The sequence below is a fragment of the Lotus japonicus genome, chromosome 1, assembly GCF_012489685.1.
Source record: "Lotus japonicus ecotype B-129 chromosome 1, LjGifu_v1.2".
NCBI lineage: Eukaryota > Viridiplantae > Streptophyta > Magnoliopsida > Fabales > Fabaceae > Lotus > Lotus japonicus.
This window is the reverse complement of record NC_080041.1, coordinates 54145589-54202216: the sequence shown is the minus strand read 5'-3', so window position 1 is coordinate 54202216 and position 56628 is coordinate 54145589. Positions and strand designations below refer to the sequence as shown.

Sequence of the window (56628 nt, the reverse complement as noted above, 5' to 3'; positions counted from 1 at the left end):
AAAATGGAATCTATTTTTAAAAGAAAATTCATAAGACCTTAAATAACCTCTAAATCTTAAGTAATGTAACAACCTCGAAGGAGGCATTGGAAGAAATCATAGTTTTGGAAAAACGAGGAGTGTCGTCGGATCCAAGTGTTGAGTTTGTTGTTGTGCTGTTGGAGCAGCGTTTGTTGTTGTGTGTTGGAGCAGCGATTGTTTGCTGTTGGAGCAGCGTTTGTTATTGTGTTGTTGGAGCAGCGTTTGTTGTGGTGCTGTTGGAGCAGCTATGTGTCGTTATGAAGTGTGTCTTTTGGTCGCAGAATCGACTTTACCTTAGGGTAAGCTTTTAGAGACTTTAACTTCCCTAGAACACGTGGCGACGTGTCGAGTGAGGATGGAGACGTTGTTTGACTAATCATTTTGCATACATGCAACATTAATGAGGTATTAACACAGGACGTACTCTGGACCTCGTCGGTTTCCAAAATGGTCATAAGACCCGGAATGCCGTGAAAGAGCGTTTGTAGACGTCTCTGTAGCAGACCGAAATGGCAGGCCTACGGGTTTACTGCTGATCTGACTACCCAGTGGGAGTAAGAGACATCACGGGCCGAAATGGCACCACCGTGGCTGGTGAAGGGCTGATCCGATGATGTCCATCCGTTTCCGGATTGCATATTGGTTGACTGGGTTAACCTGCATACATATCACGCAACATGCATACTGACTTAGTTGATGAGTGTGGTTGCTATTTGATAAACTTACTTGGAACATGCTAATTGTTATTATTGTCGTTATGATTTTGTGGAACATGCAACCCTAGGAATGATATCTCTAGTTATAAGCCTAAGTGGCTATCTATTATTTGTACCTATTGGGTTTATTATCTACATAGTTCTTTAGAGTTGACCCTCGCGTCTTCTGTGTGTGTTTTGGCGGACAACGCCTTTTGTCAGATGAACATTGCGGATTGGTTCGCAATGGTCCACCCTTCGGGGGGGATTAGGTACGAGATGATCGACCAGGACGACCCCGGGTCGTGGGTGGTTGACCCCGCGAGCCACCGAGCGACGTATTCGGGGCGTATCATGGAGGACCACGTGGATAGTGGAGGACTCTTGAGGTCAGGAGTGTTGAGGCGATGCTCTATCAGCTTCAACTTGCCACCGGGCGTTCACTGTGGACCAGGTCTTGGAGGAGCACCGCCGCCACCGTCATCTTCAGAGGAGGAGGATCCCTCAGAGGAGATTCCAGTGGGAGTGCCTTCGGCAGGGTCTAGTGCACCCTCCGTTGCGATCATTGATGATCAGGGTTCGGGCCCTAAGCCCGTGAGTCCAGCATCGGAGAGCGTTGCAGGAGCGAGGGGAGGACGGATAGGGTTGATAGACTTGGTCGTTCTGGATTCTGATTCAGACGACGATCATGCTAGCACATAGTTTTGAGTGTTGGTATGAGCTCCTCGAGTTAGGATTAGTGTAGGAGTAGAGTTTTAGCTCTGACAGTCTTGCTTCATTTGTTACGTAGGGGACAGGGTAGATCCGCCTATAGCTTTTTGTGTGGTTTCCTTACGGGAATCACAGAGAGTTGGTTGGACTTAGGAGGTCTTATTTTCAGGCCATTGGGTCAGCTGATTCTCAGTTTTGAGGGATGGTGTTGCGGGCACTTCACCCTTTTCATTTGGTTGTATATATTGCCTACGGGCGTTGTACTTTTCTTTCCGTCACTGGAGGTTACTCGTGACGAGGTTGTTACTTACAGCGGGGGCTGTTTATATATTGTACATTAGTTATATTGCTTTTCGCATTCGGGTTTTATTTATTTCAGTCTTGTCTTAGTTATTATCAAAAAAAAATATATTCACGTTTTTCCGCATTAAGTTTACTTTTGGTTACTAAAGTGACGCTACCGAAATCGGGGTGTTACATTGTGGTATCAGAGCACGGTCGAGTCTTTCGGGAGTTGTTGGGGAATAGGTCTTCTGTGCTAGGTTGTGTGACTCTGCAAAGAGTGAAAATTGATTGTCTGCAAGCGATTTTTCGCTTAAAAAATTGATTGAAGTTATTGCTTACTCATATTGTATAGTGATGCTAGATGCTATCTTATGATAAGTACTGACTGTTTGCTTCCTTTAACAGAATATGGTGAATAATAACCAGCTAGCTGAGATGATGGCCACTATGGCCCAAGCGGTAACAGCGCAGGCCCAAGCGGTAACGGCACAGGCAAATGATAATGCCATGAGGCGTGCTACTGAAGAAGCACGTGAACAGCATCAACGTCAGAGGGAAATAACTCTGGACCAGAACAAAGGCCTCAATGACTTCAGGAGGCAAAACCCACCAAAGTTCTCTGGTGGTACTGATCCAGATGCAGCGGATCTCTGGATTCAGGAGATAGAGAAGATATTCGGCGTACTGCAAACTGTTGAGGGTGCCAAGGTGGGCATGGCGACTTATCTTCTGCTAGGAGATGCTGAATACTGGTGGAAGGGCACCAGGGGAATCATGGAAGCCAACCATGAAGAAATTAACTGGAACTCGTTCCGGACCGCATTCTTGGAAAAGTATTTTCCGACAAGTGCCCGGGATGAGAGGGAGGCGCAGTTTTTGACACTCCGTCAGGGAGGTATGTCTGTACCGGAATTTGCTTCGAAGCTGGAGTCTTTGGCGAAGCATTTCCAATTCTTTAATGATCATGTTGACGAGCGCTACATGTGCAAGCGCTTCGTGAATGGACTGAGGCCGGATATTGAGGACTCAGTGAGGCCACTGGGAATCATGCGATTCCAATCAGTGGTGGAGAAAGCCACTGAAGTGGAGCTAATGAAGAACCGGAGGTTGAACCGGGCTGGAACTGGAGGGCCGATGAGGTCGGGCTCTCAGAATAATCAGAACAAGGGAAGGTTTCAGAACAGGAGGCCGTATCAGCGTCCTGCTGGTAGAGGGTTTGCATCAGGATCTTACCGGCCCATGGTGGGTGCTGCTGGAGGTTCTGGAGGTCAAACTCAGAACAGGGAACTGACGTGCTTCAAGTGTGGGAAGCCGGGGCACTTTGCTCGTGCTTGTTCCGACACGAGGCCTCAATGCTTCAATTGCAACAAGTTGGGGCACACTGCTGCACAGTGCAGGCTACCAAAGGCGGAGCCAACCGTCAACACTGCTCAAGGAAAGCGTCCTGCTGCAAAGGCGAGAGTCTACACCATGGATGGTGAAGATGCTGAGGGGGTAGATGGACTGATTAGAGGCGACTGCGGGATTGACGGTAATCTTCTATCCGTACTTTTTGATTCCGGAGCAACGCATTCCTTTATCTCTAGAGATTGTGCAATCAGATTAAGACTTCCTATTACTGCTTTGAGCTTCGATCTGATAGTTGCTACTCCTGCCAAGACTCTACATGCTAATTCAGCATGCATGTATTGTCCGATAACATACAACAATAGGATCTACCATGCTAACCTAGTATGCCTAACTCTTAAGAACCTAGATGTTATCCTAGGAATGGATTGGTTGTCCCGCTATCATTGTCTTTTGGACTGCAACCGAAAGAGAGTGGTATTCCCTGATTCAGATCTTTCCGAGTATCTGTCTGCCAATCACATCAGCGTCGCTTTGAACGAGGGATCTCAGGAGTATTCTGTTTTGCTAAGCTTGGAGAGCAAAGGGAACCCAGAAGTTGGCAGTATTCCAGTGGTGAAAGAATTCACGGATGTTTTTCCTGGCGATGTACCTGGATTGCCGCCTGTGCGCGACATTGAGTTTGTTATAGACATCGTACCGGGAACAGGGCCGATTTCGATTGCACCATATCGTATGGCACCTGCGGAGCTAGTGGAATTGAAGTCCCAACTCGAAGATCTTCTGTCGAAGGGATTCATACGACCAAGCGTTTCACCTTGGGGAGCGCCAGTCTTATTGGTGAAGAAGAAGGACGGGAAGTCGAGATTATGTGTCGACTACCGACAATTGAACAAGGTAACCGTCAAGAATAGGTATCCGTTACCTAGGATTGATGATTTGATGGATCAACTGCGAGGAGCTACAATATTCTCGAAGATCGACCTGAAGTCGGGTTATCATCAAATCAGGGTCAAGACCGAGGATATTCAGAAGACGGCATTCAGAACCCGTTATGGACACTATGAGTACTTAGAGATGCCATTTGGGGTAACGAACGCACCTGCAATATTCATGGCTTACATGAATATGTCTTTTCATACGTTCTTGGATCGATTCGTCGTGGTGTTTATCGACGATATCTTAATCTACTCGAAGAATGCCGAAGACCACGAGGAGCACTTGCGACAAGTTTTACAAGTGCTGAGGGAGAAGGAGTTGTATGCCAATCCTTCCAAGTGCGAATTTTGGCTCGAAGAGGTAAAATTCTTAGGCCATGTGATCTCGAAGGAGGGAATAGCTGTGGACCCAGCAAAGGTAGAGACCGTATTGTCATGGGAACGGCCAAAGACAGTGACTGAGATCAGAAGTTTTGTCGGTTTGGCGGGATACTATCGTCGTTTCATCGAGAATTTCGCGAAGATAGTTGGACCTTTGACTCAACTGACGAGGAAGGACCAACCTTTTGCATGGACTGAAGCGTGCGAAACTAGTTTTCAGACGATGAAGGAACGGTTGACGACGTCACCTGTACTCGTCTTACCGCAACCGGAGGAACCTTATGAGGTATACTGTGATGCTTCGCATCAAGGTTTGGGTTGTGTGCTGATGCAACATCGGAAGGTGGTTGCTTATGCTTCAAGACAACTGAAGGTGCATGAGAAGAATTATCCGACTCATGACTTGGAACTAGCTGCAATCGTATTTGCGCTGAAGATTTGGAGACATCACTTATATGGATGCAATTTCACCATATTCAGTGATCATAAGAGCTTGAAGTACTTGTTTGAGCAGAAGGAGCTGAACATGAGACAGCGTCGGTGGATGGAATTTCTCAAAGATTACGAGTTCACTCTGCAATATCATCCTGGAAAGGCGAATGTTGTTGCTGATGCCTTGAGCAGGAAGATGCACATCTCGTCGATGATGGTGAAGGAGCTGCAGCTGTTAGAGCAATTTCGAGATTTGAGCTTGGATGTGAAATTATCCGAGGGAGAACTGAAGTTCGGGATGATCAGAATTACCAATGGGTTGATGGAAGAAATCCGAGACCAACAGTTACAAGATGAGTTTCTGCTCGGGAAAAGGAATTTGGTAAGTCAAGGTAAAGACCCAGAATTCAAGGTAGGAAGTGACAATATCCTACGGTGCAAGGATAGGGTTTGTGTACCTAACAACCCTGACTTGAGAAGATTGATTATGGATGAAGGTCACAAGAGCAAGTTAAGCATTCATCCTGGAATGAAGAAGATGTACCAGGACTTGAAGGTGAATTTTTGGTGGCCAGGAATGAAAAGACAAGTGGCTGAGTATGTAGCTGCATGTCTGACATGTCAGAAGGCGAAGGTGGAGCATCAGAAGTCTTCAGGTATGCTACAAAGCTTGGACGTGCCAGAATGGAAATGGGATAGCATATCGATGGATTTCGTCGTGGCTTTGCCAAGAACTCAGAAGGGATACGACTCTATTTGGGTAATCGTGGATCGACTGACTAAGTCGGCTCATTTCGTACCGGTGAGGACTACGTACAACGTGGAGAAACTATCAGAGATATATATAGCGGAGATTGTACGACTTCACGGAGTACCGACAAGTATTGTATCCGATCGAGACCCGAAGTTTACATCACATTTTTGGGGAGCTCTTCAAGAAGCTTTGGGAACGAGGCTGAGACTAAGTTCTGCTTATCATCCGCAGACTGATGGACAGACTGAGAGAACTATTCAGTCGTTGGAGGATTTGCTACGCGCTTGCGTTCTGGACAACAAGGGCACTTGGGATACCATATTGCCATTGATTGAGTTCACATACAACAACAGTTTTCATACAAGCATTGGTATGGCACCGTATGAGGCTTTGTATGGCCGCAAGTGTAGAACACCTTTGTGTTGGTACCAAAACGGAGAAAATTTGTTGGTAGGACCGGAACTTCTGCAACAGACCACTGAGAAGATCAAGCAGATCAGAGAGAAGATGAGGACTTCTCAGAGTAGACAGAAGAGTTATGCAGATCAGAGGCGCAGAACTCTGGAGTTCGAAGAAGGAGATCAGGTATTTCTGAGAGTTACTCAGACGACGGGAGTTGGTCGAGCAATCAAGTCAAAGAAGCTTACGCCCAAGTTTATTGGACCTTATCAGATCACTCGTCGAATTGGACCAGTCGCTTATCAGATTGCACTACCTCCATTTCTATCAAACATTCATGATGTATTCCACGTGTCACAACTGAGGAAATATATTGCGGATCCGACACATGTTATCGAGCTGGATGACATTGAGTTGAAGGATGATCTGTCTTTCGAGACACCGCCAATTAGCATTGGTGACACCAGGATAAAACAGCTGAGAGGGAAAGAGATCGAGTTAGTGAAGGTCATTTGGAACAAAGACACTGGTGATGCGACATGGGAGCTGAAGGAAAAGATTCAAGAACAATATCCAGAACTATTTACTAACCCTTAAGTTTCGAGGTCGAAACTTTCTTTTTGGAGGGTAGTAATGTAAGGCCCAAGTTTTTAAGCTTATGCTAAGTGAATAAACTTCTTATTCACGTTTAGGGTTGATGTAATGTGAAGGAAAACCTGAACGAAAGTTTATTAAATGAAATATATTTATGAAGGAGAAGGTTCAGAAAAAGTTCAAGGATTGCATTAAGATCGATAAAAGTTATAGCACGAACGTTTTACGCTTAAACCTAGGTCAGAAACCCTAGTATATAGCTAATTTTCACTTTTAGGCACGTTGGCAGTTAATTCCAAAAATCTTCAGAGAAGTGTTAGAACTTTTCTTTTTCCATATATCACAATCGTCTCGAGGCGAAACTCTAGGATCTACGAACGTCCGATTCCAATCATCGGAAGTTTGCCGAAACCGAATCCCTGGTATTTCAAAACCCTAGAATTTCTCGACAATGAAGACTTTATCTATTCAGAGCTTCAAATGAATATTCTACACGCGTACACCTATTTCTCTTGATGATTTCAATCTTTCTTCCGAAGGAAGTTTTCTATTCCGACATTCGAGGCAAAAAGCAACTTATCGGGTAAAATAGTTTTACACCGACTTTGCACCGACTTTGTATTAGTTGCCAAAAATACAAGGAGACATCTTCTTAGCTTAGGAATTCCTTTGCCAAAACCTATCTAACAATTCATGGAGAATGACGCCGGAAAAATCGGATTCGCGAAACTTTCATTTTCCCGCGAATTTCCACCTTCTATATATAGCAAATAAAGGAAGAAAAAACACAATTTTCCTCCATTTTCTCTCCTCTAAACCGCGGCCAAGAACAAGGAAGAAGGAAGAAGAGTTTTTCTTCATCGTTTGCTTGATCGTCGATCAATCAGTTGCTACTTCAAGGCTTCGAGGTATAGTCGCTAATCCTTACCTCCGATCGCTTTTTCCATAGCTTTTCTGTAGAGTTTTCTGAGTGGATAGTTTATGGGTTTTTGCAAAACTATCCTGAATCTTTCATTTCTGATTCTAAACCTCTTCTATGTATGCCCAAGATCACTTCTGCCGGATTAGATTTTCCGTTATGTCGCCGGAATTCCGTCGGAATCAATTTGAACCTAAAATACCCATTTATGTAGTTTTTGAGTAAAGTTCCGACTTTTAGGCTGTAAACTATCGCCTTAGCTTAGTGCTAGTAGGATTAGTTGTCATAAACGTCGTTGGTGACGTCCCTGCAAAATTTTATTTTTGGGATTTCAGTTTTGAAAATCCTAAGTTAAAAATCATGACCAAAATACCCCTGCGACAGTTTTTGATCCGATAATTTTTCCGAGTTCAGAATACCCTTAGTTACGGCTTATGAAAGCATAGGAACCAAGTTTGATCGAAGAAAAATCGAGCCCCATAATTAGCCAAAGTGGCCGAGCCCTATTAAGGGGGAGGAAGAAATTTCCTTTTTCCGAAAACTTGTCTTTCGCGCTAGATTATCGTACCTTAGAGTATAGATTACTTCGAGTAACCTTAGTAAGTATCGATAGCTTAGTTTTCGATAGATTCTTATAGTATTCTGTGATTTTGTTGTAAAGGTGCTTTTGAGGATTTCTCTGAGGACCAACACTTTGAGTACGAGGAAGCTCTAGGCAATCATTCTGGAGAACCTTCAGGTGAGGGCTTCTCACTGAATCTCTAGTTAATGCTTAGGGTCGATGTTTCGACATTGTTTACTGTTTATGCACTGAGATTGTGTGTGATTGAAAATGTTTTCTGAGGCTTCGGCTGACAATGTAGATGATTCATCTACTGAATGTTTTTGAAGATTGACTTACATGCTATGTGCTATGTGGGTAATCTAGGATGTGTGGTGCATGCTTTATATGCTAAGTGCTAAGTGTTAATGTTGAGATTTCTGGATATATGACATGATGTTGATTGTGATGATTTAAATATGCTCTGTACTGGAATCTGAGATTCTGAATGGTGAGAGTAGCGGGCAGGTCATGCCGATTTTATTTTGAGAGTTTTGAGAAAGTTTGATAGGACGAACGAGGTTCGGGCCTTAATTTTGTTTAGTGGATCGAGACATCCTCTGGAAGCGACTTGGGATTGGGAGATCCTGAAAATGTATAAGACTTGCGATAAGACAAAATGGAATCTATTTTATAAAGAAAATTCATAAGACCTTAAATAACCTCAAAATCTTTAAGTAATGATAACAACCTCGAAGGAAGGCATTGGAAGTCAAATCATAGTTTTGGAAAAACGAGGAGTGTCGTCGGATCCAAGTGTTGAGTTTGTTGTTGTGCTGTTGGAGCAGCGTTTGTTGTTGTGCTGTTGGAGCAGCGTTTATTGTTGTGCTGTTGGAGCAACGTTTGTTATTGTGCTGTTGGAGCAGCGTTTGTTGTGGTGCTATTGGAGCAGCTATGTGTCGTTATGAAGTGTGTCTTTTGGTCGCAGAATCGACTTTACCTTAGGGTAAGCTTTTAGAGACTTTAACTTCCCTAGAACACGTGGCGACGTGTCGAGTGAGGACGGAGACGTTGTTTGACTAATCATTTTGCATACATGCAACATTAATGAGGTATTAACACAAGACGTACTCTGGACCTCGTCGGTTTCCAAAATGGTCATAAGACCCGGAATGCCGTGAAAGAGCGTTTGTAGACGTCTCTTGTAGCAGACCGAAATGGCAGGCCTACGGGTTTACTGCTGATCTGACTACCCAGTGGGAGTAAGATACATCACGGGCCGAAATGGCACCACCGTGGCTGGTGAAGGGCTGATCCGATGATGTCCATCCGTTTCCGGATTGCATATTGGTTGACTGGGTTAACCTGCATACATATCACGCAACATGCATACTGACTTAGTTGATGAGTGTGGTTGCTATTTGATAAACTTACTTGGAACATGCTAATTGTTATTATTGTCGTTATGATTTTGTGGAACATGCAACCCTAGGAATGATATCTCTAGTTATAAGCCTAAGTGGCTATCTATTATTTGTACCTATTGGGTTTATTATCTACATAGTTCTTTAGAGTTGACCCTCGCGTCTTCTGTGTGTGTTTTGGCGGACAACGCCTTTTGTCAGATGAACATTGCGGATTGGTTCGCAATGGTCCACCCTTCGGGGGGGATTAGGTACGAGATGATCGACCAGGACGACCCCGGGTCGTGGGTGGTTGACCCCGCGAGCCACCGAGCGACGTATTCGGGGCGTATCATGGAGGACAACGTGGATAGTGGAGGACTCTTGAGGTCAGGAGTGTTGAGGCGATGCTCTATCAGCTTCAACTTGCCACCGGGCGTTCACTGTGGACCAGGTCTTGGAGGAGCACCGCCGCCACCGTCATCTTCAGAGGAGGAGGATCCCTCAGAGGAGATTCCAGTGGGAGTGCCTTCGGCAGGGTCTAGTGCACCCTCCGTTGCGATCATTGATGATCAGGGTTCGGGCCCTAAGCCCGTGAGTCCAGCATCGGAGAGCGTTGCAGGAGCGAGGGGAGGACGGATAGGGTTGATAGACTTGGTCGTTCTGGATTCTGATTCAGACGACGATCATGCTAGCACATAGTTTTGAGTGTTGGTATGAGCTCCTCGAGTTAGGATTAGTGTAGGAGTAGAGTTTTAGCTCTGACAGTCTTGCTTCATTTGTTACGTAGGGGACAGGGTAGATCCGCCTATAGCTTTTTGTGTGGTTTCCTTACGGGAATCACAGAGAGTTGGTTGGACTTAGGAGGTCTTATTTTCAGGCCATTGGGTCAGCTGATTCTCAGTTTTGAGGGATGGTGTTGCGGGCACTTCACCCTTTTCATTTGGTTGTATATATTGCCTACGGGCGTTGTACTTTTCTTTCCGTCACTGGAGGTTACTCGTGACGAGGTTGTTACTTACAGCGGGGGCTGTTTATATATTGTACATTAGTTATATTGCTTTTCGCATTCGGGTTTTATTTATTTCAGTCTTGTCTTAGTTATTATCAAAAAAAAATATATTCACGTTTTTCCGCATTAAGTTTACTTTTGGTTACTAAAGTGACGCTACCGAAATCGGGGTGTTACAAACCACAATTATTTTGGGTGAAAGAATTATTTTGTTTTTTTCTTACATATATAGATAATTTGCTGGGGTGCGCACATATGGGGCAATACATCATTTTTTGTTTCTCTTGACTTAAATGTTCCTTTGATTTTTTGTTTCACAAGGGCTCCACCCCAAGATTCACAAATACACTAAATACAATTCTTTCACCATAGTCCTTTCAAATTGGTGAAAGAGGGTATTTTGTTCTTCAAGACTTCATTTTGGGTTTCTGTTTCAATCTTCTTCATGAATTGATTTTGTTCTTCAACTAATTGTAAGATGCCATATGCTTTAAGGATTCCTGCTTTTATCTTCTTAATCAAAAGCAAAAGGATTGAGGAAAATAAAATCTTCTAGGGTGCAGAATATTCACTAATTGGAAAAAAAAAATAACACGTGTCATTCTCAGATTACTTCTCATAAAAAAATACATTTTAAAATTTTAGATTTGATTAGGATTTATGTTGTTTATTTCTTGATTTTATCTTAATTTATTTTTGATTTATTTTTAGATTTTAGATTTGATTAGGATTTAGGTGGTTTATTTCTTGATTTTATCTTAATTTATTTATTATTTATTTTTAGAGTATTAATTAATATATCCCAAACTTTTTTTTTAAAAAGAGTGAGTTTGAAAGCTATAGCTTAAGTTAATTTGTTAATATATTCCCAAATAATAATAATAATAATAATAATAATAATAATAATAATAATAATAATAATGATAACATGTGTGTGCGGATATGGGCCGGTTGGGTACTATAGTACCCATACCCGCACCCATACCCTCTATTTTTTGCGGGTAATTATCTATACTTAACCTCACACCCATTTAGCGGTTTTTTACCCTATCCATAGTGGATATGTTTTGCGGGTACCCTATGATTTTGAGACCCATTGTCATCCATAGATTTAGATTTTGGCAAAGATGGATAGCTTCATATAATGACATTGAATTGTCTAAAGGTGGAGAGCTTGGAGTTGCTACCCGCGTGAGTATTGAGAAGGGTACATGTAATTTTTAAAAACGCGGGTATGGAGATGGTACTATAGTACCTACCAATTGTCATCCCTACTTAGTTGGAATAAACACAATAATGTTATACTTTATGATATATCTTACACAATCCTGATTTGTGCTACTATCACATTAATTTTTTTTAAGATTAATATGTTGATAATTCCTTATATCTATGATTTGTGTTATCGTCTTCATATTTACAAAGAATGTGAAACGAGTTCCTCTTGGTCTCAATCGGGCTTAGAAGAGAAGTCTTTATGTCCACTTTACTCATCAATTCTGACTTTTCTATTTCATTCGTTGTTTAATATATTTTTAATAATCAAAGTATTAATTAATCTATCAAATACTCCCTCCGTTCCCTATTATAAGCCACATTTTTTGAAAAAATTTTGTTACAAAATATAAGTCACTTTCTAATATCTAGGAAGCATTAAATAATTTTTTCCAAGTTCACCCTCATATTTAATATGAAAGAGATGATAAACTTTAGAAGTATTAACTTGGAGAGAGAAAATCATAGGAAAGTAAATAAGGGTAATCTAGGAAAGTAAATCATTTTTTTTTACAAATTTATTACTAGTAACTACTTTTCTTAATCTAAGAGAATTAGTTATTTGTGACTTATATATAGGGACGGAGGGAGTACAATAGACATATTTCCCGTGCAACGCGCGGGTAAAAAATACTAGTTATTGTTTCAATAACGCAGTTATAAATTGAGTGTGACTTAAGTTTTTTTTTAATTCTTGTCTTAGTAGTTAGTATTAAAAGAAAACAAATAAATTGGGCTCTAACTTGTGACCATTATCATTGTCCTCTCTCTCTCTCTCCAATGTGGACGCAGCAACTGCTACAGGCACCACCACCCCAGAACCTCTTCCTCTGTTGTTCAGCTCCGAGTGTTCCAAAAAAACCATCTTTTGTGAAACTGTGTCCGACCCAGAATGCCAAAAGTCACTACAACAGAGTAAAGCCAATCTCTTTGGATGAATTTCCCCCGAACGCCCTTCGCAGGAGAGGAGGCTTCACTCTTGGAGTCGACCTGGGTATGGCTCGCACTGGCATTGCCATCAGTAAAGGCTTCAACTTTCGCCCTGTAACGGTATAATTCACCCTTTGCTTCTATATTAGTTTTCTAATGATATCTTGTTCTCATGTTGTTTTGTATTCCAGTTTCTGTCAAATTTATTTTGGGTACCAATTTATTGGAACTAGTACTTCCAATCCTGGACATGTTTTATTTCTACTTTTTAATTGTTTTTAATATTTGGGGTGTAAAGGGTCTAAAGAAAAATTGAACTCATGTGGGGTGCTTCATGTAATGTTTGTCCTTATATGTATGCTATTAGTAGCTAATGTTGTTTAGGTGTAATGCAAGTCATTGGGATAGTTTGTGCCTGTTGTTTAGTATGGTGAAACTCAAAATTTTGTGCTTAATAAGATGTGAGCTGTTCTGTTAAGTTTGGTGTGATAAAATTTATGTGGGGTATTACTGCAATTGGTAAGAAAACATTGCTGTTAACTGTGACACTGAATATTATGGATGTTGGTAACTGCAAGTGGAATTATGGACTATCTTATGTCTTATCTTATCTGTGTTTCTTCATCAGCTACTCATCCTTTTATTCCTGTAGCTGCTTTAGGTTTTGGAATTGCGAGGACAGAAGCTTGAGGTCCAGATGATAAACATTGCTGAACAAGAGGTGTGAATTTTCCTTTTGTCTCTTGTATTTCTTTCAAAAATTGGTTGATATTTGATAAGGATCTGTTTTCTCTTTGGGCACGTAACCTTAGAGGTAACATGATTTTAAAACTGTAGGAGGCAGACGAGTTTGTAATTGGACTTCCAAGATCTTTTGACGGGAAGGAAACACCACAGTCAAACATAGTCCGTACTGTTGCAGGGAGGCTTGCTATTCGAGCTGCTGAGAGGTAATGCATTTGTACTAATCACAACTCACAAGCATATTCTTCTTCACTGTCAAATATACATTATATATATATATATATATATATATATATATACATATATATTCATTTTACAGGCTACTAAATGACCGGCAGCCTCTTTATGACATAGGAATACCTTCAATACCCATTGATTGACCTTATAAATCATATTGAGTTGCTTTATTCTTCTTTGGCTCTTAAACTTATATAACTAACAATTCTCCTTGCCACTAATAATTATTGACTTATTTACTGAATTAGGGAGAAAATAAAGTATAGATTCTAATGTTCATGTAATCTAATTTGGGCTGAAAGGTTAAATATTGTGTCTTGGAGGGCTCCTGACACTGGTTTGTGAATTGATATAATTATTTATATCACCGTTTTAATTTCTATATTATACCTTGACTTTCAGGGGTTGGAGGGTATATCTACAGGATGAACATGGGACAACAACAGAAGCCGTAAATCGAATGGTGAACATGTAACTGCTTTTAAACTTCTTTGCTGATTGTGTTTTACCCTATGCAAAATTGCAATTCTCTCTTTTTCGTTTTATTTACTGATAAGAACCTTAGGAAAACCACACCACAAAAGCTAGCTGTTGTAGTTGAGGCCTTATAAACCCCACATTAGAATCTCATACTTCCAATGTGGGACTCAAGTCCCATACCTTGCAATTGGGTCCTAACATCCCACCATGCTCCGCAGCCCCAGCGCCCACGCGGGCTGGCTGTGCACTAGCCCCTTGACTAGTCCCGGGCGAACATTGCAATGCCGGCGTCACCACCCGCGCCGCTCGTTTGCAGCTGAGAGACATGGTAGAAGGCTCTGATACCAATTGATAAGAACCTTAGGAGAACCACACCACAAAACCTAGCTGTTGTAGTTGGAGAGCCCAAGGCCTTATAAACCCCACATTAGAATCCCATACTTCCAATGTGGGACTCAAGTCCCATACCTTGCAATTGGGTCCTAACATGCACCAATATATGGCAATCTCGGTGATAATTTGATATCAGCTGCATCATCATTGAACTGAAAAAATTGTACAAAGGTTAGTGTTTGTAATCACTAACCTTTGTAATCACTATTCAGTTAGTGTTTGTTTGGCACATTTCTCATTTACTACATGAAGGGAAGTAGATGGTCAAAGAACCCACGTAACCTCCTAATTTGTTCTTTAGTGTAGAATAGTAAAACAAATTCATGAAAATTGAAACCTGCACAGTCCATACAGATGACTTCCTTTTGAAGAAATATGCATGTTATCTCTTAAAACTAAACATTTTGCAAATTCTGTTCATGTAGTTTTCTGTTCATGTAGTTTGAGGCCATTTTGGATGTAAAATTGTTTTCCTCTGGAGAAAGATGCATTACCCCTCACTAGTTATCAGTTATGGTTCTTATTCCAGCAAAGTTATTATGTGCTTATCTTCTGAACTTTATTTTTGTGTTGTAAATCGGAGACCTGTATTGGGATCTAATGGGAATGGGACAATGACATGCAGGGGGTTCAGATCCCCTACAACCAGCGGCTTCCTGATCTTTAAGACTAGGGGAGGTACCATGTGAGCTAAGGGTCACTGGTATCCGAGGAAGTGCTTCATTTACTGTGTTTATCTACTAAAAAATGTAAAAATCCAATGAAGATTCTTTTTTTTTTAATACTTAGAGGTTCTTTTTAAAAGATGTCAAGCAAAGGTTTGTTTGGAATTTTAATTATTTTTTTGGGGAATTGACACACTTATAACTCTTTCAGGGGCTTAAGTAAGTCCTCTCAGCAGAGGAAACTTGATGCCTATGCTGCCATGGTAAGTGAATATGATGTTTTGTACCTTTATGTTAGTACACTTCAGTTTTATAAAGTTTTATAAGGATTTAGGATATCATTATGCTCTCACTATTTCAAAGTGCCAACCAGAAGTGAAGGCCATTTTGGAATTCAGAGTCTCCTTTTTCTTAACAGATGGTACTGGAGAGATATTTCTCCACGTCGGGTAAGGATGCTGAATTTGTTTTGCCAAAGAATCTAGAACTGCAAGGAAAACTCAGAAAGGGTCCTCCTGAAGACGACGATTTTTTCTCAGATGAAGATTAATCACCAGAATGAATGCTTTGTGCCATTAACTTCTGCGGCAAATTTTATGGTGGTGCCTGGTACTAAAGGTTGATAACATGGGGTGAAGCTTACTAATTACAAGTATGCATGGGAAAGTTATGAGAAAAGAGAAAGTTGATGTCTTTTAAATAAGTGAGGGTTTTTTAAATCACTTGTTTTCAAGCCTCAACTTAATATACTACAGTGACTTTAAAGACGGCAGATTAGTTGTAAATGTTAATGTCATTATGTTAACCTTTAACATGAAGAATGCATGTCAAATCTTTAAGTCTCTTGATGTTGATGCTTGTGGGTTTACTATGATCACCTTGATAAAATTTACCTTTCCATGAAATCGAACAGTTTTTCCCCTCCTAAGCATATAATCAATTGTTATCTAACCAAGAAAGTCACATGCGCCTCCCATTTGTAACTCACTTGGTGAGTTAAGGGAATGAAGAGATTTGTAGGGTGAAGGGCCAGGGTTCGAATCCTGGCGAAGGAACTAATTTACTAACAATTAACAACTAACATTGGCCTATCAAAAAAAAACATGCGCCTCCCATTTTTATTAGACATTTAAAGTTGTAGTAGGGTCTTCCGAAATAGTCCGTCATACCTCGTTTCTACTATGGTACTCATTCTACCATTTGCATCATTTCTTATTTGGTTATACCCAAACATTGTTTTCAAGAGCTTTCACAGTAAAAAGCAACAGGTGATTTCACATTTAAAAATTAGAACCTTAGCCAGAACTAGCATTTTATCATTCTATGTATTGATCCAACACTTAACAATTGGAAGTATCCTTCACGACTCACCTTCATGTGATATCCTTAACGTCTACACTTACTATATAGCCTCTACCTTGTTGATGCATATACCACATAATTATTGATTAAATGCATTCTTTCTTCTTAGGTTTAAGGTAATTCAGTTAATCTTCTACAATTTTCCACTCGAGCGCAATCTTTTAATCTAAATCATAAAGATCCATTCGAAAAAGGATATTAGCTAAAAGTTACACAATTGGATATGATTATACCGGTACTTTGCAATGAAGTGGTGTTATACCAACATAGTAAGGTCCAACACAAACAGATACTAGTCATTGGCATTTTGATTCAACGACTACTTCCAGCAAATTGATAGTTAAAAAATAAATTAAAGCTCATTAACACTTATAAAACAGAACATAAACATTGACATTCATCAATTCATAGATCACCCCATTAACAAGTTTAATTATCCAAAAACTTGGCTCAATCCGCACCTTCCTGGACATGTCAGATGTGTCAATGAGGATTTCAAACTCCTTCAAAATCATGTCTCTCTCATACTGACTTTCGGCTACTCTAGATGTCTTCACTTTTTCAGTTCGGTCAATCTTTCGTTATTATATAACTCTTGCATTGCCCCTTATTTTCCTTTCTTTGTAATGTAATGTAATGCAAGAGTTGATAAAAATTGCTGTGATGAAAAGTATTGTGATGTCGGAGGTAGTGTGTCAGTACTATTAAATTTTCAGTGCGAATTCATTATGCAGCTAGTTCTTGCCACAGAAGGATAGTTAAAAATATTTAGTTACTAATGAAACGTTCAGTTCAGCATCTAAAACACTGCAAAATAAATTAAACAAGAACAAAAATCATGACAAGTGTCTTTAAAACATGAACAGTAAAGTGCTTCTTATACTTGCTCCTCATTTTGAGAGTTGGAACTAGGAGAGAACTCCAAGGTAACTGGACAATGATCACTTCCATAAAAACCTGTGGAGACAAGAACAATTCCATGCTTGTTAGAATATAAGCAGTTTACGACTGATTGAAAAACAATGAGGACAATCAACTCATACATAAGAAAATCAGAATAAAACTAATTTTTAGCAAGCCATAAAAACAACCAACGAGAAATGTTTTCATTGGCCCAACCAATCACTTATTCATACAATGGCGAGATATGCATAACCAACTCATGGATGTGAGCCGCCCCCCCCCACCCAAAATTAAAATCATGCATACGAAAATCAAGCAAGGCTAATTTTAGGCAAGCTTCTTAAATAGGTTAGATACTACTACAAGTAAAATCATTCATGTGTCTTCACCTAGCAACTTAAACTTTTGAGATAGTTGGTTCATGGCTTCAGGACATGGTATCCTCGCCTCTGTGACCAAGTAGTCTTGTGCATTGTTGCCTCAATTAGTGTAACAAAAAAAAGTTAAATTTCAGCACAGGGAATATGGCCCAGTAGACTCTAGCGTGAGAGAGCATGTTACAAGTATAATATAAACCCATTCCTGTGTCGTCACCCAATAAACTTTTGGAATAGTTGGTTCATGATAGATTCAAATCAGCAGCACCAATTACCACAAGTATCAGTCTGGTTTCAGATTTTAACTTGGCAAATAAGCTAAAGGAGAATTAGCAAGAAAAATCATGAATTTCAAATTTTGTTGAATATGCAGCCAAAAAGAAGTAACAATCGCATGACAATAAACTCACCTTGCAACTCTATCCCCTGTCCATGCATTTCACATGCAACAATCTTTTCTTTAAAATTTTCTGAAACTATAAAATAGTCTATTCTCATCCGCTTTCCACGATACCTGCAAAGAAATGAGCAGACAGGGCAAAGCTGTCAACTGAATCAATCAACAAGTTTTATTAAATAGACACAAGCATCAAAAGAATCTCATTCCTTATATTTGTAACTCACCAAACACTTTATCAGCTATTACAAAGGATTCCTTTGTAAAAGGAAAAAGTGCAAAATGAATAATGGTTATGAGGAAAAAGCCAGAAATGTATTTTAAATTATTCAAGTGCATTGCCTCAACACACCCAGTTGTTAATCAGTAACCATGTCGAGAACCAATCCTAATAGTATAATAAAAAAAAATTCAATTTCTTACTTTCCAACTGGATTTCCAGACCATGAGAAACCTCGTTCCATATCCTTATCCTTGTGCAGAAATCTGTATGCATCTACCAGCTTCCCCCTGAAGCATGTTCCATAGTGTCAGTTATTAAGACTTTTAAATCAATAAAAGGAAATTCAAAGTAAAGGGTAAAAGACGGTGATGAGGATTGTTACAAGCAGAAACAAGTCAAACTATGTTGAAACTTGCAAGAGAATATTTTTTATTTCTTTTTAGTTGTCATTGTCTTGACAACTAAAAGAAAACACAGACTTCGCAAACTTATTCAAAACAATCAGAACAATATTAACTACAGAATAAATGTGTTACAAACGCACAAACAAGAATTGAAGCATAATATGGGAGAAAGTAAAAGAATGAAACTATAATTGGTAAAACAAAATCTGAACAGAAAAAGGAGATGGTTCTCGTTCTGAGGGTTTCCTCTTCTACAAAATGTCGTGTTAGAAATATGATATATAAAAACCAAATATGTGTCTTCACTAAATAGCTTAAACTTTTGCGATACTTGGTTTATAAAGGTATTAAAGCCTCTACGACCAAATTGTCTGAAGATCAATCATGGCCACCCAATTCTTCTAATACAAAGTTGAATTTAAATACAAGATAGGAAGGCCTATGCATTGTCCATGCTTCTAGTCCAAAGGACTATTGTGTACCAGCAATGCCGACCGGTGGTTTTAGTGGACTCAACTGTTATTGCAAGATAGGCAGGTCTTATTGAAATGGACTTAAATGTTAAAAAAGATTATAGATAGGTCGCGTAAATACTTTTTCAATAAAATAATAACTTTCGCAATGAAAATTGATTAAAAATTAGGTATTACAATTTGTACCAAATGCTAAAAAAAATTCACTTCTAAAGGCTTAAACATTGTGACACAACATACACTATTGGATCTTAACAATCTATCTCTTCATCAAGTTAGTTACCAACCAAGCATTAAACAAGTTCAAGGTATGCGGTTTTTCCATGTTGAATGTTGATGTTATAGGTAATAGAAATCAATAAACCAAAAGAATTATGAGATCACTCACTCTCTTAAGATGGTACCAAATCTTCTTCTTTCAGCCAAGGTAAAACCAGGCTGCCCACAATCCTGCACAAAGCCATACCAGAAGATGTTTAATTACTATTTAGATGATATACTAGGCTACTCGATTTAAATGGTTAGAGATATAAAACCATTATTGGACCTCTACATAATAGATTAAGCTTTTTGGAGAATTAGTCCTTCACAATATATTCAAAGAATCTATGAACGAGTATTTAATAATTGATCCTTCACACATCCTTCCTTCATAATTAAATTAAAATTCAGCAAGGCATTGTCCACGCCTCAAGCATGGGCTTGCGTGAAGGAGCATGTTAGTCAGATGTAAAACCATTCTTGGCCTGTACCTAATAGCTTAAGCGTCTTAGGAGACAAATCTATTAAAGTTAATACAGATTAATTTTATTTTAAAAGGAACTTCAAGAGTAAATTGCTTAGACCTCTTCATTTGGAGGAACATAACCGTTGAGTTTTGCTGCAGAAAAAAACTCTGGATGACTCACATCAATCTCTTCATGGCTGCACAAGATGAATATCTATATATAAAGCTTCTTAGAAAGTGTAGATGCATTAGTAGACAGATTAGATTAGTGTCTGTCTAGTAGACAGACACTAGACACTAGACAGACACTAATCACATAGATAAAACTAAAAAAAAAAAATCCATGCAACATTCAAAACAATCCTCTAGTAGAAGATACTAAAATTAGAAAAGTCCAAAATTATTTATCTATAAGAGTTTAAGTTCGTGACAACTGTGAAAATGCTTTCAGGCTGGGTAAAACTACATCTAAAATCTAATAAGAATCCAAGTGTAGCAGCAATAAAATAGTTTCATATAATGCATATGGATGCATCAAATTGAAATAAAACATGATTCTCAGTACTCCACTTAAACTTATGGATAAAAAACTAGATGCATCCAACAGCTAAGGTTAACTCAGCTAGAATTTAATAATAAAACAATGCAATAGATAAAAGTAACTTGACAAACAGAGAGGATGGACCTAATTAATCCTATACCCCCAAGCCAAAAGAAAAATTGGAGATTAGTCACCTGACATTCAGATCCCCACACCATATCAATGGCTTGTCTGAATTTTGTGTAACAAATTCCAGAATCCTTTTGTCCCATTTTCTTCGCCTCTGAAATGAGTTTGCCTCCTCTTTCCATCCATTATTTGGTACATACGTATTCAATAAACGAAGTGTTTCAAATTCAGCTAAGATTACTCGGCCATCGGGTTCATGCTTTGAAGCTGACAACAACAACAACAAAAAAAGGATCCATCAGCGGAAAACCAAACATGGAATATGATCCAATGCGATAAGTGTTGAAAATTTATTTCAGAAAAATTCTCTGCTGATATGACATCTAAATTTCATTTAAAAAAAGAACTGAAATCTTCAATAATATGTCCGGAATTTTTAATGGTAAAAAATTTTAAGAACCAAAATATTATTATATATTTTCTATATTAAAACAAAAAAATACACAGGGATGGAAATAGGCTGGGCTACACTGACCTTTCTAATGTTTGAATCAACCTACATCCCAAACTTAAGACCTCAGCTTGACTTGTTGGCTTCATATAGACAATTTTTCAAGGTATGGCCTAGCCTATTTAAAAGTCTGCCATAGCCTGAAAGCCTAGTTAAAAATCTACTTCATAAAAAGGTATTTGAATAGATCACAAGTATATCTCTGAATAGAGAATAAACTTATAAGCTCAAATTTTTATATAGGTTAACTAATATGATAACAATAACAGAATTTGACGACTGGATCAGCTTTAAAACCCGAATAAGAATAAAGAGGAACTTGACCCTAACTGCGAGTCTTTAAAAGGGTTGGACTGCGCTCTATCAGTAACATATTTAAATATTTAAATAAGTCAATAAGTATATATTTCAGGATATTATAATAAAAATCCAATACAATAATCATAGCAATGACTATAATAGTAATATATTTGTAATATGCTAACCTGTCAGGCCTAAAAGGCTTTCTAGATGGCCTTAAACCTGACCTTTTTAACTAAATAGGTTCTTAACAAAGCCTTGACCTGATTTATTTAATAATTAGGGTTTACCTAGGCTTAATGTAAGTTGGGCTGTAGATTCCCAACAAGTCTCATAATTTATTCCTACTCCTAATTGTAAAATAAGGAAATGTAATTCTGTTAGACACTCAATTAGTGAGAGTGTCAGTTAATTAGTGGGTGGGTTAGTGAGTGAGGCATGTTGCCTATAAATAGAGAGTTTAGGGGGTTCAGCACATGGGGTGAGTGGCTGAGTCTCTCCAATTATTCTTTTGATGATATCTATCATATGAATCCTGAAAATATTTAGGTATAAATAAATAAAATATTAAATTCCATGAATACAATAAGAAGGGTACCTATTTTATCAAGATTGAAAACTACACTTTTTGGCTTGAAGCATTTTTTTACAAGTAGAGCTGTCCCTGCATATTTTGAATCTGCGAGAGACCACCAAATACGATAGCTCCCAAAAGGTGGACTTGAAAGTGCACGCATCAATATCTGCATAAGTTTGAATACATGTTCTAAAGTTTTAGAAAGTAGTATGATGAATATATCAATTTACCATAACAATATTGTGAAGAAGTATTGTTAATGCATGTCATAAAATCTGGATTTTGATCCTTGCCACCCTTATTCTTGTAAATAAAAGTTGAATTTAAGCAATAAGTCACATTAGAAATGTGCATTGTCCACGCTTTAAGCCCAAAAAGAATTTTGCATGAAGGAATGAGTTAAAGATGTAATAAAGCCATTCATGAGTCTTCGCATAACAGTTTGCGCTTTTAATTGAGTTGATCATTGACCATGCATACCATTACAAAAAGATTTGGACAACCCCCTTTCTAGCTCAAGTATCTCAAAGACCAATCAGAATTCAAGTGCAACATTGATGTGATAACACTATATCCTTCATATTTCCAGCCTCATAAGTTCATGTCATTTAACCTGATCATACAATAAAATATGGGAACTTGTAGCTCTGAATGAGAACACCAAGGCAGAGAGGTGCGTCTTTTCTTGTTATTTGTGTGTTAGAGAGATGCACTTCTCTAGCAGAATAAGAGGCTGTGCTTTTTATGTCATTCAAATCATTGCAAATTTGCAATAATGGAGAGGAGGTGCCATTGCACCCCAGCCCACCCTCCCCCGGCAAGCCATCTTCCTCTTACAATGTACTATTGCCAAACAACCTTTAACCACATTTATCATGCTCTGACTTAGGAGTTGTAGTGGCCTTGCAGGTTTCAGGTGGGAGCAGTTCCTATATGACTAGTTTTTCATGGTATTCTCAAATGCCACTCCCTCTACGTTTCATTCATATTAAATAACAGACTGAAACATGCATGTATAAAGAAAGGATACAAGATGCAATACAAATTCCCTTTTACCTAGTGATGGAATCATAAAAATCAGTTATAAATACAGAGAATAAAAAAGTAAACTAGACAAATATTAACAAACCCAATTGGCGCTACCGCTCCACATATTGCAGAAGGAGACAAGGCCACAAGGGTACCTACCTTCTTTTCTTCCTTGGCAGAGCTTGTATCATCTTTTATCTCTCCCTGATTTTTAGGTGCACCCTTGGATCCGGCGGCAGGCATCCGCACTTCCTAATAAAAATTTGATGTCAGAGCATTCTTACCAAGTCAGAGGCTCTACAACAGAACCTCCAAATTAATCCTCATCTTTTACCACTTAGCTGATGTTAATGCCAAACACCATTTTAACTTCTTGAAAAATGCTGGTCATGGTGTCACTTTCATTCATGTAGGGACTTAGCCTAAGGTAACATATATTTAAATAATTCAAGAACTTAAAAAAATGTTTTTTTCTTCTTTAGTTTGAGAACTGACTTGAAGCTAGAGATAACATTGAGAGTTAACTCAGTTCTATGCTCATAATCAATTCTGGCACCCAGAAGCTACTTTGGTAAGTTTTTCCCTAGAAAGGATATTGGGAGGCCTAACTCAACCTAAAAGCTAGCTCAAGAGTTGAGGGTTGGGACTTAGCCTAAGGTAACATATATTTAAATAATTCAAGAACTTAAAAAAATGTTTTTTTCTTCTTTAGTTTGAGAACTGACTTGAAGCTAGAGATAACATTGAGTTAACTCAGTTCTATGCTCATAATCAATTCTGGCACCCAGAAGCTACTTTGGTAAGTTTTTCCCTAGAAAGGATATTGGGAGGCCTAACTCAACCTAAAAGCTAGCTCAAGAGTTGAGGGTTGTTCTACCCTATATAAAGGTTATCCGTGCCATATATTTAGTCAATGTGGGACTTCTAACAACTCTCGCCCTAGAATTGATTTTGGCGTCAGAATCAATTGTAGAGTCTTTTCCAAACATCACTAATTTGAGGGGTTGATGGATTCTCTGACAATAACTGAACAAACTCTACCAAGTTACAATTAAGCACATTCATTCATTCATTTGATGGTTAGAAAAATAAGGGAAAAAGAGAGAGAAGGGCAATGCCTGTATGGCAATGACATCGGGATCGAAAGCGGTGATGAATTTGGAGAATTCGGGCAAGTTGTTCTTGACACGAAGGAGAAAGCTGTTGGCATTCCAGGTTAAGAACTTCAAGGGCTCCTTTCTGGTCTCTTCTTCTTCTTCCTGTTCCTCTTGGTCGTTCTCTCTCGGCTTCTTCCGACAACCATCTGAATCTTTCTCCACTGGTTTGAAAAACCGCTTCATCCTCCCTTCGCTCTTCGCTATCAGTTCACCACTCACTCAAACACTCTTTTTTCGCAGACTTGAAAAAAGGTACCAATCCCTGCAATACTGACTGCAAGTATCTAAGAGTGTTAATATTTTAAAGGTTTAAGGGTTAACTTAGCCCTTCTTCATAGCGATAACCAGTTTGATTTTAATCTCTCAAGAAAAATGACTTTTAGTGGCAGTCAATTTTACAATTATTGACTGTTCTTTACGGCCGCTAAACGTAATTTTTCTCAGAAGAACTAAAATCAAACTCGCTTACAAACTCAAGGACCATTAATCTTATTTTAAATTTACTTTCACATGTGAGAAAATTAAGTTTCAATGGTTAAATAAGTATGTCTTTTTTTTAGCTTAATAAGTATGTCATCTCCATAAAATATTATTGCTTTTTGATCCCTAAAAAACAAATTTTATATCGGAAAATTAAAAAAACAAGCAAGCAATGCTACACCCCTAGAACATCGTTGAAGATTAACTGGATAACCCGATCAGGATGATCCTCGAGAACAGTGAATGCGAACTGAGTAGAAACACTCATCTCTGCAAGGCAATCCGCAGGACCATTAGCTTCCCGAGAAATATGTCTAAGTTGAATGTTCCAATCCTAGTTCAACAAGTGTCGAACATTCACAAAATCACTAACATGAACATGCCGCTCGTACCTACCATCCATAAGCATCTCCACACGCTCCAAACAGTCAGACTGACAAAGAACCTTCCTGACATTCATACTTCAAAGCTCAAGAACAAGCTTTAGGACGCGAATCTCAGCACACACAAGATCATGCTTGAAGGAGTCAGCAACTAAGATAGAAACATAACCAGAAGGTGGAGGAGTCCAAGATCGACGCAAACCAACATCATCATCATAGGACTTATCCAAAACCAACCAACGTAAATGATCCCCATGTTCTTGGCGAATCCAGCTGCACGTGAAGTCCACTGTCCACTTATTCAAAATACATTCTTAATTTTTTTTTGTATATTTTAAATTTTAATAATTTGTAAGATTTTCTTTTTTTAATTAATAATTTTAATTTAATTATTAGTTATACACGTTGAAATTAATTTGTAGCTAAAAATTACGCATTGGCGTGCTACACGTCAATTCTGACACCACTAGGCAAGGTCATTGAAGCTCCACCAGCAAGTGATGACCAAAACTAACATTTCCTTAAAAGCAGAAAAAAGAAAAGCAAAGTCTTTTTTTATTATTGGGGAAACAAAAAATTGAACCGAGTAACAAATACATACGAACTCCATTTTACGTTAATTGAATTTAAAGTCTGTTTCATTCCAACAAAATACAACAATGTTTTATAAAAACAGAGAAGTTATTTCTAATAAAAAACTAACTTTCAACACAACTTCCTATAAACAATGTATGATCCATTATGCTCTATCTCAACCCACTTTTGTTGGTAGATCAAATCAACCCACCTTGCTTAAGGCTGTTGAAAGTGGGTCGGGGCGAGGTAATCCACTTTGCCACCTCAACTAAAAGATAGCCAATGTTTATTAGAAATAACATGTTTTACAATGTTATGTATTTGATTTTCTTCATTTTTTTGCCACTCATAAGAGCTACTCGTATTTTTGTATTTTATAATGTGTTGACCTGCTATACCTAGTCAAAGTAGGTGGTGTAAAATTACACCACCTAAAATTGGTGCATATTAGGTTCACCCTAATATGTATGAACAAGAAAAAAAGTTACTCGTTCATTATATATAAAAAAAAAAAAAGAACTTGACAAGAAATGAAATTGCTTCATACAACCAGTGGTGAAATTTTCATCATTGACTCAAAAGGTGTGCCTAAAAAACATAAGAGGAAATAGGCACTGATAGAAATAGTGAAGTGAAAGAGACTTGAATGAAACAAAATCTCAGGAGTTTCACTTGGTAGTGTGCTAGCTGACGTATTGCTTCTCAAGAAGGCTACCACAGAATGCCAAATCAAATCTCTCCTCAGGAGGATCACCAATGAAGTCAAACACCGCATCTGCATTTAAGAAGTCTTCATCTGCTGTATAGCTGCATTTGGTATTCAAAATATATATATATATATATATATATATATATATATATATATATATATGTCAGTTGAAATTGGAGAAAGCAACCTCATGTTTAGAAGTATTCACATTATACTCAAATATGATCAGCTCAGGTAACTTTTTAATCATGTGTGTGTTCACATTGTAGTCAAATATGATCAGATATTGTAGGTATGATATTCCTGTTGGAAATAGCCTCTTGCTTAAGAAACAAAGTAAGATTGCGTACAATAAACGAAGTGGTCAAACAGACCCGCACATAGCAGGAGCTTTGGCGGGCTTCCCTTTATTGTAAGTTGGATATGATAGAAAATTTCATTGCATTCAAATTGTACCAAACAAGTAGCAATTTTGAAAACATAAAGCTGCTTCCTTTATAGTAGATGGGAGTATAGGAGTATACCCGCTCTTTGTTATGATACACTTCATACCAGCTGCTTTAGCAGCTGCTAGGCCTATGGCACTGTCCTCCACCACAACACATCTGCAAATGACAAATAATGACATTTCACATTCAAATGTGATATACCAATGATAAAAAAGAATGTCAAATAGTTTATTTGCACAAGAGGCATGACATGATTGAACAATCAAAGGTATAAAAGGACTATCTGCAGAATGTATATAATATCAAGTCATTTTATTTTCTCGAAAATGAGTTAATCCATCATAAAATGCACATGCAGTTTCAAACTTTAGAGCTGTATGCCATCTTATTTGAGCAATAATTTTATCATGAGTTACTTTGTCTCTTAGGCACTACTAGTGTGAGATACCTTGAAGGTTCAACACCCAGAGTGTTGGCTGCTAGTATATAGATGGCCTGTCACAAAGAGCACAACACAATTAGCTTCTTAGATCATGTATTGTATATTCAATCATATAGAAAAAAGGACCACATAATTCAACTTTAGGATCAAGTTGCTATAGTACAAGAAAACTTTGAATTAGATGGAGTTTCTGATTATTCCAGAACATTAAAACAGATATACTTAGCATCAAACCTGGACATAAAGGACTTTTAATCATTTGACTTTTCATTTTCAAATGGATTTAATTGCTTGTCTATATATTTGGATTGTGTTATGAGAAACTTCTGAATTAACATTAGCAGGATGAAAATCTTACTGGATCAGGCTTTTTGCGGTGAACCACATCTCCTGCAAATATCTGGATTTTTTCTGCTCGCTCAGGTCCCAGCAAGAATGATACTATTGCAGATACCTAATATCAACTCACAATTGTGGTCTCAAGATGAAATAACAAATAAATGTTCATGCATCACTAGTACCACATGATCTATTCACTGATAATTAATACATTAACAATTTGAAGGTTGACCTATTACTAGATCAAATCACCCATATTTCACTTATGAGCAAGCAATGTTAACACATATATAACCATGAGGCTATGACTATTAGAAGTTGAATCTTTAAAATATTATGAAGCAAGAATTGGTGAGCCCTTTTTCCCTTTAGTCATAAGATTTGTTTTAGGAATTGTGTAACTGATTATGCATACCGCCTTCTCATTGGAAGTGCTGCAAACAGCAACATTGACTCCTTGAGTTAAAGCCTGATCAACAAGCCTGTTTGTTTGATAAAAAGAAACACACAATAAGATAAGCCACAAACTAAGAAAGCTTGATCAAAATTTTGCAATGTCAACAATATTAAAAGGTCAATGTTTAGGGAGGAAACTTGATCATGTATTCATGACATATGGGTGGTGTTTCCACATGTTAAAAATCAACTAGTTTTGAGGAAATTGGCATCCCTTGAGTTTCCAAACTAAATAAAATTGTCATGAAGCTTAATTTCACTATGAATAATGGAGACAACAAAGATTGAAATACTGCATGTTCACTTGGTCAATGAGATTCTCATGTCATGTACACAAACAAATCAATTAAAACTTAAGCTATTAAGTGGAGGTCAAGGAATGGTTTTATTTATATATTTAACAAAAGCCATTATAAAGAGAAAAACATGTTTGGATATAAGATAAAGAGCAGATAGTAACCAACTTTGCAACACCTGGGCGAAGAGGCAACAGTTTTTTCTCAATAAGGGCCATGAATAGTTCTGTCTTTTGCTTGTGAAGTGAAGCTACAAATTCTTTCCTTTCTTGTTCACCTGATGGGGCATTCGCAGGCCAACCCGTCTTGTTAAAGTAGGCTGTCATCCTAGAGAAAAGAAAAACGAAATACACAACACATAAAGTGTAGCTTCACCTTCAAATTCAATCAAATGATGAATTCAAGTATTCAACAATTAATGGCACCAGCTTGTTTTTTGCTGAGACAAAAACAAGTACAAGAAATGGATTAGTATATATTTGGTTCAATGTTGTTCATCCATAGGAGCACTTCTAATCTACTCTAACATGGTTTTTCATGATCAGAAGTCCAGAACAGAACATGTTTTGGTGAAATTCTGAGAAGCATTTAGACCGAAAAAATCATGTTGAGGCCAAAGCTAAAATATCAAGCTTTTGAGTTAACATGAATCAATTCTATCCAAAATTACTTCTGCCAACGCAAACCAATTTTGAATGGAGAAAAAGAAGAAATACCTTTCTTTCCCACCTCCAATTTTGAGTAACTCCCCATACAAGTCCACGTCCCAGGTAACACCTAGTTCTCTCTGCATAGCCAAAACAATGCAACAACAACCATGATGTCGTTTAGAAGATCTTATTTGAGCTTATCTTATAACAGAACAAGTGTTTGAAAGAGCCTATGTAAGGCCCGTTTAGAAGAGTTTATTTTAGCTTATAGTAAAAACGTTTATGCAAGTGTTTAAGAAAACTTATGTAAACAGCTTAAGACTTACTTATAAGCTTTTTTTAGCTTATTTTCGTAAGTTGCTTAGATTAGCTTACTAATAAGAGTTTATACTTACCAGTAACTTATTTTGAATTTATTTCAGTAAACTTCTTAAATTAACTTGTGAATAAACATTTTTGCGATAAAAACTTATTGCTATAAGCGATTAATTAAGTTGTTTACAACGGCCCTATTGTTATAGTAAAAGGTGAAAAATGAAATCACCCGGTGCCCTTCACAGCATTACATGAGCAAATGCAAAAGGGTAATTAAGAGGGTACTTACCTCTTGGAATGTTTGATTGAAAGAGATACGGTGGCCATCTTTCTCAGTGTCAACAAGGACACCATCGCAGTCAAAAAGAAGAGCCGAGGGAAGCGTGGAAGGTGAAGCAGAGGCTGAGCAACTCAACCTGCGCCTTGTGGCAGTTCTCATTGATGTTGTTGTTGCTGGTGATGATGATATCTTGAGAGAAGCAAGTGTTGATGTGCCTGTCAAAGAGGATGTTGGAACATGATGATGTTCATGTGTGTGTTTTAGGAGGATGGTTTGCGTTTTGGGTTGGGGTGTTGTGATCAAGAGTGAAGCAGAGGAAACGGAGATGATGCTACTTGCTGCTGCCATTGCCATAATAGCTCCTTTTCCTTCCACATCCAATGATTTTTCAACTTCTTCTTCCACTTATCGGGTTCGGTGGGACCCAGTGGCTTCAACTTCCTACACAGGTTGGTTTTGATTAGGCTCAGGCTTCTCACCACTCTCCACGTGGACCAGGAACTTTTTTTTAATAGCTGGTCTTTTCCACTTACAACTTTTTTCAAGGTAGAGTTGATTGAGTTGAGCATAATAGATCCTATAGAGGTTGAGCATGATAAGGGCTTGAGGTGAAATATATGTAAGTTTTTAAAAGTGTTTTTTGAGCTCCACAATTTTCTCTATCTTGAATCTGACCACCACCACATCATCCTAAATGTTTACTTACTTTTTACCAAAAAAAACAAACTTATTCAACTCCCTAGGTTAAATTGGATGAATAAAGTTGTCAAACCGGGCTTAATAAAAAATATTTCTCTTTAATTTTTTACCGTTCATAAACAAAAAAATGTAATCACAAATTTCATCCCAAAGTTCACATTTTTTCATCTCAATTCTTATACAAAATTGCTAATTATTATTCTCACTTCTCTCATCTAGCTCCACCTCCCCTTCTTATTCGAAACCTGAAAACACCCTTAATATTTTTCTCGATCGCATTTTAAAGTGCGTAGGCTACGCAATTTCAAACTGCGTAGCGTACACACTTTAAAGTGCGTAGTAGCACCGGGTACTTTGACTGCAACTGATTCACATTCTGAAACTTCCACTTTTCCAAACTCTCAATTCCAATTAAAGCAAAAGCACATGTCACACAAGCTTTTGACCGTTAATTACAATGTTGATGTTGGTACATTTTGTCATGCATTTTGTCAAAAACAACTGATTGTCGAAGTAGATGCCGTGGCATCTGATTTCATGAAGGTCGGACATTAGTCCTTTGCTTAAGTTTGATTTTGTGGGCCCTTGAAGATTTTATGAAGATATGTTTTTATAGTTACTTGAGGATCAAGTAGCTGTTCCAGAAGGGTTTTGATTTGTGGGTTGTTATTTGTTGAAACAATCTTTAATAAAAGATTTGTTTCTATCTTTACTTGGGAAAAAACGCAACAAGATCTTTGGAGATTCTGTTTTGATTTGATTATTGTTGCAATCTGTTACTTCAGCCCAAGCAAACCCTAGTGCCTACCTGCTGCTGCTGAAGTCTATAAAAAGGATGAAGACCTAAAGCTTGAAGACCACTGAAGCTAATAGAGAGAGATCAAGTGTTTTAGGGTTGTTCATTGTTCTTTATCCTTGTTTCTTGTGAACAAACTTTGCTCCCTGATTCTATAAAGCAAAGTTGTGTTCTGTGTTCTTTAATTCTTCAAATTCTGATTGTTGATTGTTTGTTACCAATCACTGTGGCAGTGATTGAGAGAAAATGAGAGAGGCTCTCATACTTAGGTTGAGATACTAAGTAGAAATACACTTGGGTAGATTAGGAAGTGAACTATGAACTGTGGTGTTCATGAGTGTCTGTAATTCCTGAATCTTGAGATAGTGAATTTCCTTTCTTTGGGTGCAAACCCTCCAGACGTAGGTGAAGTTTCACCGAACTGGGTTACCAATCTTCTGTGTTCTACTTTATTATTTTTCTGGTTTTGTTACTGTTAGTCAGTTGTCGAACCGGTTGTCCCAGCATCGCGTTCGACATCTGTCCTATGCGAGAACCGTATTTACAGTTGAATCGAACCCCCTTTTTCACACAATTCTTTATTTATTCTTTCTCCTTTTCTGCATTCTTCCTTAGTACCTTCTTCCTTTTGCACAGATGATTGACGATCTTCTTCCTTTTGGGTGATAATTCTTTCAATTATATAAGCATCAAGATAGTGCTCAATTGGAGAAAATGATCTTTGGAGACCATTTGCAATGATAGAAGCATCAAGCTAATGCTCAATTGGGCTCATTAGTTACTCATTAAAGTCTCTCTGCGAAGCCTTAGACATTCACTTCCCAAACCGAGGATGCGGGGTTCACAGTTACCAAGCTCAATGTCCTCAGCTCCTCCAAAATAGTCTGCTAAAAATGTATAACAATTTAATAACACAAAACAATTTTAAAAGGGTTTAACACAAAGCAATTACAAAATGTTTAACTCACCCCAAAATTCACTACAGCATCGCCTCTGACTCTCTCGTCTCCTGAGAAACTATTATGGGGTGGGAGACTAATCGTTACCACAACATGTAATCATTAGTCATTTGTCTCGAGTATGTGGCGGGGTGTCCCCTCAATGCAATGGCTAGAAAAATCCTCAAACCTCTCACCAACTACCTCATAGAGTACATCAGCGGGTGGTAGATTAGGAACATCTTGTACCCACCCAAATTGGTGCAAAACTCGCTCCGGGAGATGATGGTGAACCATGTCGAAGTGGCAGATGAACCCAATGTATAGGCTGGCGAGATCAAACTGCCTAGCTACTCTTGACTGGTGTATGGTGTCCAATTCACCAATCTCGTAGAAAGGTCGTCCAAAGCACACCTTTTATGACGGAGATCCCTATTCCCCCTTTGCGGTTTCCATCGCATAACCCTCGGTAGATTTTCATTGTACTCGTGGTTCGACTTCCTATCGAACATGGAGCGCGGAAAGTGCTTAAAGATCCTGGCATGTACTCAAGCAAAATAAAGTTGTATTAGTTAAGTTAAAAATGCACAAAAATAAGTAAGAAATAAAGGGTACCAAAATCAAATTGTGTCAAACCTGAAACAGAGTCTTGTACCCTCCACAGGTGTTGATGTTGCCCTTGCGCTACCCTTTAGGTGATCATAAAATAAAGACTGATGCAGCTGCTCCCCCATGCATAATTGCCAACTTTAGAAAGATCTTGGAACAGCTGCAACTGGAAGTAAGAAGCCTCAACCTTATTGTTGCTCTTGCCACATAATAGAGTCATCCCCACCAACCGCAACAAGAATGCTCTAGCAGCTTCATCTAGAAAGTCCTTTTCCTTTTTCTCTACAACACTCAAGAGCCATGAATGATGAAGAAAGGCTCAATTGTTCAGATCGGTCTCATCATAAGCATCATCCTCTATCACACTAAGCAGCTCAACCAACACAACAATAACACCCTCCCGGGTGAGACCAACAAGCATAAAGAATTCCCCTGTGACAAGGATATGCAGCAAGGATGAAACGTCGTTGAGGGTAAAAGTCATCTGTCTGAAGGGAAAATGAAAGGACGACGTCTCAGGAGGCCATATCTCTACGAATGCCATTAACATAGAACCGTCAACGTGAGGCATATTGCATGTCATTGGAGGTTCAAGACCGGCATTGCATAATGTTTGCCTAATATGATCATTGTAGTACACTGCTGGCCCTTGAAGATGTCTGTCATGGCAGTAAAATTTGATGACGTCTCGGAAATGCTCAGTTTGTGGGGTCATGCAATGCTTCAATATCTGATAGGCAACATGAGTTTTATAACTTGTCAGCAGAGACAAGTCAAAAGGCATCCCTTGGTAGTAAACCTCATTCTCTTCCTCAGACTCCTCCTCTTCTTCAGACTCATCATCATCATCATCATCATCACCACCATCATCATCATCATGATTTTCCTCCTCAGGCTCTTCCACAACATGTGGACCCTCTCTAGGTTGAGGCTCATTAATCACTAGCCCACGTGCACAGTTTTCTTCTTCTCACCTTTTGCGCTTGTTGGTAAATCCGCAAGTGTACGAATCCACCCGGTTTTAAATATCGAACCACAGGGATTGTGAGTGAATAGATTCGGTTTAAGCCTCGAGTTTGAAGGTTTGTTTTATTGAGGCAAACATATGTCGAAGTAGTAATAATGAAAAATAAAATATAAATTCAGAAATGAAACAGAAAATGAAAAGAAATAGTGATTTACTTTGGGTTCTTGCTCAACTAATCAATTCAAGCACATCATTCTAAGCACATGTTCTCATGAATCTCTCCTTGATGTTATAGCCTAAGCAACTACCTATCGATGCCTCGCATAGATAATTCTTTCAAACCAAAAGATAAGCCCAATTCCTTGTGTACTTAAACATTTGTTTGAAGCATAAAGATTATAAAGTTCAGACCAACAAACCTCAACCCTTCCTCTATTCCTAGTAGCCAAGATTGAAGGGGAAATCCCAAATCAGTTCCCTAATCTATAACAAACTTCCGTTCTAATTATAGAAAAGTATAAAGCTAGCACATGTTCTAACTTGAAACATAAAGCATGGATATGGGATTCAAGGAAAGAAGAAGAACATGTGGGAAAGAACTTAATATTATAACTCAAATATAAAAAGTCTTACAAGAAAACCAAAGTAAAGAAGAGAGATTAGCCTTGCCATGCTTGGCTAAGAACCTTGAACACAAGCTTGGAAGCCTTCTCTCACTCTCCTAGATGATCCTCTACCTCTGAAATTTTTACAAAGTATGAAAAGATATCAAAGATCACAAAAGAAAATGACTAAAATCCTATTTATAGGCAAAAATCACGAGTTTGGGCTGTTCCGGGCGCTCAGGCGCCAATTCAGAGCGCCTGAGCGCCAATTCCATGCTGAAAATATGGCCCCTGGAGGTAATTGGCGCCTAGGCGCCAATTCCAGAACCCTGGAAAAAGCAATTGGCGCCTAGGCGCCAATGGAGCACGCCTAGGCGCTCTGACTCGCTGGGAAACCTTTTGATCTTCATTTTAACTCCTCTTTACTCCTCTTTAAGCCTCTTTAAGCCTCCCTTCAATTCTCCAAACCTCTAGACACTCCATCTTCAGCTGTTACAACCTGAAAACTAGATGACAAAGCTAGGAAAATATCTAGAAATTCAGAGGTTAGTTTTGCACAAAGGCTCCAAAACAAGTGGAAATTGCCTATGACTCTTAAACTCTAATCAAATGCAACTAAAGCCCTTATAAAACTACAAAATTACTAAACTAATGCAAATGCACCAAAAAAAGTAAAAATGCATGAGAATGCATGAAACACTACATGAGACACAAGAAAAAGACTCAAAACCTACAAGGAAAAACCCTAAAAACATCATATAAACCCGGATCATCACACCACTATACTCAACGACAGCTCGTCCTCGAGCGTCACTAAGATTAGCTTGCCCTCAAGCACAAAGAATTGCTCCCAACACACATGCCAAAAGAGGGATACATTTTCAGAAAACCGGGGGATCAAGTAAATGCAGTTAGTTCCAAGAGAAAGATTCAACAATCAACTTCATGCTAATCTTAGATAAAGAAGAATTAGAGTCCACTATGAGAAGTATTTAGAACTAACATCCTAGCATGAGACAATTGTTAAGTGCACTGAGCACACAAGCAAGTTCATAGGTTCTGAGAATCATACCCTCAAGAGCAACTAAAGTTGACAATGCATTATTCATTGAGACTTCAGAAGGGTTGTAATGTTGGCTAGGTAAAGCACATGGTAGGTGGTCCCTAATGAAGACTAAGGTTGCACAAGATTTTGAGTGTGGTCCTTCATGAAAACCGGAGTTTAAAGCAATTGATACTTAGCAAACAAGTCTCTTAACCCCCTTTTGTTTCAGAATTTTTTCTTTTTTTTTTGGAACTCCACCCATTTCATGGAGCTCATTTTTTTCTTTTGACTTTTTTCAATTTTTTTCTTTGGGGCAAGAGACAATTGCATTTTTTATAAACTAGTTCCATTAAGAGTTAAGAACCACAACTCCCCATTGAATCCAACCAATCATCCAGCCCAATAAACAAGGTAACAATAGAATCTCCATAAGGCTCAAAAGGGTCAACTAGGGACAAATATATACAATACAAGCTCTGAAGTCCAAGAAAACCTACCAGTCTCAAAGATGCAAGTCTCATAGAGCTACTCTGAAGGGTGCACCAAATGAAACACAGAACCAAGAAGTGCAAGTGAGTCAGGATCCTCCAGGGAAATTATATAGTGAAGGGTCAAAGATGGACCCTTGTGAACTCACATCAACTCTATCCTCAAGATAACACTTAGAAGACCGAAGTCTCTCCCTCTCTTTCCCAAACATACAATCACTCCCCAAAAGAAAGCACAAAGTATCCACTTAAAAACATTTTCAAAACCAGCATCATGTGAGTGAGCAAGACTTGGGAACATGTCATTTGAGTATAAGGAATAAAGACCAAGGTATAAAAGACTCTATATAACATTGCATGATAAAATTGGATAAACAAAATCTATAAAAGAAAAATATGCAAAAATGCATGGACTAAAACTCAGGGTAAGAAAAGAACCTCCTTCAAAGTGATTGAGTGCCTCCAAGTGTGTATCCTTTTTATTTCCTGAAACACTAAACATAAAACGTAAAACAGCAAAAGAAGATCCTAAGTATCAACTTATCAACTCATGACCAATGAATCTAATTAAAATTAAATTCACTAGTTGATTCACTCTAGGTCAGGTTCATGGAATTCCAAACCTCAAATCATGTTATAATTGATCAAGTCACAACAAGCACTAAGAACAAGAACGAATCAGTTAAATTGATACATAGGAACAAAACAGAAAAATAACATGGGTTGTCTCCCATTCAGCCCTAAGTTATAGTCTTAGGTGGACTATACTTCAAACTCGTAACTCAAACTAAAAATCACAAACAATCCCCGGCAACGGCGCCAAAAACTTGTTGGTAAATCCGCAAGTGTACGAATCCACCCGGTTTTAAATATCGAACCACAAGGATTGTGAGTGAATAGATTCAGTTTAAGCCTCGAGTTTGAAGGTTTGTTTTATTGAGGCAAACATATGTCGAAGTAGTAATAAGGAAAAAGAAAATATAAATTCAGAAATGAAACAGAAAATGAAAGGAAAGAGTGATTTACTTTGGGTTCTTGCTCAACTAATCAATTCAAGCACATCAATCTAAGCACATGTTCTCAAGAATCTCTCCTTGATGTTATAGCCTAAGCAACTACCTATCGATGTCTCGCATAGATAATTCTTTCAAACCAAAAGATAAGCCCAATTCCTTGTGTACTTAAACATTTGTTTGAAGTATAAAGATTATAAAGTTCAGACCAACAAACCCCAACCCTTCCTCTATTCCTAGTAGCCAAGATTGAAGGGGCAATCCCAAATCAGTTCCCTAATCTATAACAAACTTCCGTTCTAATTATAGAAAAGTATAAAGCTAGCACATGTTCTAACTTGAAACATAAAGCATGGATATGGGATTCAAGGAAAGAAGAAGAACATGTGGGAAAGAACTTAAGATTATAACTCAAATATAAAAAGTCTTGCCATGCTTGGCTAAGAACCTTGAACACAAGCTTGGAAGCCTTCTCTCTCCTAGATGATCCTCTACCTCTGAAATTTTTACAAAGTATGAAAAGATATCAAAGATCACAAAAGAAAATGACTAAAATCCTATTTATAGGCAAAAATCACGAGTTTGGGCTGTTCCGGGCGCTCAGGCGCCAAATTAGAGCGCCTGAGCGCCAATTCCATGCTGAAAATATGGCCCCTGGAGGTAATTGGCGCCTAGGCGCCAATTAAGCACGCCTAGGCGCCAATTCCAGAACCCTGGAAAAAGCAATTGGCGCCTAGGCGCCAATGGAGCACGCCTAGGCGCTCTGACTCGCTGGGAAACCTTTTGATCTTCATTTTAACTCCTCTTTACTCCTCTTTAAGCCTCTTTAAGCCTCCCTTCAATTCTCCAAACCTCTAGACACTCCATCTTCAGCTGTTACAACCTGAAAACTTGATGACAAAGCTAGGAAAATATCTAGAAATTCAGAGGTTAGTTTTGCACAAAGGCTCCAAAACAAGTGGAAATTGCCTATGACTCTTAAACTCTAATCAAATGTAACTAAAGCCCTTATAAAACTACAAAATTACTAAACTAATGCAAATGCACCAAAAAAAGTAAAAATGCATGAGAATGCATGAAACACTACATGAGACACAAGAAAAAGACTCAAAACCTACAAGGAAAAACCCTAAAAACATCATATAAACTCGGGTCATCAGCGCTCCGACCTCATGGGACGAATACGTGAGGGAGAAACAGCGGCTGATTGATCCTCATTAACTATTGGACGCTTGACATTCAGATTTTTTGTCCTCCCCATCTGTATCAAACACAGGATCGAGTTTATTTCAGATTATTTCAGTGTGTATACACACACTTTAAAGTGCGTAGGTCATGCACCTTAAAGTGCAATGTTAATGCACCTTAAAGTGCGATGTTAACGCACCTTAAATGTTAACATCGCAACATCGCACTTTAAAGTGCGAAATCTAAACCAGAACGCGAGAAAGGAAACCTAACTGCGAAATCGAGCGACAATGACGATGGATAGAGCGGCGGCGGAAGCCTCTGGGTCAACGAGGTGCGGCGGCGTCAGGCTCCCCTTCCTTAGGTGGCGGTGGGTCACTATGGCGGATGAAATGAATGTGTGGTGGGGGGTGGTGGTTGAGCCAAAATTTGAACGAAAGGTGGGGGTGGTGGTTATGAGAGGTTGTAAAGGAAGTTTTTTTTAAAGGGGTATTTTAGTATTTTCACACTAGATGAAAAAGAGGTGGAAATAACAATTACCTACAAAATTCTAACAAAATAGTCCCAAAGCCTCTCCTCATCTTTGGTTTGTTTGAGACTCTCCTGAAAACATATAGAACCATTAAATTAAAAATATCAACATAGGGGTCCGTTTGGTTTGTTTTTTATTTTTACTTTTTATTAGTATATTTTCATTAATCAGCATAAAAAAAATAACATCTTCATTAATAATTATACAAATAGGTAATTTCATTTTCACGCATCATTCACTTTGCTCGATCATTTTCACTCTATCTTTCACTTCAAATCACGTAATGATACAAGTGCACTTCTTCTTGATTGATTATGATAAATGGATATACAGCAGATGAAAGGAACAACAATATCATTCTTTAAGAAGGCCTTTACATATCTTTGACATCGTAACCACCTTAACCAAGTTAGACTTAGCTGCATCGAGCAATGGATCAGATTGCAGAGCTTTTTCAAAACAATACTTGGCCTCTTCCAACAGACCCTCAGCAACAAACACAAGACCTAGATTGTTGAATGCAGGAGCGTACCCAGGCTGCAGTTCAAGTGACTTTGTGAACATAGCCTTCGCACGTTGATATTTCTTCTCATGGCGATAGAATATTCCCAAATTGGACAGAATAGCATGTGCTTGTTGTTTTGTTGCCAATAACAAAGCTTGCTTATATGCCTTTTCAGCTTGTGATGGCTCTTCCGATAGTTGAAGTGATACACCTATACATGCATTTTTAACCCATGAACACACCTATAAAAGGGAATAGGAGCCTGTTTGGATGCGGACCAAAGAGCAGTCATTGAAGCTTATCCAGTGTTTTTTTAAGTAGATAAGCTTCAATAAGTACTCTTTAATCCATATCCAAACAGGAAAAACTAATGAAAGAGGGAGTCCAAGTACCAGACTACAATTGGCAACACCAAAAGCATACAACATTGAACATGAGAAAATGCAAATTCCTATTGAGAGAGAGAGAGAGAGAGAGAGAGTACCGAGGTTAGACCATGTATAGCTACAACCTCTGTCACAGGCAACAGCAGCTTTAAGGTATTTTTGTGATGTTTTGAATTGCTGGGTACAAAGACTATGAACGCCAAGTTGGTGCCACCGCACAGGATCATCTGGATCTTCTGCTACGGCCTAGTAGAAAAAGAATGGCATTTCAGATAAGCTGTGTAAACTGCACACCGTGCATGATAAGAGCCCAATTAGCAGGTATATACTTAAGAGAAAGCATGCGATAAATGGAGGAAAGTAATAAACTACCTGCTTTAAACTGCAAACAGCACGCTCTTCCATTTCTGTCAGCACATGCTGTTCACTTTCGTATGCTGATGATATCTCATGCTGAGCCTTGTGAACCATGGCAAGCCCAGCCCAGGCTGTTGGAAGCTCAACCAAAGATGAGTCACCATCTCTTATTATAGAAGCCATCTCATTTCCACCGAATGAAAGCAGTTCACTAGGATCTTGAGATCTTTCTGCCTCCTTCATTCGATGGGTAGCAACAGCATATCGGGTAGACATGCAATTAGGTTCAAGTTTTGCTGCCTACAAAGCAATGGCATCAGAGGGAAGGGGGAAAATGTAAATCACAATATACACATAGTCAAAAAGCTTCCGCAGAAGCTGATTTTTAAAAAATGTTAAAAATGACAGTAACACTAGCCAAAATGCAATACATGCATAATTAATTAGTGATTCCTGCTAATTTTAATATTAATTATGATACATAACGCATAAGAAAGGATGACAAAAAATTTGTTGCAGAGAATCAAAGATCAAAACATCTCCACCAAAAACAAGGACCAGAAAACCAATGAACAACCTCACAATAAATACGTTATAAATGACTGTAGCAAGGGTCCATGAGCACCTTCTCTAAACACTTGCTGGAACTTCGATGATCACCACTAATAGAAAATGCATAGGCAAGATTTCCCCAGATATGGGCTGATTTGACATCTGCTTTAATTGCAGCTAACAAACATTCCTTAGCAACATTAGCAGCCATCACCTGATCTGCTAAAGCACCTTCAGACGCACTTGCACCAGCACCTGGAAATAATGAAGATTCAATATGATGAAAAATGAAAACCATATTACAAAAACTTCTTCAACCACTTAATAATAGACAAATGAAAAATTGAGCGCATGGACTTTATAGTACCTGCTACTACTGAAGCATATTTACACAAAAGAAGGGCAGCATAATTGACCAAAGCTACGGGATGGTTTTGGTCTTTTAGAATCAACTCCTGAAAACATTTTGCGGATAATTCCAAATTCCCACTGCAAGGTAACACAGTAACAGTACTGAGGAACGATATGCACGGAGTAAAGACACATATAAACTCTTTTCAATTGAAGACACAAATGACATTTCCAAAATAATTCAATGTAATAAATATACAGCAATTTCCATTCAAACTTACATTTGAAGATAAGCTATCCCAAGATTTCCTAGACAATCGTAGTTCTCTGGAGCAATGGCTAACAACGATGACAAAACTGAGATAGCACTCTGCATATGTTTTTGAAGTTCACATTGGTGAAGGAAAAGGAAAAGTAGTCACATGACTCACATCTAATACTGAAACTGAAAGAAACATCATATATGCCTTGAGAACATAAAAGCATAAGGAAGAGAGCATAAGGTACTTGTACCTGCACACGACCAGTTTTAAGAAGGATAAAACCTAGTGTATTCCATACAGCTGCCTGTCTGATATCAAACTGCACTGACTCTTTAAGTTTAGAAAGAATTTCCTTAAGTTCGTGAGGTTCGAGTTCTTTATCTGAACTGTTTTCTGATGAGCTTTCGAGTATCAAGCACTATAAGGATTATAAAAAATGTCAATGAACCAAAAGATTAGAATCATTAATCTATCAAATCAAGGTTATTGCACCTGGGCATGGTGAATCTGAACTAAAGAAAGCAAATCTGGCCTCTCAATCTCAGTCTCAGGCCTGAGTAAGATCTCTTCTGCCTTCTCATAAACCAGTATAGCCTGCAAAAAAAAATTAATGACTCAATGAGCAAACATATATGTACAAAATCGAACACGTGAATGTTAAAGGACAACCTTTTGAGGCTGGTTTAATCTTTGGTGCATCAAGCCAAGTATAAAATGAGCATGAGCATTTTTGGGCATCTTCCTCGCAACATGAATCAAGCCCTACAAGCATGAACATATGTAGTCAGTAATAAACAAAAACAATAACAGCAGCAATAATGATGATAAACAACAATAAGTCTATAACAAAAACAATAACAATGGCCAACCATAAAAATATATTACTAATGTGTCAATATTGTATTTTTGGTTTTCCATCCTCCCTCTTTGCCACAAAAAACCATTGATCCAAACAGAGAAATATGGTGATAAGAAGGAAGCAATCTAAACTCACTTATGGTAAAGTTATTCATTGAACAGCTTGTATTCAACATGATTCATGGTCATAGATCCTAATATGGTCATAGAATAAACCCCATCATGAGAAACGATAAGCAAAACAATAAATGACCAATTGAGAGACATTAGTTAAGGCATAAATCATCTGAATTGAGTTGATATCTAAATCATGCTATTCTGCAAATAGAAATGAAGGACAGAGGGACATGATATGTTAGCTTTGGTGCCTCACTGGCTCACTTTGTCCCAAGAAATACAGCATTTTCCGTTACAATACATAATAGTTACATCAACTATTCATGTTCACCACTTGAGAAAAATATTAGGAATTTCATTTTAGATGATAACATAGGAACAAGCAAAATGCCTTTATCTTCAACAGGCATCCATCAGATCCTACACTGGATGGCTAGAAATATTTCAATGAATCATGAAAAACATGAGTGAAAAAAAAAAAAATCTCCATCTGCATTCCTACATATGATCCATCTACTAATGTATTTTACTGGAAAAAAAATACAGACGAAATATTTCTGTTCTGATTTCCCAGATAACATAATGATTGCCTAAATACTTCAACAAACAGAAAAAAATAATTCATAAAAGATATTCTGAGGTCTTTGATTCCGTGTTTACAACAAAAGGTAATATTTTTATTAGGAAAGATGGACTGACTCCAAGGTTGTTAATGGCGGAGCCAGAACCCGCCATATTTGACAAAAAATGATGCGGATTATGGTGGCATATGGGCCATGGTGGAGAGCCAAAAACCCGCCATGGCATATATTTGAAAACACTGACTGACTCACTAACTGAAATCCTTAAGCACAGTTCGACTGATTAACTGACAAATTTTGAGTTCAGCAGTGGGATAGTTTAGATAAAAGGGAATATTTTAATGATTTGTGACAGTGAACTCACAGTCTTCATGCTGCTAACTTTTTCCTCCCGGGATGAAGGAGCTCCTTGTACATGTTGATCAACATCTGCATCACCCCCACAATCAAGAGAATCTGTCTTGCTAGGTCTGGAGCGGCATTTCCCCAGTTTGTGCGACTTTTTACCTTCGCCTTCAGTACTATCAGTGTCTTTGGACAACAGACTCTTATCTTGACTGTTTTCGTCATTTGTCAACCTATACATGAATGCAAAAAATCAATAAATGACAGGAAGCAACAGAACTATATTCAGTATTAATATCAGTGTTGTCAAATCGCGATCGCGGACCATCGGGGTGAGCCAAAAATCCGCTATTTCGGCCGCTATTTAGCAGCGAATAGCGGGAATAGCACGCTATAGTGGGCAATAGCGCCGTCGCGATTAGCCAAAAATCCGCTATGCTATAGCGGAGAGCGGCGTAGCGCCGCTATAGCCGCTATTTGATAACACTGATTAGATAATTCATCTGAGAGTAGCAGGTCCCACCCATGGTAGTCAAAATCACGATCTAAATCGCTAAATTGTACGATTTTACGATTCGAGAGCACCCTGTGATTTAATCGCCATCTAAATCGCATTTGGCTAAATCAGTGCTAAATCGCACCCTAACTCCCTAAATCTCTGCAAATTTCACGGCTAAATCAGTGCTAAATTGCACACCAACTCCCTAAACTGGCTGTTTACTCTGTTCTAGTGTTTTTTTTTTCTCTGCTCTCCATTCTGTTTTTATTTGTGCTATTTTATATGCACGCACGCACATATATATAGGAAATGTACTAAATCTTATGACTTATCGATTTTACGATTTACATCCCCCTTCCCGATTTCGACTACTATGGTCCCACCCACTCCAACCAACTCAATAACATTTTTTCTGGAAAAACTGTGGGACGACTGAATGATTAATGATCAAGAAAATGGATTTTTTATGACAAAATGGATTTCAATGTAAGCCAGCTTTGGATCTCACCCAAGTCTTAAAAGAAATTGCCAATTGAGCAACAACCTCATTGCCATACACTATGTTTCATAAAATTACAAGTTATGATTCCAAAGGTCCTTTTACAATTTACAACAATTAAGTTATTTTTTAAAGTTAATCAGTTAGTTTGTTAGTCAGTTAGCAATTGCGTTAGTTACATTACATGATTCGTTGCATCAGTTTGCAAACACTGGTGTATAAATACAATTCCATTCCTAAATTCCAATTCAATCTGAATAAGAAAGAAAAAATAATGGAAAAAGAAAAATGGAAGTGAAATGAGAGGAAGAAAACCTGGTAATGATTTGGGGAGGAGGGAGAAGGGAAGAATCGTCGTCGTCGGCTTCGGCTTCGGGAGGATTGACGTTGAGGTCAGCCAAAACGACGAGCTTCGAAGTCGTTTGGTGTGAACTCTTCGAGTTCAAGCTCTGTTCAGCTGCTGCTCCTCCCAGCTTATCCGCCATTTCTCCTGTGTTTTAGGTTTCGCTTTCAGCATTCTCTATATGTAGTTATGCACCCTCAATTTTTTTTTTATTTTTTTGTGAGTTGAGTTGTGTATAGATTTCATTTGGAATTTTGGATAAAATATAAGTGAGACATTTTATTCAAAATTTGTTGTAAACTTGTAATGAAAATTGAAGTCTAACTTAAAAAAAAGGAGTCAATTTCTAAAAAGTGAAAACAAAATTATCAATATAATTTAATTAAGAGGTTATTAGAAATAAAAATATAAAACCCTTCATGTGGTCTTTATCTAATGGGTTAAGTTTTTCTGATAATTGATAATTTACATAGTATCTGAGTTTAGAGTTTTTATTATATATCGAAAAGATAAATTGCACTTTCCAGGGACTGGTCCCTAGACTTCCCCCACCCAACCCACATGTCCCTTAACTCTTACCACTTGAGCTATCATTCGGATACATCTAAGTCTAGAATTTGATTATTGTAATCACAATTCTTCTAATTAATAAAAAATAATATAAGCACATGCTAAGTGACATGTGCATTCTCCACGCATGCTTAGCCTAAATGAACAATCTCAAACGAGCTCTTGCTAAAAGGATGTGTTAAAAATAATAATATAAAACTATTTATATATATCTTACTCAACAACTTAAACTTTTAAGATAATAATTAATTTACAAGGATCATGTATATGTATATGTACCGTAAGTTAAGTATAAAATTCAAAACTCAACTTCAACATAAACACACGTTATTTACTATCACCAACATTATAACTTGTTCGCAGTGTAAATGTGAGTTTAGCGCAAAACATCACACCTTAAAATTGAAATGAATTTAAATTTAACATGTTTGGATGACCATTGTTCCAGGTTGTATGCTAATATTTGAAAATGAAGTTGATTTGTTTTGCATAAATTTCAACACTAACTACTTGTATATTTTTAGAAAAGAAAACCTTCATGTGTGACTGATGTAGGGAATTGAGTGGCGCAACGGAAAAAAAAATGGGAGCAGAAAAATATCCTCTTTACTTGGTGAGAACTTGGATAAAATAACTTCCAAGCAAATTCAACTCTAACGGTGACAGCAAATAGATGACAATAAAATAAAATAGGGATACAAGAAATTTTAATGTGGAAAAACATTCTCAATATTAGAAGTAAACAACCACGGGCACAAACCAGAAAGTAATCCACTATAGAAAAATAATGGTTACAAAATAATGTCCCCATGACATCAAAAGCTTCAACCAAAAAGGTGGAAATAAAACCCCCAAACAAAAATGGCAAATCACCCGAACAATAGAGAAGATAAAATCACAAATAAAAAGGGTTAAAATAAAAAGCTAATAGATACGAAGAACATACTAAAATTTCAGCCAAAACGAAGAACAAACGGTGAAACGGAAAATCTGTCAGTGACTCACGACGGCTGTGCTTCAAAACAACGTAAATCTTGTTTTCACGTTACTGTGTTGCGCCCTTCAAAATACAAGGGTTTTAACCATTTAAATAAAAAGAAACATGGGTTTGGCCCAAAAAATAAACCTTTAATTTTTCTTTCCAAAAAATAAAGTTGTGTAGTCCAATTAAGGAGGGGACCACCCAACACATCTCTCCTTCACTACTTAAGTGGGGTTAAACCTTGTCATCATAGGAATCATGCTGCAACTCTTGAGCTTTGTCCTCGAAAACGGCTTTGTCAACAAATAAATATCATCACCTTCGAGGTAAATATGAAGAAAATTATTCATCCATAGAAACTCCTTACAAAATTTAGTTGCAACGATAAAATCTGACTCTGCAGTGAATAGAGCAAAACACTTATGTAATCTTGATTGATATGTCAAATCTCCCCCTAAATTAGAGAGAACACAAATAATTGTATCCACCGCATGAGCCACCTCAAAATGAGTCACCATTCGGCTTGTATTGACGTCCATTGTTCAACACAAGATAAATCACCCCGAAAAGATTGGGAGGAGGAAAAACTCATCTTCACTTGTGAGAACCTGGACAAAATAACTTCCAAACAAATCCAACTCTAACGGTGACAACAAATAGATGACAATAAAATAAAATAGGGACATAGGAAATTTTAACGTGGAAAAACCTTCTCAATATGAGAAGTAAACAACCACGGACACAAGTCAGAAAGTAATCCACTATATAAAAATAATGGTTACAAAATAATGTTCCATGACATCAAAAACTTCACCCAAAAAGGTGGAAATAAAACCCCCAAACAAAAAGGGAAAAATTACACTAAAAAAAAGTGGAAATAGGAGACAGCAAAATAACCCACAGCAAAAGTGCAAACCACCCAAACAAACAATAGAGAAGTTATAATCCCAAATAAAAAGGGTTAAAATTAAGAGCTCACAGACACGAAGGACATACTAAAGTTTCAGCCAAAACGGAGAACAAAGTACCGAAAAATCTTTCAGTGACTCACAAAATTCTTCTCTACGGCGGTTGTGCTTCAAAACAACGTAAATCTTGTTTTCAAGTTATTGTGTTGCTCCGTTCAAAAAACAAGGGTTTTAACCCTTCAAATAAAAAGAAACATGGGCTTGTCCCAAAAAACTAAACCTTTATTTTCTCTCCATAAAATAAAGTTGTGTAGCCCAACTAAGGAGGGAACCACCCGACAACTGTTTCTTATGATTTGGATAATGTTAAAATATGTCAAGTTTGTGAATTTAGAGATGAAAATAATAGGAAGGCTTGGTATGTTGGAGATGGAGTGAAATTATAATATTCAAATAAGATAAAAATGGCAAAATGGCTAGCAAATGAATATCAATGACATGGATGTGGATAAGTAGGAAGCTTGATAAGATGAATTTTAGGTGGTTGAATAGTTACATTTGGGAGTTACTTCTTCTAATTTTCACCATTGTAGTTTACATACATCAAAATATGGTTGGTAGAAAGTAATGTAATAATTCATATTGAAGTTGGTTGCCAACATTAAGTTCTGAATTGACGGATGGTTGTCAGCCTTTTCATCCTTAGAGCAGTTGTCTCTAAAAACCCTATCGAAGGAAGATAGACTAGAGCCTTCATTGGAAATTCTAGAACTTGGGACAGAACCAAATTAAGGGAATGGCTTCGAAGCTGTGTAGTGGAGCATATCATTGTTGTAGTCCCACCAAATGCTTCGAACTCGAGAGACTTTATAGCAATGAGAGGGGATGCAAATGGGACTTTCTCCATTATATCAGCATACTCAATCAGCTCATTGGTCCCTCAAGGGAATCAAGAAAGAATGTACCAGCTTGCTTGGAGGTGGAAGGGGCCACAGAGAATCCGAATTCTTCTGTGGAATATTGCTTCTAATATCTTTCTAACAAATGAGCAGAGAGTTCACAAGCACATTGCGAGTGACTTCTCCTGCTCATGATGTCCCTTCATCTGTGAATCTACAATACATGTCCTTCGAGATTGTGTGTTCATTGAGGAAATCTTGTTACACATGTTGCCAAATGAACTAACTCGAATCTTCTTGATCGAGGCCGTACCCGATACAAATAATTAATTTTAAAAACTGTAGTAACTAGGAAGTGACTCCTAGGTCGTTTCCCAAGGATTATCGTTTCAACAAAGACTCAGTATTAAGAACGCACACACACTGGGGGGGTTTTGTGATTCAGTTCAAAAGATTAGCAGAAAGTAAAAACAGATTAATATGATAAGTAAAGACGGACGAATCCCTTTGTTCAGTATATCGCTGCTCAATCACGGGTATCTAAAGATCAATTCTTGTTATTAGTTTCCTAGTGCGTGAGAATTAATTAACTAAGCGATAACTAATTCACAGATTCCTAAACTAAGCGATTAAGAATCGTTTACGCCCTAATATGAACTATGCGAACATACATCATCTTCTATTTCGTGAACATAAGGAATTAAGCAAACCTAAGCCAGAAGTAGAGATGAAGAAAACTAATCAGGCGAATTCTATTAAGCACTATACCTCAAGAGCGCGATATACTTTGCAAAGGAATTCGTTCGAAAGGAATTAGCCTTCCATGGATGGGGCGAATTCAACAATTATATTGGAGAAGAGAATAAGGATTAAAAGCATAAAACCCTAGCAGAGCTCTCATATAACTGAAATTCGAAATTATATTGAATAATAAGCAGAAGGCAAAAGGTAATTGTTTCTCTCAGCACAAACCCTTAAATAAGAGCTGAGATCACAAATCCTAATCAAAATCAAATCCTAAAAGATAACAATAAATCCTAATAAATCCTAAAGATAGAGTTTTAAAATAACAACCTAAATAAGTTTGAATCTGAAAGATATCAAACTTAATTTATTCCGAAATTAAATCCTAATATTTCCTAAAATACATTCTTCACTCCAGCACAATCAAATCTTCATTCCGCAAATCTCCAAAATGCCCTTGATGTCAAATAAAACCTGAAAATAAGAATAACCGTAATTAGACCAAATAATAGAAATCTCTGTCAAGCAAGGTCAATTAATTACAAATAATCATTAATAATGACAAATTAAGGCTACATAAAATGGGTAAAATATTGCTCATCACTTCTTTAGTCTGGGAAGGGAGAACTGGATGTCCGCTAACTTAGATAACCATTGCCAACTTGGGTTCAAGGTTCCATGGAGCATAGTGTTTGGTGTGGCCCTGGATGCTATCTAGAGAGCCAGCAATGAGCTCATTTTCGAAAATAGTGGAAGCTCACCCAATGCCACCTACAACAGAATAAAGAGCTTGATTAAAGACATAAGAGCAGCCTCTGTTGATGAAGCACTTGCTTCTTCGTTGAACCGAGTGAGTGAGATGATAACTATGAGATGGATTCCTCGCCTTGTTTCTTGGATCAAACTGAATTCAGATGACTTCTTAATCTCACACCAGCAACGTGTAGCTTTTGGCGTAATCATCACCAATCTTGAAGGCCAATTTCTGATGCGCTATTATGTTAATCTGGGCTGATGATCGATTGTTCAAGATGAACTTTGGGGGATCTTCCATGTTGCAAGGATTTCCTTAGCAATAGTCTCCAAAATATATATTGAATCAGACTCCATGACAGCCATCAACTTGCTGCTTAAAGGATGTCCTAGTACTCACTCTAGTGCACCGTACCTCTTATAAGGGAAATCAAGGACCTCTTGACCCAGTGCTCCGTGTACACTTGGAAACATGTATTTTCATGAGACCAACTCGTGTGCGGATGCTTTTGCAAAAAATTGCCTAGGCATGTTAACACATTGTAGTTCGGACTTCAGTTTACAGGAGTATCATGTATTAATAAACACACGAGCAATTGCAAAGACTTTTAGCACTAAGAGATAAACTAACTAGAGGGGTTTTCCAAAACGTGGGGCAAACATTTAAATAAATCAAAAATCAATGTCGATTCGAACTATCAAAAAATGTAAACTGAAGCAATGATTTCAAGACTCGAAATTCGTTATCTTTATGCTTTCGAGAGGCTATTGAGCCTGAGTCTCTCAAAAGTTGATCCAATAATAAATTTACAGTTTTTCCACTCAATATTTGACCCACAACGATTAATTATGAAAAACTTAGCAAGAGTAAATTCATCTGTAATATAGTCCTTGAAGGTTAGGAAACATGATTAATATACAAATTAATTTATTGGAGGCAGTATGAAATAAAATACAAAAACTCTTAATACTTTGTTTGAAAATAGGTTAAGGTAGGTCAGGCTCTGTGCGGCCCAAGCTTGACATGTGGCCTATCATAGGCCAAAATTTAAGTCATGACTTGACCTTTTAGATGGCCTAGTCTGGCCTGCTAGCATATTTAGAAGCCTACTACAAAAGATAACATCTTAAAGAAGTCAGTAGGCCAGCAAGCTAATAGGTTGTTGGCTAATATGCATTTCTTCATATCCAGGACAGAGCTAGGATTTTGGTAAGAGGGGACCAAGATCTATGATGCATGATTTATAAGAAAATTAAATTTTAGATATCTAATATGTGCAACAAAATTGATATACAACTGCTATTTTTTTAAGAAAAATAGAAATATTACAGTAACATTCACCGTAACACTAAATTTACAACACTTTCTCATTGATCAATTTAAATTCATGTGGAGTAATAAAATATAGGGTTAAGCATCATATTAGTCCCTGTCTTTGACTCGCCGTCTGACCTAAGTCCCTCCCCGGAAAAATTATTGTAAAAGGTCCTCATATTTATAAATCGTTTGGAGCAAGTCCTCGCCGGAGCCCTCCGACGAGTGATGATTTGGACCGCTGACTAAGATAAATGAGCTGAGGTGGATTTAAAAAAAATAAAAATAAATAACACATCACAAATTTTTATTTATTTAACAAAAATAAAAACAATTAAAATTTAATTAATAAAAATAAATTCCCTAAATTAACCCCAAATCATCTTCATCCTCAAACCCAAACAAGATCAACCAAAAAATCAACCTTTCATCTTCACCTCCAACAAACCCAGCCACCAGAATCAACCTTTCATCTTCTTCTTAATTATCATCATCTGTAACCCATTACCACTTACCAGAATGCAACTGCAAAGGGAACAAAAAGAAAAACCCAGAATGCAAAGAGAACTGGAAAAAAAAACAACATTGTTGAGGGTGGTAGGGTTGGTAGAACGTGGGTTTCCCTTTCCATTGTTCTTGTGGCTTTGATTTATGGTTCATGTTTACAGAATTCCTATGACACTCGCCAACCCCATGCGTCAAATTTGTCTTCAACACTCCTTCAACATTGTGTTCCTCTACGGTTCTACGTCTTCTCATGAACTCCCTCTCCATCATCGCTTGATCTCTCTAATTTGGCCCCAATTTCTTTCAATTTTTTAACCAATTAGATCCACAAAACCCTAATTTCACAATCTTTGGAAAGGAAAAAAAATCACTGGTTGTTCAACCAGAAGTAGGAAAAGATGGCTTCGGTTCAACGTGGTTCCAGTTCGGGATCGGAAGGCAGAGATATATCCGGCTCTTGACGACAGGAAGAGGAAGAGGATGGTGTCGAACCGTGAATCCGCGAGGCGTTTGCGGATGAGGAAGCAGAAGCAGCTTGAGGAGGGTCTGACCGCTGAGATGAGTCGATTGCAGGGTTCAGACCATGGAACTTGCTAACCCAAAACCCTGGTTCCGACAAAGGTGACGATGTTGTTACTTAGAGTTTGAAGCTTTGAAGTTTTTTTGAAAGATTCCAGTAAACAGGTCTTTGAATCATGCTCCATGATCTTGTTGACACTATCAAATCTGAAATTGGGATTTTTTGGAATTAGTTGGCGTGAAATTGGGTCCTGCACTGCTTTGTTACATTTCAGATCTGAAATTAGGATTGGGGTTGGTTTGTTAATTATTTTTATTAATTAAAACAGGGTTAATTTTGTTAATTGTTTCTTGTGATGTGTTATTTATTTTTAATTTTTTTAAAATCCACGTCAGCTCATTTGTCTTAGTCAGCAATCCAAATCATCACTCGCCGGAGCTCCGAGCTCCGGGCTCCGGCGAGTACTTGCTCCAAATGATTTATAAATATGAGGATCTTTTACAATAAATTTTCCGGGGAGGGACTTAGGTCAGACGGCGAGATAAAGACAGAGACTAATATGATGCTTAACCCTAAAATATATGTCATCACTTTCAATTAAGTGTAACAAACATAAATTTCAACGAATCAATAAAATAGTGTTGGAAAAAGAGTGTTGTTATCACTCATAAAAAATATATATATGCAGCCCAAATTATATCTAACATAAGAGATAACCGAGAATACATTATTTTTTGCTCAAGTTGTTGCTTCTTGTTCCATTGTCACTCCTGCTTTTGTGTTATATGTTCAACAGAACCTAATAGAATTTAGCAAAAAAAAATACAAGGGTTGGGGGAGACCATGACCCGAAGAGGCCACCCCCTCCCTCCGCCCTTGTTCATATCATTACATTTCTATTTATTTATACTATAAATAAAAATATACTACATAAACACACCGACTTATCGGGCTAAACATGATTTTTTGATAGCTTGAGTCTAGTCTTTCTAGTTAATCAAACTTTTTTAAAATGCATAAGTCTAACTTTTTTAATAAAGGGGTCAGGAGATGCCAAGTCTTTAATGACCATGCCCCAAGCCCTGATTGGCCGCCTAACGTACGTTCACCTCTACTTGGTGTTAGGTTCAAACGCTAGATAAATCATTTATCATATTTTGAATGATAACAATTTTCAAGAGTATAAGTGCAAATGACTAAGAAATTTTTAGATGAATTATATTTTTAGGATACAACACTTATGACTCACATCGCACATCGTCTAATGTTCAAGGTGCAAGACAATGCAAGAAGGCAGTCCTTACAAGAGAAGAAAGGTTAAAGTTGCAAGACAGTCTGCAGTAGCAAAGAAAAGTGAAATTCGCTAGATTGTCTACCAGAAGAGAAGACTACACTCAATGAAGAAATTCATCGTCTATCTTAGAGTTAACCAATGAAGACAATGTCTAGAGAAAGAACGTCATGTTCAAATTGAAGAGATCTCACTGACATTCTTGAGGAGAAAGTCAAGTGCAACGAATCACATGATACTCTACAAAGCACGTTGATCAAGGTAACAAATACAACGTTGACAAGATCAAGTTTCCTTTTTCTTTCATACAAGGAATGGAATAAAGCCTATTGTCTACACTTTCTATTATCTATCTTAGTTAGGCAACACACTTGTGAGACAATCCATCTCCTAAGGAGAAGCTACAAATGATTGGTCAAAGGTTATCATCTAGATCTAAGAGACCAATAGAAAGAAGGAAAGAAGAATAAATGAAGCAGATAGACTATTTGAAGAGAGAAAAAAGACGACTGAAGCAGAAAGATCAATGTAAGACAAAAGAACGATGGAAGCAGAAAGATCGTCTGAAAGGAATAACGTCTAAAGAAAGCTGCAGTGTCTGAAGATTAAATATTATGCTCAAGTTGGAAAAGAGCTCAGAATAGCTTCTTGAAGAAGTCTTGAAAGACAAGATCACATGTTCTGAAAAAGTACAATCCACAAAGTGAAAGTACAATGGTGTGATTATCAAATTGTCTCATCTTTACACTAACGGCTAAAAGCTCAGACCTATGCTACCTACTAGTTGACAGACTGCACCTTTTTGGTCAAAAGGTCTTCATCAAACAGTGTCATGCATTTAATGCAACTGACATCAAGTACACAAAGTATCGTATCATCCAATGGATAGAAGCTCTGTGAAGAACACGCTCCAACAACTATTTTTTTTATCACACAGAAGATTCAAGAGTATAAAGAGAAGATCTGAAGATATTGCAAGAGAAGCTTTCGGCTCACAATTCATAAAAGATCATCATCACTGTCTGCTTCAACATGAAGAGAATATTTTCCTAAGAGTCAAATCCTTAATTGAAATCTCTCATGTAACAAAACATAAGGTGTAGTCTTAGAGTCAAACCTCATCTCCAATACTTTATGATTCATGGGCTGAAATGTATCTACCATCACTCTTAGAAGAAGAGAAATTTGTAGAAGGAAACGATCTCGTGAAAGATTGTTGTTTGAGGAGAAGTCCTACATACTTTTGTTAAGTTCAAACGCTGAATACATCATTTATCATATCTTGAATGATAACAATTTCCAAGAGTTTAAGTGATGAGGTTAATTATTTCATGTAAACTAATTTCAGGAAATAACCTGCACATCCCCATCGTTTGATGACTAAGTGCAAGACAAAACATGAAGACACTCAAGGCAGACTATACAAGCAAAGAAAGTCAAACCAGCAAGATCGTCTGAAGAATAGAAGAGTAGATCGATCAAGATAGAAGATAGTCCAGACAAGACAAGAAAATTCAAAGTTACAAGGCAGACTACTCAAGCAATGAAAATTCAAATCTGCTAAGTCGTATGATCAAGAGAAGAGAAGAATGATCGAAGAAAGAAGAAGAGTATACGCTTTGGGACAAAACTATGCAAGATATAACCAAGATGACAGATTGTCTGAGAAGACTATGGTTAACGAAGATCCGCATAGTCTATCTCAAAGGCTGAAGATCAAGATATGTCTAGAGGAAGAGCAGCATATTTGAAATTGAAAGCTCTCTGACATTGTTGAAAAAGAAAGTCAAGTGCAAAGAATCACGTAATATCTCACAAGACACATTGAACAAGGAAACAAGTGCAACGTTGTCACCATCAAAAGTTTCCTCTTGCTCTCACTAAAGGACTGGAACGTTGCTACCAACCAGCTGACAAGATACACTTTGTAGCATTTGGTCTCAGCAAAGGACACCGTGCATTTAATGCACCTGACTAGAACACTGTTTGATCCAACAACTAGTACTCAAGAGGGTCTACACGCTCCAACGACTCTTAACAAACTCTGTGAAATTCTGGCAACCACAAGACAAATGTTCTACCAGATGTCTAAGACATCTTGTATAACATTACACAAATCACAGCAAACAATTAAGCAGGTATAAGGACAAAAACACTAAAATCACACAAGATATTGTTAACCCAGTTCGGTGCAATATCACCTTCGTCTGGAGGGTTTTCACCCGAGAAAGATAATCCACTATTATAGAGAAATTGTACACAAAAGGTCTCAACAGAACTCCCCAGTCCCTCTCACTTTCTCACTCTTAATCACTGCCACAATGATTGAACTCTAACAAGAGTACAAAGACAGTTCTGAAGATCACACAACTAACACAACTCTTAGCTTACAACAATGGCGCAAAGCTGCTAAGAGAACACACAATATGAACTCAATAAAATCCTAATTAAAACACACAAAGCACGCCTAGCAACTAGTTCTTGGGTCTTCATAAGTAATATTCATTCAGGCCTTGTCTTCGTTGAGCTTAAATTACACAGAGTCCATACACAGTAACAAGAAGTTGTTTCAGAAACAAACTAGTAACATATCTGCACAAGATCTTCAAACCGTGATTTAAGGTGCAGACACAAACTTCCACAATTAACTCCAAATCAAACCCCTTTGAACCGGGTTTGACAACACTTAATATCTCCCGTGACGGCGCACAGAAGCTTCCAACAATAACCCTAACTTGATCACCAAGTAATCAATACAAAGCTTCACAAAATCTGCCAAGTAACAGAACGTCTCCCAGGAACAAATGTCATAGCACGATGTTACAACATCTTGTCCAACAACTTGGCACAAACATACATGAGCTAAAATGCAGACAACCATTACAAAGGAACAACACTCTGGATGCTCTTGAAGTATAAAATGAGGGCTTAAAGATTTTTTGATACAAGAAACTGTGCTAGAATTTTCATCTAAGTCGAAAATCTTCTTCAAGCAAGCAAGAAGCAACTTTCAAAAAAAGCCAAGAGTCTAACACCTTAGACATTGTCTGCTTCAAAGTGAGATATTCCTAAGAGTCAAACATTTTCATCCAACTCTCTCTAGACCAAGAACACAAAGTATTCCCAGAGTCAAATCCTTAGATGTAAGACCCCTGAGATATTCCTTACGTTGATGGATTGTTAGATTCTAAGAGGACAATTACTGAAGAGTTGTTGGTAAATGGACGTTAGTGTGAGATTCTTGGGCAGAAGAAACTTGTGACGAGATTAGAATGGTATTAGCATGATGTTTATGGTTGTGAATATTATGGTTGAGCCGTTAGTGTGAGAGCATGACGATACCTGTGAGGTCGTTCATGTAGTGATTGAGTTAGGTTTTGGATCTTGATGCTTAGTACACTAGCATTAGCATGCTATCTAGGTCTATTCGAGGATGATTGATAGATATCCAGGTATTGCTTTTGTCTGGTATGTCACCTTTAAGGTGAATTCGTTGTGACGTCTCACAGGTTTGGGATGCGTTCTGACGCTAGTTATAGGGTGAAAGAAAATGTGAGGGAATGTCGTTCCCGAGCTTTCTCTGACACCAAGTTTCGAGGACGAAACTTTCTTTTTGGTGGGTAGTATTGTAAGACCCCGAAATAAATAACTAGTTTATTTATTTAATTTTATTATATTAAATAATTGAGTGTTTATATTCTATTATTTTAAAGTTATTTTCCTGACTTGATTGTAATTACGAATCAAGGAAATCATTTAAATGATAATTAATTTTAAAATATTTTATTCTCTATAGTTTCATTGAAAATAGAAATAGTATCATTAGTCTTCTTATTTTTAATAAGCCATAACTTTTGTTTTATTCAATAAACTCAATTCAACGCCGCCTGAGCTATCTGATAGTTGTCTTTTTCTCTCAAATAATGATAAGTATTATTGTCATTTTCTTATAATTTATAATT

The 56628-nt window shown here is 37.8% G+C and overlaps 4 protein-coding genes across 5 annotated transcripts; 1 reads left to right on the top strand and 3 right to left on the bottom strand.

The window, feature by feature from the left end:
- The first annotated feature begins 12444 nt into the window (after positions 1-12444).
- LOC130728373 (uncharacterized) lies at positions 12445-16002 on the top strand. 2 transcript variants are annotated; one of them, XM_057579830.1, is made up of 6 exons: positions 12445-12757; positions 13299-13358; positions 13475-13587; positions 14021-14089; positions 15368-15419; positions 15575-16002. In XM_057579830.1, exons 1-6 carry the CDS (start codon positions 12488-12490, stop codon positions 15704-15706), a joined length of 696 nt encoding a protein of 231 aa, XP_057435813.1. In that variant the 5' UTR covers positions 12445-12487; the 3' UTR covers positions 15707-16002. The 2 variants fall into 2 exon arrangements, with proteins under 2 accessions (XP_057435813.1, XP_057435820.1); XM_057579837.1 differs by having other exon boundaries at positions 12617-12757; positions 13290-13358.
- Positions 16003-17222: 1220 nt separating this feature from the next.
- On the bottom strand, positions 17223-24556 carry LOC130728361 (DNA-(apurinic or apyrimidinic site) endonuclease). Its single transcript, XM_057579819.1, has 9 exons — positions 24228-24556; positions 23269-23361; positions 22102-22246; positions 20758-20959; positions 20141-20219; positions 19684-19745; positions 18619-18705; positions 18209-18312; positions 17223-17475 (listed from the first exon to the last, which is right to left on the bottom strand). Exons 1-9 carry the CDS (start codon positions 24447-24449, stop codon positions 17396-17398), a joined length of 1074 nt encoding a protein of 357 aa, XP_057435802.1. The 5' UTR covers positions 24450-24556; the 3' UTR covers positions 17223-17395.
- Positions 24557-26225: 1669 nt separating this feature from the next.
- On the bottom strand, positions 26226-30041 carry LOC130728351 (CBBY-like protein). Its single transcript, XM_057579808.1, has 8 exons — positions 29651-30041; positions 29113-29183; positions 28565-28723; positions 28060-28126; positions 27664-27759; positions 27312-27358; positions 26939-27019; positions 26226-26512 (listed from the first exon to the last, which is right to left on the bottom strand). The coding sequence occupies exons 1-8, from the start codon at positions 29993-29995 to the stop codon at positions 26389-26391; spliced, it is 990 nt and encodes a 329-aa protein (XP_057435791.1). The 5' UTR covers positions 29996-30041; the 3' UTR covers positions 26226-26388.
- Positions 30042-38694: 8653 nt separating this feature from the next.
- Positions 38695-44366, bottom strand: LOC130728335 (probable UDP-N-acetylglucosamine--peptide N-acetylglucosaminyltransferase SPINDLY). The gene is made up of 11 exons (XM_057579783.1): positions 44150-44366; positions 42856-43069; positions 41605-41697; positions 41428-41529; positions 41186-41353; positions 40954-41042; positions 40689-40810; positions 40395-40576; positions 39785-40069; positions 39511-39658; positions 38695-39237 (listed from the first exon to the last, which is right to left on the bottom strand). The coding sequence occupies exons 1-11, from the start codon at positions 44317-44319 to the stop codon at positions 38876-38878; spliced, it is 1935 nt and encodes a 644-aa protein (XP_057435766.1). The 5' UTR covers positions 44320-44366; the 3' UTR covers positions 38695-38875.
- Positions 44367-56628: the final 12262 nt, after the last annotated feature.

Bases quoted from the DNA above. Each gene is read 5' to 3' on its own strand.
- LOC130728373 (XM_057579830.1), top strand. From the start codon at position 12,488: ATGTGGACGCAGCAACTGCTACAGGCACCACCACCCCAGAACCTCTTC. The intron at 12,758-13,298 runs GTATAATTCACC...TAGCTGCTTTAG, and splicing joins TCAACTTTCGCCCTGTAACG to GTTTTGGAATTGCGAGGACA. The intron at 13,359-13,474 runs GTGTGAATTTTC...TTAAAACTGTAG, and splicing joins TAAACATTGCTGAACAAGAG to GAGGCAGACGAGTTTGTAAT.
- LOC130728361 (XM_057579819.1), bottom strand. From the start codon at position 24,449: ATGAAGCGGTTTTTCAAACCAGTGGAGAAAGATTCAGATGGTTGTCGG. The intron at 20,960-22,101 runs GTACCCTTCTTA...TGTTGTTGTCAG, and splicing joins TTTCAATCTTGATAAAATAG to CTTCAAAGCATGAACCCGAT. The intron at 20,220-20,757 runs GTGACTAATCTC...CATCTTGTGCAG, and splicing joins TGTGGGGATCTGAATGTCAG to CCATGAAGAGATTGATGTGA.
- LOC130728351 (XM_057579808.1), bottom strand. From the start codon at position 29,995: ATGGCAATGGCAGCAGCAAGTAGCATCATCTCCGTTTCCTCTGCTTCA. The intron at 28,724-29,112 runs GTATTTCTTCTT...TCTTTTCTCTAG, and splicing joins ATTGGAGGTGGGAAAGAAAG to GATGACAGCCTACTTTAACA. The intron at 27,760-28,059 runs GTATGCATAATC...AGTTGATATTAG, and splicing joins GCACTTCCAATGAGAAGGCG to GTATCTGCAATAGTATCATT.
- LOC130728335 (XM_057579783.1), bottom strand. From the start codon at position 44,319: ATGGCGGATAAGCTGGGAGGAGCAGCAGCTGAACAGAGCTTGAACTCG. The intron at 41,354-41,427 runs GTGCAATAACCT...TAATCCTTATAG, and splicing joins TTCAGATTCACCATGCCCAG to TGCTTGATACTCGAAAGCTC. The intron at 40,070-40,394 runs GTGCTCATGGAC...ATTGCTTTGTAG, and splicing joins CCAGCAAGTGTTTAGAGAAG to GCAGCAAAACTTGAACCTAA.